General features: G+C 40.6%; 7 protein-coding genes across 14 annotated transcripts in view; 4 read left to right on the top strand and 3 right to left on the bottom strand.

Annotated features, from left to right (window-relative positions):
* igf1ra (insulin-like growth factor 1a receptor) overlaps nucleotides 1-6,898 on the bottom strand; it is a 97,237-nt gene extending 90,339 nt beyond the window's left edge. The window contains exon 1 of the mRNA XM_031564413.2: nucleotides 5,756-6,898. Within this exon, the coding sequence (XP_031420273.1) occupies nucleotides 5,756-5,849 (94 nt within the window). The 5' untranslated portion in view covers nucleotides 5,850-6,898. The remainder of the gene's footprint in view (nucleotides 1-5,755) is intronic.
* An 8,721-nt stretch (nucleotides 6,899-15,619) lies between these two features.
* Nucleotides 15,620-19,220, top strand: fam169b (family with sequence similarity 169 member B). Of its 4 annotated transcripts, none has more exons than XM_031564412.2 (9): nucleotides 15,620-15,766; nucleotides 16,571-16,695; nucleotides 16,800-16,899; nucleotides 17,027-17,112; nucleotides 17,232-17,406; nucleotides 17,758-17,940; nucleotides 18,278-18,406; nucleotides 18,616-18,728; nucleotides 18,911-19,220. In XM_031564412.2, the coding sequence occupies exons 2-9, from the start codon at nucleotides 16,636-16,638 to the stop codon at nucleotides 19,052-19,054; spliced, it is 990 nt and encodes a 329-aa protein (XP_031420272.1). In that variant the 5' UTR covers nucleotides 15,620-15,766; nucleotides 16,571-16,635; the 3' UTR covers nucleotides 19,055-19,220. The 4 variants fall into 4 exon arrangements, with proteins under 4 accessions (XP_031420272.1, XP_031420271.1, XP_012687832.1 ...); XM_031564411.2 differs by lacking the exon at nucleotides 15,620-15,766 and adding an exon at nucleotides 15,793-16,011 and having other exon boundaries at nucleotides 17,277-17,406; XM_012832378.3 differs by lacking the exon at nucleotides 15,620-15,766 and adding an exon at nucleotides 15,794-16,011.
* A 2,540-nt stretch (nucleotides 19,221-21,760) lies between these two features.
* On the top strand, nucleotides 21,761-25,196 carry arpin (actin related protein 2/3 complex inhibitor). Its single transcript, XM_012832381.3, has 6 exons — nucleotides 21,761-21,934; nucleotides 22,099-22,174; nucleotides 22,401-22,533; nucleotides 23,118-23,324; nucleotides 24,117-24,280; nucleotides 24,500-25,196. The coding sequence occupies exons 1-6, from the start codon at nucleotides 21,843-21,845 to the stop codon at nucleotides 24,506-24,508; spliced, it is 681 nt and encodes a 226-aa protein (XP_012687835.2). The 5' UTR covers nucleotides 21,761-21,842; the 3' UTR covers nucleotides 24,509-25,196.
* Nucleotides 25,197-25,304: 108 nt separating this feature from the next.
* anpepa (alanyl (membrane) aminopeptidase a) lies at nucleotides 25,305-34,885 on the bottom strand. Its single transcript, XM_031564408.2, has 20 exons — nucleotides 34,233-34,885; nucleotides 33,543-33,685; nucleotides 33,270-33,418; nucleotides 32,577-32,697; nucleotides 32,207-32,361; nucleotides 31,924-32,037; nucleotides 31,455-31,598; nucleotides 31,112-31,177; nucleotides 30,939-31,004; nucleotides 30,560-30,702; nucleotides 30,221-30,306; nucleotides 29,980-30,107; nucleotides 29,416-29,471; nucleotides 29,061-29,208; nucleotides 28,782-28,870; nucleotides 28,588-28,695; nucleotides 28,035-28,202; nucleotides 27,810-27,950; nucleotides 27,413-27,494; nucleotides 25,305-27,081 (listed from the first exon to the last, which is right to left on the bottom strand). Exons 1-20 carry the CDS (start codon nucleotides 34,826-34,828, stop codon nucleotides 26,923-26,925), a joined length of 2,862 nt encoding a protein of 953 aa, XP_031420268.1. The 5' UTR covers nucleotides 34,829-34,885; the 3' UTR covers nucleotides 25,305-26,922.
* A 1,299-nt stretch (nucleotides 34,886-36,184) lies between these two features.
* On the bottom strand, nucleotides 36,185-44,524 carry si:dkey-12e7.1 (uncharacterized protein LOC557553 homolog). 3 transcript variants are annotated; one of them, XM_042707498.1, is made up of 2 exons: nucleotides 44,448-44,524; nucleotides 36,185-38,177 (listed from the first exon to the last, which is right to left on the bottom strand). In XM_042707498.1, exon 2 carries the CDS (start codon nucleotides 38,097-38,099, stop codon nucleotides 36,975-36,977), a length of 1,125 nt encoding a protein of 374 aa, XP_042563432.1. In that variant the 5' UTR covers nucleotides 38,100-38,177; nucleotides 44,448-44,524; the 3' UTR covers nucleotides 36,185-36,974. The 3 variants fall into 3 exon arrangements, with proteins under 3 accessions (XP_042563432.1, XP_031420269.1, XP_012687878.1); XM_031564409.1 differs by lacking the exon at nucleotides 44,448-44,524 and adding an exon at nucleotides 38,837-39,020; XM_012832424.3 differs by lacking the exon at nucleotides 44,448-44,524 and adding an exon at nucleotides 38,458-39,018.
* Nucleotides 44,514-52,658, top strand: kmt5b (lysine methyltransferase 5B). 2 transcript variants are annotated; one of them, XM_031564407.2, is made up of 10 exons: nucleotides 44,514-44,737; nucleotides 46,089-46,302; nucleotides 46,556-46,706; nucleotides 47,037-47,205; nucleotides 47,330-47,439; nucleotides 48,148-48,314; nucleotides 48,653-48,672; nucleotides 49,042-49,178; nucleotides 49,332-49,531; nucleotides 49,747-52,658. In XM_031564407.2, exons 2-10 carry the CDS (start codon nucleotides 46,158-46,160, stop codon nucleotides 51,303-51,305), a joined length of 2,658 nt encoding a protein of 885 aa, XP_031420267.1. In that variant the 5' UTR covers nucleotides 44,514-44,737; nucleotides 46,089-46,157; the 3' UTR covers nucleotides 51,306-52,658. The 2 variants fall into 2 exon arrangements, with proteins under 2 accessions (XP_031420267.1, XP_031420265.1); XM_031564405.2 differs by having other exon boundaries at nucleotides 44,514-44,893; nucleotides 45,976-46,302.
* A 1,050-nt stretch (nucleotides 52,659-53,708) lies between these two features.
* Nucleotides 53,709-68,895, top strand: chka (choline kinase alpha). Of its 2 annotated transcripts, XM_012832417.3 has the most exons (12): nucleotides 53,709-54,195; nucleotides 54,666-54,774; nucleotides 56,836-56,889; nucleotides 60,543-60,656; nucleotides 61,372-61,505; nucleotides 62,758-62,862; nucleotides 63,229-63,287; nucleotides 63,409-63,496; nucleotides 65,036-65,144; nucleotides 65,244-65,350; nucleotides 66,198-66,279; nucleotides 66,697-68,895. In XM_012832417.3, exons 1-12 carry the CDS (start codon nucleotides 53,960-53,962, stop codon nucleotides 66,754-66,756), a joined length of 1,257 nt encoding a protein of 418 aa, XP_012687871.1. In that variant the 5' UTR covers nucleotides 53,709-53,959; the 3' UTR covers nucleotides 66,757-68,895. The 2 variants fall into 2 exon arrangements, with proteins under 2 accessions (XP_012687871.1, XP_031420264.1); XM_031564404.2 differs by lacking the exon at nucleotides 56,836-56,889.
* The last annotated feature ends 614 nt before the right edge of the window (nucleotides 68,896-69,509 follow it).

Below are 69,509 nucleotides of genomic sequence, written 5' to 3'. Positions count from 1 at the left end.
GTCTTGTTTGCTGTATACTTGGAAGCGATGGCATGGAAAGTTTACTGTGGTGAACATGAAAGAAGGTTTAATTACATTTTATTAGCCTGACCAGATTATTAAAATGAATTGGGTAAAAAAGGAGCATGAGAGACTAAAGAGCAGGACCATTCATTCAGCTGGCTGACTTTTTACCCTGTGCCTTTGCACTTTAGGACTTCAAATATAGATGTTTAAACATAGTTTCATTTATCCATCAATTTCAATTCATTTCCAAATCAACTTAACGCAACACATTTCTGACAGCCAAGCCAAGGACGTGAGAGTACTATTTGTGTCATGTTTCATATTACTGCCTTTTATTCAATAATATCACATTAGATTACATTATGGCTCATGACCTTAGATCAAATGCATCCAAATGCATTATCCGTAGTAACCTCGTTGACAACAGCCAAACTGCACAGCCTCATTTCAAATGAAAGACCTTCCTCCTTGTCATTCTATAAAGTACTCTCCAGATCTCTCAAGCTCTTCTCAACTGAGATTTCCTCGACTCCTAAATGAAACTGTGAAAATGAAAGCTGTGATCTATATAGTCTGACATTACCAGGCTGGGGGAGATAACCACAATGGCATGCTAGGCAACATAATAGTAAATAATGTGACCTTTTGTTCAAATGTATATATAAAGTTGTACTCTGGGGTCTTTCCATCTGTGACAACTGGTGCCTTGATTTTACAGTCAGAGCACCCATCAACGCACGCCTCCCTGTAATGCATTCAGCTTATTGCAAATATTTATTTTACTTCCTATTTCACTAGGTTGGAATGCACCACATATGGATATGGCAGTTGAGCCATCATTTGGTTGTACATTTGAGAGCTGTTCCTCAGTAAGTACTTAAAGTGTGTTTATTTGTTTACAAAGCATTCTAAACAGCGGAATATTTTACTGTGAAAGAGCTGTAGGGGCAATGAGGTCTGTGTCGTATTTTCAGGTCAAATGCTCTGCTCTTCTTTGGATGATGAATAATAAGGTTCAATGGCATTAGTGGAAAATTCTACAAGTTCTAAATTGGAAGCTTTGGAGATTTTGCCAGGTCTGGTTTCAGCAACAAATCCCTTCTTCCCTTTTATTCAGGAGATCCTTTTTTCTCTATGAGATGATGGCAAGCCTGGCCTCTACCCCCACCCATTTGCTCATTGTGTCTGGGGGTCCGGTATCGGTGGGGGGCTGAGGAAAGGTCACCGCATCACTGCCACTGGGCAGGGGACGTATGCCTGGTCACACTAGTCAATGGTTTTCAATCGAGTCCCTCTCCTTTTTGCATACAAATACATGGCTCTGCTTGGTCCGTTTTGCCGTGAGGATCACGTCAGCACCACAGTCTACCCCCTCTGACAGTCCACACAAAAACATTGCGCGCAGACAACCATCACATCAATGGCCTCAACAGGCAACACAGTCTCATTCAGAATCGATGAACTCAATGCTTAAGCAGAGAGGGACAGAAGAACAACTCCCTATTCCACCTCAGTGCCTGACAGAAAACCCCAGGAACAACATCTTTAAACAGACATCCGTAGAACGGTAGAAGGAAAACAGCCAGTGTTGTTATTTATTCTCACAGATGCAAATATTATTCTTAGAAGTAGTAGTGTCAGTAGTAGTAGTAGTAGTAGTATTATTATTATTATTATTATTATTATTAATAATAATAATAACAACAACAACAACAACATCCTCAGACATATGGTAAGACAATGGGAGAATCAACAATCTCAAGAAACTCCATATAGGGAAAATATCCAAAACAATAACTCAGGCAGTCTTAATGGGATTATCAGGTAATGTTCCAAATGTGTTCATGTTTGGAAAAAAGGAAATGCAATAAGAACAAAGTGGCCCATTCATGTCTTAAGGGCGTGATTCAGGGTCGGAGTGACAGGTTTAGTCATTAAACATCCTTCCTGCACTTAGGTTACAAGTTCACAACATGACTATGCAAGTTCTGTCCCTACTAAGTCATCGCTTTAGCTACGCAGGCTAGAGAACCAAGATGTCCTCAATCTCTCCAACGTAGTGTTAACTCAAACCAGCACCTCACAGACTCAGTTGAACGCATGCTGACATCGGAAATAGTTTTGATCGCATATGACACCTGATGTATACACTTGACACACTCCTTACAGCTAATGTCTTATGGCTCTTTGTTTTCATCAAAATCTATAAGCTGTTGACTACATCGCCCATCCTATTCATTGGCCTATAGGAACAGTGAGTGTCTGTGTAAGTGATATTTTACTTTATTCTAAAAATTTATTTTTCTCAGGTCAGTAACGTTAACTGAACAGAAACGCCTCGTCTATGGATAAAAAAACGATTGCTGCTTAAAAAAAATCTTAAAACTTCCCTCCTCACAATTTCAAACTTTTCACTCTATTTAACAGCCTACAACTCTACAAATCTAGCCGCCATCCGATTTTTGATTTCTCAAAACCCTTTAAGTCAGTCGGTTAACGCCACACTCTAATTAAGAAACAATTTAGAAGTGTGTGATTTGTACGCACGGCACGCAGCCAGGCAGACTGCCACTCATCTCCGCCGGACACCTCACTGGGTTCGGCTACTAAAGGCTATTGAACATGGCAAACTGTGGCTTGACTGCTTTTACACCGTTGTAGAATGTCGCTCGTTCAGACAACGGCATAGGTCATGCGTAAGCAGTTACAGAATCTTTGCCTCCGAGAGTAAAATGGCCACATGGTTAAATGAGCGTAGCCTCCCACTACGTAAAGAACAATCCTCTCCAGACCTCGTCGCCACCAAAATGCTCTGGGCTTTCACGCCACTCTTCATCTTCGCAGATTATATTTTCAATGAATGGGCTTCATGGCTTCTTAAGTATGAGAGGTGGGCTGATTATAAGCAATTATTAAATAAGCAATTAAAACAGCCTACATAACTGATAAGCATAACCTATAGGCTACAATAATTCTGATGAAAAAGCGCAATCTAGTTACAGAATGCTCATTTCATGGAAGCTTATCTAGCAAAATTGCAGAAAGTGGCTTTGAATGAGGACCTGCAGCTTTCCATCAGCTTTAGGCTATTCAAAATGCACATTCTTTCGACTAACCAAAAGGATAGTTTATTAGTGGTGAATAGATGGCAGCCTCATTAACAAGATGTTTTCCTTGTGGATAGAACTAGGCTACCTAGCACTAGCGGAGCTTCGATGGATGCCAAGTCAGGCACTCGAGTTAGGAGTGTTAGCTAGTATGATCATTTTGAAAGATGTGTTCAACAAACCACAGTTTCTGGTGTAGGCTACTTAGGCCCTTCTCGAACACACTCATGGCAGCCTGCAGAGGGAGGAAGAACACTGCACTAATGTTCTCCATTCGCCAGGTTTTAGCCTTTCTTACAGCCAATGACCCTTTACAAAATAGGCCTATATCTCACAATTCTGCACAGGCAAAATGTTCTTTAAGTCGCTTTACACAACTTGCGCTATTATCAAAAGAGTGCACAGTGGTCAAAAAGTTTGAGGGAATGAAATGTTGAATTTAATGGGTTAATGTTGTCTTGTTCGAATGTGGAATTAAATAGAATGTTAACCTGTTTCTAAAAATCCATCAGTTAGTTGAATGTCTATACACATTAATACATTTTTAGAATTTGTCATTTTAATTTTAGTTTATTAATACAATGTATTTCTAATTAATATGTTGAAAATTAAATCTGTTTTGTGTCTTTATCTTTATCCTATCCACAGTTCAGTTGCTATTTGCTATTTTGCTGTACTTTTAATGAATGGATAAAATGGTGCCCAGTGGTGTTGTTTTATGAATTGCCCTGGATCTCAAAATAATTATTATTATTAGCCCCGAATCATTCTGATGGATTTTTTTGTGCTTTCTCAAAAAAGGGTCCCAAATCCATGTACGTCTGGTTTTGATACATCAAAGCGTTGCTGAGATATAACCTAGGGTAAGGGTTAGGGGTGAGATACCTAGGGTAAGGGTTAGGGGTGAGATATTACCTAGGGTTAGGGGGGAACGGTTTTGTAATTCAAAAAGCCAACAAATTACTTTTGTGAGGCTTGGTCAAAACATCATCTGTGCCTTATTTTGTGAAGAGTGGATAAAATGTGCAGCCTGTGAAAACGTTTGATTTTTTGTATCCAGTATGGCAGAAATTGATGTCCTGGGGTGCAATGAACTCAGCTTGAGCCAATGAATCCAATGGTACCCTATTTTATTAATATCGGACATACGGTTCAAAAGCTACGTGCATAAACAAACTTCCAAATTTGACCTACTGGTGGCGCTAGAACACTCAAGGCACTGACATCAAACTTGGTGAAAACAATCATGGGACCGTCTCCAATCAGTGTGCCAAAAATTTTTACTTTCTACCACACGGTTCTAGGGGCTGCCATAGACTCCAATTGCAGAAGAAGAAAGAAGATGAACTAGAGAGGCAAAATGTGATTGCGGCACAGCAGCAGTCAGCCAATGCATACCGCAACCTATGCAATTACATGGATAACACTTTGCTCTATGAAAGAATGGGTTGACCTTCCGAACACTTGTTGAATGAGCAATAAATAGTAGAAACAGTCATTTTAGATTATCGTTAACTAAACAGGACAGTTACGTTAACTTAACTAAACGGACAGATTAACAATTAAACTTTTTTGTTAGCTTCCATTCCCACAAAACACCATAACAGGAAAATAGTGATAAATAAATGTCTTTCAGCTGCAGCTGCAGACATGTGTATTTTCATAACTGACCTGTGCTGTAGTGAGTAAAAGACTGTATGCAAACATTTTTCCACAAGCACTGCAAGGAATCAGGATGGACATGTCAGAGTTGGAGTACTTTCTCAAAAGCACTGGGCACCAAAGAACGGGTGGAATGAAGAAAATAAGACTTAGAAAGAACAGTAAGAAGAACACTAAAGAAAACGTAGAAACACAATGGGGGCCTACGTAGCTTGACTGCTTGGCCCCCAATTAGGACAGCTGCAGTCTAGAAATAGCCTTCATCAGTGTACAAACACGTTTTCCTTGGTAGCCTATAGACTATAAGGAACAGAAAGTTGTGTGTGTAAAAAGAACACCCACTGTTATAGTGATTCTGGTCATTGCATCCATCGGCAGCAAAGGCAAGCTCCGCCCCTGCTTCACCTAGCCTATTTTCCACGACAGACGTAGCCTACACGTCATCCGTGGTGGAACAGCATCACAAGTCACTAACGTTAAGTGAGCTATGATCATGATATGGTGTGTAGAGAAATTCACATTTTTTTAATTAAATTGATCGGACACTGCTGCCTGAAACTGATAGCCTACACAACATGATGAAATTCCACCTGGAAATGTTAACTAGAGTAAAACCTAGACCAGGAGACAATTGTTTTGCCATTGTTTACTAGACCCATAGGCTAACTAACACATCAAGGCTAATTACGCTTAATGAATTAGATGCATTTAGTGTCCATTTTCCTGTTTATGATTTATGGAAGTTCACTGGTGATTATTTACAATTATCTCAAGATGTCTCAATCTGTCTCAAAGGTATCTATCTGTCAGTCTGTAAAGTGCGACTAGCCTATTTGCAATATCCACGTGCTTTGAAAACCGCTAGGTGTCTTTCATTACGTTACAATCATTTGGTTGACTTATACTGTGATGAGCTGAAGAACAATGACAGATACAAACACTTACAAGAAGCATATTACTGAGCGAACACATTGACTTACTTTCTCCACTGGAGGACCACATGCAGAGCGTAGAAACAGACAGTAGGAGACCCCAAAATAAGGTCACTTTATCCCGTTCTGTTCTAGATTTCATTCCTGTTGAAATTTTATCCTTACAAGTAATATTAAGAGTAATTTAAAGGGGGGTTGTCCCTTCAAATATGTAAAAACAGTATCACTTGTCCTCAGTCCACAAAAAAAGTAATAACCTCACAGTGTTCTTAGATCGTTCGAAGGCAGGCTATCTTGATGAAAAGGTTGCCCAAATTTCGCGTTCCCAAAAGGGAAACAGTAAGAATAAACGAGGTCTCTCACAAAAAGCAGTTATTTTTTTCTAAAATGAAATTTCACAAATCATCCAAAACATTTCGTTATTCTTGCCAACAAAACAACGATTTTTTCAAGGCCGTTAAAAAATTCAAGCCATGAAATCCACTTGAATGATAGTAATCCGCATCTTCAGCCTCCATGTCTTGAAAAAGCAGTACAGACACGAACACTAGCTGAACGGCCAACAGAATTTAAACTCATCCACTGAGACACCCGATAACAGGCTACAAGAGATGTGTTTCCCAATTCCGTGTATTCTAGAGAACAAGGCTACCGGGGCCTTTGAGGGGAAATTTTAAGGTCAGGTCCAGCCGATGGTGATGGCGAGGATATGAATGAAAACGCAGCCCCCGTTTCAATGCGCCTCTCCGACAGCAGGGCTCGATCCAAAATATCCGCCAGGACTAAAATGGTTTCACCAACTGCACCCCCTCGTTTATCCCTCCTCCCTCTTGCTGTCCGTCTTCACTTGCTCTCACGGTGGATGTGTTTTGCTGAGGGAATAGTCCTCTCCTGACGCGCAAAAGCAGAGGTGCTGTAAGCACCGGTACTTGAGATTATAAAAATCAGGAATTGATGATCTGAATATAGTAACTTCTTAATTGGTTAGATTTTCTTCGCTATGTCTCCGCAGTTCGAGCTGCCGTGCTCCGGTCAGCCAGCCTCCTATGTCGGTCTCTGCTGCGTGGAATCACCGCTGTAAACAAGACTCCGCTTCTCTCACACACAAACACACATAATGCTATGTGAGTAAGCGAGGAGGAAAAGACGGAGTGGATTATGGCTCTGCCATTTTAAGATGCTATTTATATTTCCCTTGCCATGCCTAAGGATCTTGGCAAAGGTTAGAGGCTTTTAGTACAACATATTTGGTTCAACTTACCTATTTTACACTCTCCAAATACACCATGGAACATAAATTGGATAAATACTGATAAGCCTACCTAAAGCCCTCTGATCACTTCTGCCTACGTTGTAACCAAGTGACCGATGCTGACCACTTCGGGCATGGCCTGAGATACTGAGATACGATGAAAGAGCACAGTGTATGGCTATGCACTTTGTAGAGAGTTGGCGAGTTCCCCTCCAGTGACAAAACAGGTATCGACAACATTGTGAAAATTGGTTGTAGGCATTAGACAACTCATGCCAGCTTTTCTTGGACCTCTTTTTTTACGCTTACCATACACCGTGCTCGAAAAACACAAATAAACATACAAACCTAACAAAAAAAGCGATTAGACAACTGAAAGACTACATTTCAGCTGCTAGGCGTTCTGTTTTTTTTTCTTTTTTTTTCATTAAACCTTTGAATAGGCTGTTCATTAAACTTTGTCTGCTTTTTGTAAGGCAGTTGTTAAACCCAGTCGTTGCCATAACTTATTTAAAGGAATTTGTAAGGGCAAACTGGCTCCTGACGTAGCCTACTGATAAACAACCGAATACTAGGTGCTCATAAGAGTTTGAAGCGCAACATTGTAGCACAGTTCAATGTAATTTAGTTTTTTTTCTGCGAAGAGATGCAGTCTCAAAATCCAAAGTATAGAGGCATTGGTTTCTGTATATGCAGAGGTGTGATCCGTGTGTCATTGTTCTGTGAGTTTTATGTTAGTGGATATTTTTATAAGAACAACTAGCCCAACTTCAGACTGTATGAGGCTGTGTGCCATTCTTTATACCTTTTGAAATCATAGGTCAAGCATCTCTTCTCAACAGATTTGTAGACTATTTTGCTGCATGCTGTTAAACCTGTTAGTAAAATTGTGAAAAGTGACCAACTCTATGTTCAGGTGACAGCAAAATACGTTAAATCTACCAATATATTTTCCCGATTATATGGATTTCTCTTAGGGCTGTATAATAGAATTTATGATTAATCAGACTTCTTTTTGTTAGTTTTGTTTTGTTTAATTTATATTAAGTAGCTTTTGATCTTATTTTCGTAAGTAGATTTTGACAAAGCGTCATGTCAGGTGCCTCAGCCGTTTAGGCTACCTCTAGTAACCGCAGTGAAATCTCGCCCAGTTCCACGTTTTAGGTGTGCGCATACTTTGCCAATGACACACACATTACCAGAGAGAAAACAAAGACCCGATATGGAGTTTCATTCAAATGCTCGGAGCCGGATGTATCGTATCATTCATTCATCTTGAGAGCCTATGATGCACATGGCACAAGAATGGGTGCCAGTCCGCTATAAACAAAGCTATTATTTATGGCTTTCACTGTAGGCCCATTCATAATCTTAATAATGAATCCAAAACGAGCTGGGTATGAAGCGTGCACCACACCATACCATTTTGCACTCTATATATTGCTTTTTGTCGTTTTTTAATTGGTTCAACATCCGTGGCAAATATTTGACAGATGGCGTTACCCTTTTTATAAATGAAGACTAATATTAATGCAGCTGAAACCTGCACTGATTTCAAGCATGCCCGATTGAAATCAGTGTAACTTTAATTCTCTTGATATTCAGTCTGGTAGACCGGTAGACAGAAAAATAGAAAACCTGCAGAGCATAGACTTCTGAAATATACAAGGTAAAATTACAAGGTAATTTATCAAGAATTCTAATATTACCTCTGTATAGACCTGCCAAGTTTGCTACTAAATCAAGGGTACACAATTTCAGAAGGTCAATGTCAAAATTGTCACACAATTAGAATTGTGTGTAGAATTTGCATAGCATTGCAGGGGAAGAAACTCAAGGTTGTAGGTTTGATCTGGGAAGGGAGTCTGAGTGTCTTACCTCAGAAAATGTAGGAATCTTTCAGTGCATTTCCTGAAATTCTACACAATATACTATGACTGTTTAGTACTTTCTTGAACACAGTAAAAGGTGAGAAATCATCAGTACAATCACAACATTTTAACCTTTAAATAATTAAATGAATAATATAACTGCCGCTGATACAACCAAGCATATTACTTAGCTTTGATACATTTTGTGTCATGGCCATCTGATGCCTGTATGGACAACCACTATGTCATACACCATATTGTGGCTCTATAAGATAACATTATAGCTCACAGTTGAAATGTTTATCTGGTCACCTCTCTCTCTCCCTCTGATGCCTTGATGGACATAACATTGCAGCTCACTGTGCCAATTCTTTCCCTGCATGGCCTGGGCTTTCTCTATTTCTTTACCTGTATCTCTCTTATGTCTGAAAATGAATGGAACTCCTAATTTGCTATACTATTCTATGAGAATGAAGGGAACAACACTAGATAATAAGTTAACTCACCAAGCACGTGCTTACTGTTAAATGTTATTTGCTGATAGATGTACTAACTAACATATATTGCTGCTTACATTTACCAAGACATGCATTAATCCAGACTGCTGAATTAAGAGGAAATGTGGCAGGAGGTTCAATCAGTCAACAGAAAATAATGTATTGTAATGTTAACTACAGTAACCCTAGGCTGTAGCCACACAGGTGGGGAAGTGTAACTGGAGAAGACTGAGTAGCATACAAGCAATCCTGGAATACTTACTAAAACTATAATGCCAGGTATAAAACAGTCAATGTTACCCAAGTAAAAAGTAGCACAAAATCACCCTTCAGCACACTATACTAGGTACTAGTATATATATATATATTTGTGTTTGTTACAGTGCTAACGCCAACAAGACCATTACAATTCCTGGTTGGAATGCCAGGACAGCTGATTGTGTTTTCCATATCACTGAACAATTACAATTTTGTGTTTTGATACCGGTAGCGTCATGATCACAGAACGCATGGCACCTGCCACAGACTGCCTGGAATGTGCTAGTGAACTCTCTGCATCCGAAATGCACATTGGCCACCACACAGCATGTAAAGGAGGCGGAACAAAGCAAAGAAACACCAGTAGAAACTATATTTCGTATCCAGTGGGACATGAGGAGTTAACCCTTTTTAAAGCCGATGGAAATTATATATTGATTTGAACGCATATGCAATTAATATCCAAATAATGCTTGGGACAGTTTTAGGTAATCAGAAAACTGGTCCTGTCCCTACCATAAATTGCTTCAATGGCCAAACTACAACAGCACGTGAACGACCTGGAACAAGTGTGTTGTTGTCGCCCTCTGCTGTCTTGATTATAACATTGCTCAAACCCAACAGAAAAGTTAGTCAATGTATGGTATGGGAATTTTCACATCATTACACATTTCGTTACAATGAATTAACAACTAATTAGTACTTTAAATAAATTACTTATAAGTCTTATAATTGAGTGTTAGTTAATTTGAGTATATAATCTACCATTATTTACCGTTAGTCAACTGTTCTTTTGCACTCAAGTGTTTAACATTATTCTAATAACCACAAATATAAGTTACAAGTGATGTCTGGAGGGAACATTTCACAAACTTAACTCTAGTTATACCTCAGAGAGGGAAACATTTGATTCATCTAGGAATTATGTGGTTACACGGAAATGGAAAATTATATGTGCTATGAACTATGAAAACTCACCAAAACAATATTTGAGTTTGTTTTGATTTTATGAGAAACATATTGAGTATTGAATATTGCCAATAAAAGACTGCCCTTAACCGCTGCTCTGTACAGTGTAAGCATGTTGCAATGAGCATACAGCATGCAATTAAATATATAGAAGAATTTGTTATGGCCAACCCCTGTATGGTAAGATATGGATTATCCTTTGAAAAAATATGTGACATTTTTCAGTTATGCACAGGAAAAAATCCACACAGCCTGGGTAAAGGTAAGGGTAGGAATTGGCTACAAACCCAGGTTAGTGTAAGGGAAGGGGTTGGATATGAACCCAGGTTAGGGTAAGGGAAGGGGTTGGATATGAACCCAGGTTAGGGTAAGGGTAGGAATTGGCTACAAACCCTGGTTAGTGTAAGGCAGTGGTTCCCAAACTTTTTAAAGTCCCGTACCCCTTCAGACATTCAATCTCCAGCTACGTATTTTGATGCACAAAATGATGTTTCCGTCTTAAAGTTGCAATTCTGTTTCAAAGGGTACATTCCGCGAATTCCGTCCGTTTTCCATTATCGCGCGTACCCCCTGAACCACTTTGCGTACCCATGGGGGTGCGCGTACCCCAGTTTGGGAACCGAGGGTGTAAGGGAAGGGGTTGGATATGAACCCAGGTTAGGGTAAGGGAATGGGTTGGGGTGGGAGAGCCCCCAGGATTGTGAACTCGGATTAGGGTAAGGGAATAAAATGGGATATGAACCCTGGTCACCTTAGGCACCCAAACATCTTGCGACAACAGGCTTCTTCACGTTGTAATTCATGTTAATTCACATGTCCCCAAGTAGTCTGAATGCCTCAGCCATAACCATTGGCTTCCTTTTTAGCAACCTCATACAACTCCTTTTAAAGCTCTTTTGAGTGACCGTGATCAAAGACCAAAACCCAACATACACGTTGTGGTTGATTTAGCTACAAAGTCTCTAACGCCGATCTCCACTGGTCTTGTGTGTGCTTACAAACCTCATTCCATCGCTTGCATTACCAGTTCTGCATACTTTAGTTTCTTCCTTTCAAAGGCTTCTGCAATCGCATCTTCAAATGGAATCAATTAGCGACCTCTGGTTTCTTCAGAGCAGCAATTTACATTTTAAATAATACTCAGTTTTTTTTCCATGGCAGAAATAAGCAGTGTAGTTTTCATTCAGATTTGTCCTGAATATATCTATTTTTTGTCATGTATTCAAACATATACCCTGCATTACATAGCATTTATTTGACCACTATCACTAGTATATGAGTAAAACTATTTAACATCAATAATACAAAGCACATTCTTTCAGTCTGTTGTTTTAGAAAGAATTTAAAAATGTTATTGATATTGTCATAGCATTTCAAAAATGCATCAGAAAAATACACACCAGTGCACACAAAAGTTTTAACAAACCTCTCAATGTAGAATATTCATGACCATTCAAGATTTCTGATCTGGTAATTTGTCATGAGGTAGGTCAAAGTTTTGCCTAAGATGTTAATCTAATCCTATTGGAAGGTCATGTAATCAGATTGGATTGGAGGCACCTACTGAAAATCATTAAGAAACTGGGCTATACACTGGCCCCAAGTGTCTTTATTGCACAAATATAACCAAATAAGACGCATGTTTAATAATTTACTTTAATTTATTAGTTAATGTAATTTAATTATGTTTCATCAATTTAAGTGCTCTATTATCTGTCACGCCCTGGCTTTGCCGTGCCGTTCGGGGTTACGCCTCTTCCTCCCACTGCCTATTGACACTAGGCTCTGGGGTTCTATTTGTTTATGCCTCCTGTTCTCCGTTCAACCTGTAGGAGGAGCTGAGTTACAGGCTGTTGCTAATGAGGGGCGGGGCTCCAGGTGATGGCCATCACTATATAGCCGGTGTCTCGGAACCTCAGAGGGGGGACTCTTTCCTGCTCTGGCCTGACGCTGGAAGGCTGGCTGCAGCATTCCCATTGCCTTACTTTATGCACTACACATAGTCTACATTACTGACCCGCATGACACTTTGTTTTACCGTTCCTCTCACTTACTGACTTGTGTACATATTTTGTAAACAAATGTAATAATTGTTAAAACGTTACCCGACGGTGTCTTGTCTTCCCTATGTCATGGCTACTCCGAGCTAGGTAGTCGTGACATATCTAATATCTAATATCTAGTAAATGCATATCACACTGTGATATGTAATACACCAGTGTTAAGGGTGTTGTGGGGGTGATTCAGGGAAAGGGGCTGATGTTAATGAAGAAAGGAAGTTATATAGTTTCTCGCATGTGAATCTCACAGGTGTCCAGCTATGGAAACTTTGCCATCACAAGGACCTTCAGCAATTCAACAGCTGACTGTAAACCGATACCTCAGAGGGATAAACCCCAAGCATTTTTTTTATATATATATTCTTTTTATTGAAAAGTATAGATTTCAGACAGTTATTTATCCACATATACATGAGGTTTTTTTTCTTTTTACATAGAAGAAACCCCCACCCTGACTGGACATAGAGAAATCACCATAACAGAAAACAACCACATGGACAATTTAGGTGTCTTTGATACACCTGTTTAGAGTTAAAACACAAATAAATAGACAGACTTTCTATGAGAAACTGCATGACTTAAGAGCTCAAACATGTCACACCCGGCAAATCACTATAACCAAGCTAAGTGGGCTGAACAGTATAGTGTGGACCCAAGCCTAGGGACCACGTAGACTTCTGGAATTAATCACTCAGTGTGTTGGGGAGTCCCTGAAGACCACTAAAGTATGACAATATAGGTCCCCAGACTGCCTGGAATTTGTCAGAGCCTCTAATTGCAAATGTAATCTTCTCCAAATGTAAAAATAACATTACATCTTTCAGCCATTGCGCTGCACTGGGTGGGATGTCTGATTTCCAATGGAGTAAGATCTGCCTTCGTGCCAGCAAAGATACAAATGCTATGATGTTGAGCTGATCTTTGGTCATGCTTGTTTCCTCATTTGGTACACCAAATATAGCAATCAACACACAAGGTGGTACAGTTGTTCCAAGAATTTCAGACAACACATCAAAAATAATAGACCAGTATCCTGCTAGCTTTTGACATGACCACAGCATTACACCCCGAGCATTACAAACACAAACCAAACTGTTCAAGCAGGTCTTTCCCGCAATACAGAAATGTGAGAAATGTCCCAGTGGGAAGTCTGTGGGGTGTTTTTGGGTGCCACTGGAATGAATGATACAGGGTTAAAATGAAACACAGGCTATTCTTCACTGCACAGGCAGGAGCTCTGCGCTATCAGGTATGAGACAGGTTTAAACAGGGGGGTGTGATGTATTCATAACAGGCACAGGGTGAGTTAGCTAGATGCATTTAATAAATGACTAGGTCGTATTACCATTTTAATAGCTTTGAAAAACCTTAACATTGAATGGATGGCAGAAGACACTAAAGCCAGTTTCTTTGGGTTGGGTTTGTGCATGACCATACTAGACTGGGACCGCTGTGAGATTTTGGTTTGTAACCAGATCAAATGCAACTCCACATCTTTATTGTGTTATTGTGAAATTTTTCCCACAAGTGGAGGTTCAGCTGACTCACGGGGTCTTTACATGCAGGGTTGTATGAGGATCTGGTATGCTTTTAAACACAGCCAGATACGGTGAACAATCGTCCATGAATTTCAAAAGGGCCACCAAACACATGAAAATGTCTTCGTCTATTTCCATGACATGACGACCCTGCAACTGTATTAAAGCTACAAAGTACTACACTGGATAGAGCTGCATATTCATTTTGCTAAAAGATTTTCTTGCCATATTTGCCTTAGGATGTATAATGTATGTCATGAACTGAAAAGAAAACAGTTCTCTGTCTCATGAACATAATGGTTCTGTCGTGGGGTTTTAATCCTTCAAACTGAATCTGCCTCAACCAATAACTCCACAATTTCTGTGGCAGTTTTGACAACTTTTCTTTTAACTATTGTTAATATGCCCTGACCAAAATCAATTGACCTATTACACATTATCTATTCTGAAATTGTTTTTTTTTTAAAAATTCACTACCATACAAAACTAGTTAGATTAAAAATAATTTTCTCTGACCTGTTTAAGGACACAAATATGCCATTTACAATGTTATTGGTAATTACATGTAAAAACTGAGAATAAATATATTGTATAACACAATGAATTCACTTCAGATGGTTATGTATTTCCGTCTTCACAGTTATTATTGTGACTATAACATTAATACCGACATAGTGCTTTCGGAAACATATTTGTGGCACAATATTAATAAAAGGGACACAAAAGACAATCACTGGGGACATGAACATAGAAGTAAAGAATAGAGACTTCCTTTCCCTTTCTTCCCCCATCTTTAGTGTGCAGTGGTGGTACGCTGTGTACTGAAGCTCCCTGGACTACCACTAGACTAGAGCATAATAGAAAACAACATATAGAACAGTTCTATGTTACCACAGATTCACACATTTAAAGCAGCAGTGCCCAGGAATTGACCAAATTTTGAGGTATGTTTCATAGGCAACTAGTTTTATCACCATCTTCAAATTTATATTGATGTTATGTGATGTGAATAATGTAGTGCTTACTCCAAGGTCTACTGTACTGAGGCTTAAGTGTTGTTTCTCACTTGTAAGTCACTTTAGATAAATACATTAAAGAAAATAAATAAAATGTACCTCCCCACACACATGGTTTTGGTATTAAGATGATTTGTTGCAACTTCTGCCCCCACAGATGGGAATCACACACACACACACACACACACACACACACACATACATACACACACACACATACATACACACACACACAAACACAAACGTACACAACTACACGAATGGATGAAATCTTTCTACATAATAATTCTGTAGAGTGTACTGAAAAATAGTAAGACAGTATGCATGAAATGTACACATTGTATTATAAATGTGGTGAAAACTACTTCACATACAAACCACTTCTTTCATGAAAATATTTTGATAATTGTACGGGCACTGATGCAAAATACTAAACTTTAGTGAGTATGAGATTTTCAACCCATCTTTAATATGTTGCTACTGTCCCTAGATGTTGTTACAACTGTCCCCTAACACGGGGTCATGGAGACAGTTGCAACACTTTTTTAGTCTTGCTCAATCGCTCGGAGGCTATTTGAACAAGATCAACCAGTTTAAGGTATATTAGATTTACATCTGTTTACAACTCATTTAAACATTTCAATCTTTTATCGTTGGCTAAAGGCAAAAAGAGAGATTTCTCTTGTCGGAGCACGCGACAAATGGAGACAGTAGAGAGTTGGACCAACCGCCCATGTAGTTTTTGCGAGTTTTTACACTAGGTGGTACCCTTGCACAAACTAAAGTGTTTACAGCGTCTTGAGCGTTTGATAGACAAAATGGAATCCAAACAGAGTCAACCCGGTAAGAGGCTAACGAAATTCTAGTTGTAGCCGAAGTTAATATGACAGGTGTGGAACCGCTTGCGAATCAGAAATATTTCCGTAATAGCCTTGATTAGTCCAAACAATGTCATTGCCGATACTGTTTTATAAATTCGATGACTTGTACTGAACTGACAATAACAAGCGCGTCCACTACAAAAGTGTTTGCGTTGAAGTTACAGAATACAGCCTAGTCTGATGAGTCTATTCAAAGCCGATAAGAAGTGATTACATTGTACATCGGCCTATACACTGCACACTGTAGGTTAATATAGTTCATATCTATTTGCAGCATTAGTTCAAATGTCTCCTTTAATTAGGCTACTTGGCAGAAACCTTTAGTTGGCGCTTGTTTTCCGTAGCCTGTGCGTTGTGTTCTGTGAGCCAAGGGCTACTTACCCTGTATAGATAAAACCATTTTCGGGAGCTGAACTTTTTTTAATTTGTATTAATAGTGTTATCAACTATTTAAATGAGCCTACGTATTACCACACAACCTACCTTAACTGCTAACTCCTCAATATTAAATTGTTTTCTAGGCATCACATATCTTGTGGATTGTCCTGATGAAGATGTTGATCTGACGTTTAAGTCGGAGGAGAAAATGTCATATTTGGTCAATGATTCTATGAAGAAAACTTTCACACTACCACATGGAGGAAAGGTGATAGCTTATTGCCATTCGGTCATGAAAGTGCTTTTTCTCAAGGAAGTTTTTTTGTTTGTTGCATAAGGTGCCAGTATACGTGTCTGTTGTTCTTTTACTAGGTGGACGTGTGTCATGATAATATAGCCTGCCTGTCACTTTTCAGTGGTGATCTAAACCATTCAATCTTTGCCCTGCATTTGCCTGGAGATGAAACTCAAGGTTAACAAATATCTGGGGTGGTCTATGTATTTATTTATTTACTTACTGACTTACTTACTCCAGTAGTTACCATTGTTGTTATTGTTGCTTATGGCAGTGTGTGATTGAAAATGCCTTTGTCTTACAGTGGTTGCAGTATACTTGCACAGAGAGTGGTGGTCTGTGCAAGACATGATGAAGACATCATGCAAATCCAGATCTGGACTGGTAGTGGTAGGGCCAATAGATGTGCAACTAAGCTGCTTTCATTAACTGATGTTGAGGAAGAGGGTGTATTGTCAGTGATTTTAATTTGGTGCATTTAATTTGATGTCATCATTCTATTTCAATAGGTGAGTTCTATCATGGAGAGAGTCATTTTGTTTCTCATGAGTCAGATAATTTTTGGGATTCTGGAAAGAACTCTGGATGAAGAAATCCATTTTTCTCCTCATCCTTTGGAGGAATTCGGTAAAATCCTCTGGCAAGATGGAGAAGCTGTTGGATTTTACACCATAAAGAAGAAAGGTAATATGTCAGTTGTATCATCAGTTGTGAAAAAACCCCACTTATGTCTGTGTGCCGTACCCTTGCTTTTAAAAACAGAACCAAGACCACCTCTACTAAACGAACACCTCTGCCAAATAGGTAACTAACTGGGTCATACAGTCAATACAGAAGTTAACTCTGGGTCATAACTTCACATTTTCAAATAGGTTGCTCTTTACACCTCTTATGTTCTGGGTTTTGGTTAGCTGTGAAGCTAAATCATATAAGACTCATGATTATACTTCTTTACCCTTGTATACATTTATTTTTTACTGTTTTCATGTTCTATCCCATGTCATTTGTCCAATGGTCCATGCTGTCTTTGCAAAGGTACCCTGTGCAATAGATGTAACGGGCGAAGCTACCTGCTTCCGGTGCTGGACACTTTGTTTGTTCGGACACCCTGGAGAAGGAAGGGGCTTGCCCTGCGGATGCTGGATGATTTCTGTTCTTCATTCCCTCAAGAGGAAGCACTGGGCTTCAGCTATCCCATTTCTGACGGAATGTATGAAGGTAAGCCAGGTGAACAGTAACAGGTTGTTCTTCAAGCATGACAGGCCTACATCGTGTATAACGGGCATTATATATGTTTACACAAAAATGATGTGTGCTCAAACACTCTTTATACTAAGTTCACAATACAACATCTAATTGTTTTAAACATGGCTACAGGATGGATAATGTTAAAATGGAGATGAATCACATCTGTAGCAGGTCACTGAAAAGTGTAGTATCAAATGCTTTCAGAGGCTTTTAAGCTATTAGTCGTCTGAGCTCATTGTTTGGTTTACACGATGCCTTTACTCTGGGGATTGTAGTGAAATATTTTATTGTTTCCTTGTGCTGACAGTGTGTAGGAAGTTCCTGGAAATCCATCAGGAGGAAAGGGACCGCCTGTATGAAGTGGAGAGCCCTGGAGACTGGGGTCAAAGACGCAATGTGTGGCTGGGCCTCCAGCTCCGGCGGCTTCCAAAGCACAGTGAGACCCTCTTATTAACTTTCTCTGGTCACATAATATGAACGAAGGGGCGTCATTACTTCAATAGCTATCTGTGGTCTGCATTGTGGTTGAAAATGAAATTCAGCCTTGTTTGGAGGGGAAAGGAATGTATTTTACTGTCATTGTACCATGACTCAGAACACAAGAGGAGAATGACTGATTATATTGAGTTTGATATTCCGGAACAGGGCAGAGTCCACAAACAATCAACACTGACAAGGCTAATAAGGACAAACACAAAGAGGGTAAAGTTCCTCCTCTTTCAGCTGACAGAGCTGGCCCTGCCTTGAGTTCATGGAAAGTGAGTCAACCTTCTGTCACCCACAAACAGACGGTGTTTCATTTATGTGTATGAAACTGCAAAACATGCAGACTCATGAAAATGAATCTGTAATCTTAGCAGGTTGTCATGATTTATCCAGCATGTAACACACATTTCCCCATTTCCCCTCTGTCTCTGTCTCTAAACATCTACTGGTTCAGACCCCAGGGAGCCATTTTGAAATGGGTGGATTACCTACCAGTACCATAGCAACACCTGACAACACCCAAAGGAATTCTGGGACAAAGCGTGCAGCAGACCACACAGACGAGTGTGAGAACACTAAACAAAGAAGGACGCTTTAAATAAACCTCTGAAGTGCTGTGTGGTAGTTTGGAGAGTAAGGATAACGAGAAATCCCTCTCTGGCTCAGTCAGTTGAAAGTATCTTCAGAGACCCTGCATATACCTTCAAACTATTATCTCAGTATTAACTGTTCTGAGACAATGACATAAACAACGTGCATATGTGTGTTATGGTGTGTGTCTCTTTGTGTGTGTGTGTTTGTGTATGTTTGTGTTTATGTGTGTTTGTGTTTTGTGTGGACAGAAATGAAACTAAACCATGTCTGGAATGTTTGGGCATGTCTTTCACCAGTATGAAGAGTTCAGCCAGAGAGCATCTCTTCCACTTGATCCTGTCCATTTTTTATTTCTCTTTGTTTTTCAGGAAGTAAACCAAACTTAGAGAAATGTTAGACAATGTAGACAAATTATGGTCCATGTGGCACAAGCCTCATGTATTGAAATGGAGGCTCATCACAAGTGTTATCCTGGACGTCACTGATTTCATAAGTGCCACATAATTGTATTTGTTAATACATATGAGACCAAGGCTCATCACTAAACCATCAGTCAAATATGGTGATTCGTGTTATAAATATAGAATATATGAATATATTAAAGAAGAACAATGTCTGTGCATTTGGCCTAAGAAAAGCATGAGTGTAATAAAAGCATGAGCTGGTTTAGAATTTAGTCCCCACATTATTCTGAAAAAACTCAAGGCAAGGCAAGGCAAGTTTATTTATATAGCACATTTCATACACCGTGGTAATACAATGTGCTTCACATAAATACACAGTGGTAATACAATGTGCTTCACATAAATAAAAGCAAAAGGTCAGTACATGATCATAAAAACAGTAAATGAGAGGAAATAAAAGCATGAGAACATTAAGGCATAAAAACAGTAAAAGATGGGAAATAAAAGCATAAAAAAGAATAATAAAAATCATTAGTCTACTACAGTAAGCAATAATGCTTCAAGGAACTGTTCATAGCCAGTTAGCAGAAGGCATCTGAGAAAAGTTTGGTCTTTAGTCTACATTTAAAACTGGGAATAGTTGGAGCGTTTTTAATGTCTTCTGGAAGTTGGTTCCAGAGGTGAACCGTATAGTGGCTGAGTGCTGCTTTAGCCTGTTCAGTTCGGACAGTGGGTTTTACTAATAGATATTTCTGCTGTGATCTGAGAGATCTGAGTGGTACGTACTGCTGAAACGTGTCAGATAGATACTTTGGCCCTATCCCATTAAGTGACTTGAAAACAAGCAGCAGTGCTTTAAAGTCAATCCTGTAACTTACTGGGAGCCAGTGCAGGTATTGCAGTACAGGGGTTATGTGGTCAGTTCTTTTTGTTCTTGTAAGAACTCTGGCTGCTGCATTTTGTATCATTTGAAGCTGTTTAATGTTTTTTAGGAAGGCCTGTGAACAGCCCATTGCAGTAATCAACCCTACTGGAGATAAAGGCATGAATTCGTTTTTCCAAGTCATCTTTTGACATAAAACCCTTAAGTTTGGCAAATGTTTTTGAGATGGTAGAACGCAGATTGAGTAATTGCTTTCATGTGGCTGTTAAAATCACTGTCTATGAGGACACCAAGATTTCTGACAGTATCCTTTGCTTTAAGTCCTTTTTTGTTAAGAAGGGTGGCAATCCTACATCTCTCCTCCTTTTTACCAAAGATTATTACTTCAGTTTTGTCTTTGTTTAGCTGGAGAAAGTTCTGAGACATCCAGTGGTTAATTTGCTCAATACAATGACAAAGAGATTCAAGGGGACCATAGTCATTAGGTGTCAAAGCTAAGTAAATGTGGGTGTTGTCAGCATAGCTATGATAGGAGATCAAATTATTCTTTAAGATTTAAGAACATATAAAGGTTGAATAGAAGTGGACCCAAAATTAAGCCCTGGAGGACTCCACAGGTCAGGGACGTAGGTGTTGAGGTGCAGTTGCCAACTGCAACAAAAAAGCTCCTGTCTTGGAAGTATGATTTCAGCCACTTGATAACAACACTTGAGACGCCAACCCAGTGTTCTAGTCGGTTGTGTTGTGATCAACAGTGTCAAAGGCTGCACTAAGGTCCAGCAATACTAGGACTGATGCTTTAGCTGCATCTCTATATAGGCGTATGTCATTTATAACTTTAACAGGAGCTGTTTCAGTGCTGTGTTTAGCACGAAAACCTGACTGAAAGTCATTAAGGCAGTTATTCAGTGTCAAAAATTTGGTTATCTGATTAAAGACAATTTTTTCAATAATTGCCTACGAATGGTAAATTGGATATGGGCCAGTAGTTGTTTAATGTGGAGGCATCCTGGTTATTCTTTTTCAGTAGGGGTTTTACAACAGCTGTTTTCAGGGAATTAGGAAATGTGCCAGTCTGTAATGATGTATTTATGATTTCAAGCAGATTTGTCGTTATGAGGTGAATGACAGATTTAATGAAGGAAAAGGTTTAAGGTTTGAAAACTCTTCTTTCACTGTGGAACTACTTACGAGAAGAAACGAAATAATTCTACTGAGGTATCTAATGTTTTGGATTTATTTATTTCTGCAGTACCAACTCTGTGATCATATTGTGTTACAGAATGCGCATCAATGACTACGTTTATGTGCGGTTTTGTGCGTACTAAGTTTAATCGAGTGTCGCGCGGAATATAATATTTTTGAACCACGGTGTTTATGAAGTCAAAGGATGTAGGTGGAGTCAGAGGTACCGTCATAACCCTGGATGAATGGTATTTCCTTGGTGACGTAGAAAACCAGGAAGTAGCTGGAAAGTTTTGCTAGCTGCCTAAATAATCTAAACAATGAGTCGGATATATCACAACACAGCACTTGGAAACAAACCTGTGCACAATGAAAAAATTGGACATGTGTGGAATCCTTCCTCTTTTCAAAGGTAACAGTATAGTCGCGCGTATTTTTCTTTCCATTAGAGCACGAATTCCACTGACAGGATACTCACCAAGGCAAAAAATATTACGTGTGTCCAGTATTTTTTTTCTTGTTGATGTTTATCATTAATGGGCTACACTGACTGACTTCGCCTCCTCTTTGTGGTAGTGGTTCAGGTGTTATACTGGAGGGACAACTCATTGATGTATCACGCCACGTAATCACAGACGTACAAAGTAAAAAGGTAGCATACATTTTTTTCTTTGCATCATACAATTAATGTTATACAACTTTATCTGTCAAGAATAATAATTTAAATCTATAATGCCATATAATGCACCTAAATGTACTCCCGCCTCATATGTATCTACTTTTTGAATGCCTATTCAGTAAAAGTGTATTTTCAGTCCTCATTAATTGTTGCTATTCTACTATTACTGTTGGAAACATCTTCATGACTTCCTTTTCAGGAGCGGTTTAATGTTTTATACATCAAACCTAGTCGAATCCACAGAAGAAAGTTTGATGCAAAAGGAGATGAGATTGAGCCCAATTTCAGTGATACCAAGAAGGTGAACACAGGCTACCTCATGTCTTCTTACAGTGAGTTCACCTCACCCATGTCTTTCTGTAGCAGATGTCTTAAGGTAATTTTGATGAAATATTAACAAAACTTGGTTTACATTCATATGCTAGCACCAAATCATACTATGGGTCTCTTTGAGCTCCGCTGAACATCTATGGTGGTACACCAAGTAATTTCTTACTGTTTTGACAGCTGTGTTGTTTACATCCAACAAGTATGCAAACCAGAAGTTGTTCAGAAGCTCTAATGTCTTCATTTTATCGACAAAGCTTTCGACTGTAGGTCCTAACAATTAGGTAGCCAGGTAGTTAATTGCTACCCAAAGTCTTTCTGGGCAAATTGGCTGGAAATTAGTACAACGAACTCCAGTGAGTGCTCTAGTGAGCAAAACATTTACATGTGGTGAACCAACTTTCACTATACCACACTGAATGGGAAGATAAGATAAAATATAGATATAAGCTTCACAGGACACCTGTAATCAACTTCTTTAATCAAACTTGTAGACAAAGTAAACATATATTTCTAAAAGTAACACGATAACTAAAAGTCAGTCTTCCTGGGTGGTGTAAAGACAAGAGCGATTCTCTGTGACACACAGAGGTGGAAGCCAAAGGAGAAACTGACCGCCTGTCTGAGGAGCATCTGAGGGACATTGTCAACAAACCAGAGCTGATGAGAATCACTGAAAAACATTGTCCCAGTCTGGCCTATGCATTCTGGATACCCGAGGCAGAGGCTGAGAAAACTGAACTGGAGATGGGTCAGACGATCCGTCTGAAAACCAAAGGAGACGGTCCGTTTATCTGTGAGTGACGGTGGCATTGCTTTAAATCCTCTTCAACTCTGAAAGATTGAATAGGGTGTTGAGGAAGTAGACAGCAAGATCTCAGTGTACAAAAATGAGTGGGACTCAGTCACAATACCACTTCCACATTTGAGGTTAGTTGCAGGTTATATTTGGTTAGTGCACAACAGCATCACAGTGCTTGAGTGTGTGCGCTAAATAAGTTAAAATGTGATGCAAACTAGGAATGGATTCTGAGTCAAACGCCAATACTTGAAGACCAGAAAGAGACGAGGTCAAGGATTTTAAGTTTATCTCAGCGTGCAGCCTGCACGAGCCACCCTAAGCATAGGCTCAGGAAGTTATTAACTGGCAGTGGGAAAGGCATGGCATATATACCAGGCTGTGTGTAAAGTCAGCATGAAATAGTCAGATTAAATCAGTCAGTCGTGGTGTGACACATATGGATGACGTCTGCACATGTGGTTACATTGATGATGCCAGGAACTTTAATCTTAAACACAGAACGGACAGTGTGGGTGGTTTACTTATGGCTGCTCCCTTCCTGAGCATTTGTGGTATCACCCCGTGATAAAGGAGGATGACTCTGGGGTGATAAGCCAGCTGCAGTGCTTTACTTTGTAACAGGGGAAATGCATTTATGGCAGGAGGAAGTTTTCTTGGATACAAACAAGCACTTCAATTTCACAGATGATACAGCACAAACAGGAAAATCTGTGAACTGGAAAACAGCAGTAACTTGGTTCCATCCCTAGTCAATATGCTCTTCGGCTCTGTCTTTTCTTCCCCCAGTTTCTTTTGCCAAGATAGATGGCGGCACCGTCACCAAGTGCAATTTTGCTGGAGACGAGGAGGCTGGGGCCTCATGGACGGATAAAATCATGGCCAGCAAAGCAAGTGGAGAGGGTGCGGCGAAGCCCGAGGAACAGGGAGAGGGGGCGGACGACGAGGAGTGGGTACGAGGAATGCAGGGAGACGGCTGTTTTCCCTTGTTTACTTGAACTGCATGAGGAACACTTTCTTTTTTTGGGGGGGGGGGGGGGGGGGGGCTGGTTTATCACTTGCAGCTGTGTAACCTGTATGTATTTTTTTCTCTTGGACTGGACTTTAGCTCTTGCCTTGGAGTCATTCAAAGGACTGCATTGCATTCAAATATGTTTGTCTCTGTTTTACAGGAGGACTGAGAAGGACAAACATGCTGAGAAGTCACATGACAACAGCAAAAAGGAAATGGAGCTGAAATACTGAAGCGACATTGTTATGTTACCTGAAAACATTTTATGAGATAAAAGTATGCCAGTGTTTTGCTATTCATGCATTTTTTTCCAATTGCCTGTACGTTATCAGGAGCAAAATAATTTGAAACACAGTTAGCAAGTACAACTGTTAAAACAGCTCCTTGATAATGTACTATTCAGAAATTTAACAAATCAGGATTTACAGAAGTCCATGTATGCAGGGCACAGTAAGAATATAAATGTAGATACATATATGGTAGTACAGCAACTCTTTGGCCTCAAGCAAAAAACTGTTAACAGAAGACTGTGAAGTGCCAAGTGCTATCAGACTTGCTGATGTCCTTTTGAATACAAATCTTCTCATTCAGTGGCACCATCACAGTTTTTGAAGTATGCATAGCTTCTCAGTGGCACCATCACAGGTTTTGAAGTATGCATAGCTTCTCAGTGGCTTAGGGTGCAGACAATTTTTACAATATAGGATTATGATTATATGGTTAAACTGCTGTATGGTTTAACCACATTCATCCTATTATGCTTTGTAGTATAATCTTGGTTAAATATGTAGTTTTTATACAAATCTTGATAAACAATGATGTGATTTTGAAGGTAGATAAAACAGCATTGCACAATATTTTGTGTGTTGAATACTTTTTTGTGTTTTCCATGCAAATACAAATTTCATGCAAACAAATACAGAAAAATCACTTGAAACAGGAATAAAGATACATAAAAAGCACAGTAATATTGGTATGCATTACCATTTAATCGTGAATCGTAAGAATTCATACATTATGGTTGATATAGAGGGACAACAAAAAAAACATTGCACATTTAATCATTAATTATTATTTGTACTACTTTTAAAAAGTTGGGTTAAATCTGACAATAACCCTAACATTGCGGGTTCACCTCAAAAATACATTAATGGAAAAGTCCGTGTTTGCTGAGTCTGGTGAATTTGCATTGATAATATTGCATTTGATGCATTTTCCCTAATGGACATTTAGATGTGGAACATATTGAATAGGGTTGGGTCCAGATGTAGCGTAGTAGTTCTTGTTTTCTTCTCTCTATTATGAGAAATATTACAGAGAGGGTATGGAGGCAGTTCCATAACAGTGACTGACTGAGTGAATAATGGTCAAATTATAGTCTTTGATGAATGGGAGCTGGCCAGTTGGCAAGTCAACTCACGGCTGTCAACTCACAGTCACAAGCGTACACGCTGCTGGTAAATATGTCTGAATGCTGGGGACTGCTGATGGTGAGTGGAGAGAAGAACACTGACGGGTAAAATGAGAAACCAGGTCTGTGACATGAAGAACAATACTTTTTGGATGGTTTCACATTACAATTTCATCCAGAGTGAACAATTAGGTTCCTCAGACCAAAATAAATAAATTCGCCCTCACCACAGACGAATTGACAGTGTCGCCTTATGGCTTCAGTATTGACATATTTTGTTCTTTGCTGAAAGTCAAACAGTGTTTTAATTGTATGTGTTTAGTTCTCTGTCTAGAGAGTCTCGGTTGATTTTGTCTCTGTTGATTGTGATTTTGTATGTTAAGGCAATACAAATATTTCCCATCAGAGATCAATAAAGTACACTCTGTCCTAGCCTAGATCCTCTTTAATAGGCACTTGTTGCTTGTGCTTTTCAGATAGATATATCTACTCACACCAGGGGAACTCACTGGTTTTTTAAAACACTATCACTTCTTTATTTATACATTTTGAAAGAAATAGCATATGCAGTTGATTAAACATGTAAAAAAGTAAAAATAGCCAGGCAATGACAAAAAAATAGTACTCGCTTAGTTATTGCACTCTGTTTGAGTTCAGCAAGTGCTTTCTTTGGATGTAATTCCATTCAAAGCAGTCAAATACAAACTCAATGAATATATTAGGCTGATTTGATTACAAAAATACAAAATTAGTCACTCTCCCTCTCCATCTATCTGTCTTTCTATATATATTTCATTGTATGTGGTATTTGATAAAGCATATAGTGAAATGCACATATGACATATGGGGTATCTTGAAATATATCTTGGAGCAGCTCATTTTCATTGCAACAGGACTGGGAAAAATTGCAGAATATGTTTTTTAAATATATGGCTAATATATGGTTATATAGTTATCTGGGATTTTATATCTGGGAACATCTGCTATCATTAATCATGCTATTCTACAACTTTGTCAGCTGCGAAGGTCTCTTGGTTAAAATGATCATGAGTTTTCTAGGTATTAAAGGCAACCATCTACATTTGAAATACTGTTGCCTCATAACAGCTGCTTTGAATTTAATGTTTCTGTCTAGTCTATGTGTTTGGTCAAGCAGCCCTGTAAAATTTGGTTTAAGGTCTTTTCGATTCCCTTCGGAACCAGTCAAGAACTGTGGCCTTGTTTTCCTCCACCCATTTAATGTTGGCCTCTGTTCTCTCAATCGCTTGTTCCAAGGCTCTGGATGCTGAGTTTAGGGAGTCCTCAGTGTGGTCCCTCTGGAACTGTTTCAGCTACACACACATATACACACATGCACATACACACACACATGCACATACACACACACACACACACACACACACACACACACACACAAACACGTGTTACATTTGGCCCGATACGGAGTATCATTGTGGGTGAGCTAATGACCACCAGATGCAGGTTACATCTACCTCTCCCAATTTCCTCTCCCAAGACCCCAAACATTGCCAAGCTGTCCCACATGAAGTGAGTCACAAAGAAGAGGCATGTGTACACCGCACAAGAAAAATTAGCTGTTTTGTTGATCTGACTAAAAGTTACATCACCATTGAGGTGACTTGGCAGCCTTAGGAACCTCACCTGCTGAAGTTCATACTCTGTGGAGAATCTCTCAGTGATCCCATCAATTAGACTCCCAAGGAACATAATCTCCTCACCATATCTGCAGGGCGAGGAGGAAATTACTTTTACTCACGCTTCAGCGACAGACAAACATTTACAGCTATATATACATTGCCTAGCAACTGATATCAAATTAATCAGGAGCCAAGGAAGTGGTGACATTTTCTTTTCTAAAGTAACCTTTGTCCGACTGAACTCGTCTTTTACAACATTACAAGATTTATTACAGGTGAGGGGTTGGTATAAATGCTGCTGAGCTGTTTTAGACAAACAGCAACAGAGGTGTTATGACTTGTAACAGTCGCATTGTGTACTGACTGAGGGACGCATTATTTCACTGTGGAGGGACACTCACTCTACACTGAAATACTTCCACTGGGCCCGGACGAAATCCCAAGCCAAAGCTTGACCAGCCACATTGCTCGCAATGTAGTTGATGGTAGACACGGTGTCCATCCTTCTTATCTTAGTGTAATCAAGAGTATACTGGAGGTATCTGTTGGGTGAAATCACTGTTATTAGGTGTGGTACTGATAGCGATGCAGTAGGGAGAGAGGCATTTGGGAGCTACCACCCTCACCTGTTCAGAAGCCAGATATGGTTTGTACAAGAGAGGCCATATCTTAGCTTATCTCTCTCTGTTGCGATGGTGGAGTTCAGGTACTTCTCCCAGGCAAACTCCCATTCCTCCACTCCTCCAGCAGCAATGGCATGGCAATAAATACTGGACTTAAGGTTTGGGCGTATACTGTGATAACAAGAACAATGTTGCTATTCAGATCATTTATATGGGTTTATATATGAAAAATCAACAATCAGATAGCAAATGGAAATGGTTTGGACTCGTCATTTGTGTTTGCTTGTCGACAAGCATCCACTATTACAGCATATACTTTAAATGGGTTTCTATTGTACAGACAAAAAGAAACCTTGCATTGCAGTATGTTTTTGACAGCAGTAACATATTTAGTGGTCACTGAAATATTCTCCAAGTCATATTCAATTTCTAGAAAACTGCAGTTATCAAAATATGTTATCACAACTTAATATTTGCTCGTTCAAGTCTTTCTTGAGAGAGAATGAGAGAGAGAGAGAGAGAGAGAGAGAGAGAGAGAGAGAGAGAGAGAATGTACCTGTTCGTGCCGGTTTTTCTCCACTGTTCGAACTTCCATTTAGCCATGTCAATACAGTCTTTAAAGCCAACTTCACACGCCATTGAAACGGCTTCCAACTGGGCATACCTATGGAGACGAACCAGAACAAGTTGACTTGACTAGTCCAGCTGAATCCATAATGAGCAAAAACAACTTATTGTTGAGATACTTACTGTGCAGTGTGACTCTCTGGTTCTGTAGAATTCATTGTGTTATTCTCAAAGTGTTTATAAAGTGGTGTGATCTGTTTTTCCAGGTATGCCTGTAATTGGTATGTAAGAGAAACATTGGCATTTTTGTCAATGTATCACCATTTATTAATATTCCATGGCAAAAATGAGACTGACCCTGATTAACTGATTCTGTGATGATGAGGACCAAATCAGAGTAGGAGATCAGGGCTGTTCCAGAGTCAGGGACTATCTGGGGGTTTAACCACTGGCATGACTAACCTGCATTGGTCCATAGACCTCAGAGCGATCAAACATGAGGATGAAATATTCCATGTTTTTCAGAGCAGCCTCCCACGGAATGTACTGCGTTTCATTTCCGAGATACTTGGTTGTGTCCAGTGCTAGTGTCACATCCACATATTTGCCCCTACAGAACAGGCCACAACATCACATCATTATTTTGTTTGAAAATCACTTGTGTATCCTGAGAATGTCAGGATACCGGTGTAGCACAAAGATGAGTTAACTGATTTGTTCTCTGGTATTCAAAAGAAGGTTTCATCCAGCATTACACAGAAGAGGAATGAAGCAAACAAGTATGAGATACTGTAGGTATGAAAAAACAGGAAATCACCTTGCCAGATTAAATGCGTCATCAATAAGCTGTCCCCTGCTGATTGGTGGAATTGCCTGCAAATTGGAAAAACATGTGAGAGGAGATGAGAATAAACACTTAAGCTCATACAAAGTTCTCAGTAGTACCTGCTACTGCTATCATGCTAACATACTAGCAAAACTACATCTGTCATGTAATCTACACATCTGTGAATTCGATCACATGCTGCTGTCCCCTATCTGGGACACTGGGGCCCCCTGCCCCACAATGCAATGCAGTGTTCCAATAAAACCCCTGACTGTGAACATATTGTCCTGAAATGGCCTTCTCCCCTTAATGCTGTAACCCCCCCCCCCCTCAATATGCACCCGTCTTGAGTGAGTGTGTGTGTTTGTGTGGTGTGTGTGTGTGTTTGTTTGTTGGGGTGGAAGGGGCTCAAAGCGAAAACATGACTGGACATTACTCATGATAGTCATGCAAGACAGGGTAGAGCTCTGCGTAAGGTGGTGGTTGAAAGGGAATCCTGTGAAGGTATTCCCTTAACAATGCTCCCCAACAGATGATCAGATGAACACTATTTACATGGTGGTCAGTCTCCAGCTGCTTGATGAGTCTCTGCCAGTTCTCCAGGTTGTAGTTAACACGGTAATAACCAGTACAGTTATAGTTGACCAGGATCCACTCCTTGGATTTCATCTCCGTTTTTACCACTGAGACATAAATGGACATTCATGATCCACATGATCCACAACCTCCACGTCATCACCCAAACCCAAAACAGTTTTTACAGAAGATCATTTTTTTTAAACTGCGCTTCATTTACCCGGGCCTGCTGTTTTAAGTAGAAATCCTTTCAAAAGATTGGGGTTATCGCCTGCCATTGCACTTATGGGCACATGCCATATAACTCTGAAACACAAAGTCAAAGATTAACATTATGGGGTGAAAATAATCATATTATACAAATTAAGCCATTTAATAAAGACCAAGTTATGGTGGGATCTTTCTTTCTTTCTCTCTCTCGCTCTCTCTTTCTCTCTCTGTCTCTCTCTCTCTCTCTCTCTCTCTCTCTCTCCCTCTATCTCTCTCTCTCCCTCTCTCTCTCTCTCTCTCTCTCTCTCTCTGTCTCTCTCTGTGGGAAGGAAATTGGCTGAAGACTCACTCCTGGTTCCATGTTCCGTTCAGGAGAAACTGTTCCTGGGATATTTCTCCATTGGTGGTGTTTATCATGACAACGGGGTAACCCGCTTTCTTGGTCCAGCTGCTCATGAATTCCTTTATTCCGTTGGAGTCTTTATCAACCACCTTTAAAAGATACAGGCTTTAATAAAGTACTGAAGCATTAAAGCAAATTACTTGCAAAAAGTGCAACTAATACACGTTTTTGCAGAAATGCATATTTTGACTTTGATCCGTTATTATAATACAGTTAGATTATTCTACAACAAATATTGGAAACTTGGATTGGTACCATACCCTTACTATTTTGATCAGCTCCCATCACATACATAAGAATAAAAAGTACTAATATGTATTGTTACCTGCTGTAAGTGAGTCCACAGGTCATTTTGATCGGCATTCGTATATTGCAGAGCCTTAAGATACATCTAAAATGGGAAAAAAGCTTGCCTTTCACTGCAGTAATACAGTATGTACATAAAGGATAATGTAGCAGTACTCTATTAACCCAACAACACAACACAGCCTTACTTACCTTTATGCCATTTTTAAAATCTGTTTGGCCTATGTGCTGTGACAGCATTCTCAACACTGCAGCTCCCTGGGTGATGTATACAGGAAATGTTATGACATATACTACAGAAACTATATTGTAACTGTTTTCAGCTTTTTGAATAAAAAAAAATGTGTCCGGTTATTTATCTCACATTGTAGTAACACAACTATGACTTCTAAGCTGCGTTTTTTCTTCACTTCAAAAAGTCTATACAGTTCAAACACACATTCCCATGTAAAACAGGGTGAGACAGGAGAACGACTATTTTCACTTGTTTGACTTTCACTGGCACTTGGTGCTTGATGCTTGGTCAGATTCATACCTTGCTGTAAGTGATCGAGTCAAAGAGCTCATTGATCTCTGTAAGCGTTTGAATCTCCTCCTCACTGGAACTAAGAGGATGAGAAGAGGCCAGGGCATCCACCTGGAAAGCATTCTGGACCTCGTTGACCACAAATAGGTCTTCCTACATGAAAAATACAGGAACAGAAATCAAATACACTGAATAACTATAATTGCTCTGCAGACACTTTTTATCAACTGACCACTCCCGAAGCAGTAAAAGCTCAATGATAGGACATGTTTTTGACTAATCTGTGGATCCACCCCACGGATCAGTAGATAGGTTACTAGATAGGTGATTTTTATAGGAGATCAGCAGATCTAAATAGTCATCACAAGTTATAGTTGACTTTTTGACCACCACTGGCCCAGGTCCTTTCCAGTCAGTAACATGGGAGCAGTTAACAGTTAAGTAGTTGTAATTGCAATAAAAAATGTATGAGGTTTACTGTATCCCAGGTCGGCTCTGCATCTTTCACTCCTTGGTAAGACATGAATGTGGCGAATCCCTCATTCAACCACAGTTCATTCCACCATTTCATGGTAACCAGGTTCCCAAACCACTGTCAACACATTACATAATGTTGCATTGAAAATAGCCATAAGATATAATGCATACGAATTGCAATAGGGTTGCATATTGTATACAGACACAAGGCTTTGAACATAATATCATTATTTTTTTTTGTCTGACACATGAGTGTTATTAAGTTATACTGAAATATGTCATACCTGGTGGGCCAGCTCATGAGCTATCGCTGTAGCAATGTATTCTTTATTCATTGAGGAGGAAACTCCGTCCACAAACAGAAGAGCTGACTCACGGTAAGTTATCAGTCCCCAGTTTTCCATCGCACCTGCTGCATGGTCAGGCAGGGCAATCTGATCTGTAATCAATGGAGACAGAAGAGTGGGGGAAAAGTAATGAGTTTTAAATGCCAGTGCTTTGCATTCATTTTTACACTTTCATCTTCCTGAACTTTGCACTCTAATAATATATACAGTGAATTGGAAGACATGTTTATAAAGCTATGAAGTCATCACTGTGTCATGGCGTTCTCTATAGTATTTGCTTTATCTGTTCAGCTTGATGGACACTGACCTAGTTTGCCCACAGGATATGCAACCTCAAATTCCCTTTCATAGAATTCCAGGATGTTCTGTGTGATACTAAGAGCATAATCTGCATGGCCGGCATCAATGGCTTCAGGTCGAGCCCATACCTTAATCAAACAAACAAACAAGAACATCCCATTTGGAACATCCCCTGGGACACAGACACAGACAATGCTGCCAACTAGGGCAGGGCAATTAACAGACATTTTAACGATGTCATCATTTCAAACCTCTTACCAACCAAAATATATTATTAGAGTTAAATTGTCAGGTTGTGATTGTTTTTATGTCAAAATTTAAATCATGAAGAATAAAAATGTAATAGAAATCACCCCATTACAAGTTTCAAAATAAAGTATTAATGTCCTTCAAACAGATAAATATATTTGTCACACGGGTCAGACAGTTATTGTCTCAAAGTAATTTCTTAAAGTGGTTCTTTCAAACAGTAGAGGAGAATTTATCCTGGATTTATTGTCACCGAGGTAAATCTCTGAAATATTATTTTCAATATAATCGCCTAGACCCATTACCAATTCTTGTCAGCTGTAATGCATAAAAGAACAAATACTGACATGAGCTTTAATGGTGATTCAGTGATACATTCTGCTCTTTTAAGTTGTTTAGGTCACAAAAAATCAAATCCACAGATTTCAGGCATAGCAGAAAGATGATATACCTTAATGTCTCTTTCAAGTCCTGGTTTCAACTTAGGTTTGAAATCAGACACTGCAAAAGCCAAGAGGTATGTCGACATGTTCTTTGTCGGCTTAAATTCAGTCATGATCCACCTCTCTCCATCGATTACAATCCCAGTGCCACTAGAAGCTGGAGCATCATAGGCATTTATTTATTTATTGTCAGACACAAACATAATACACTAAATGCTTAGTTTACATTTTAAGGCAACCATGAGATAGAAATCAGTACCCTTATTTTGAAACATTTGTACCTTCTGGAGGCCAGTTGGCTAGTGCTTGAGTGCCTTCTCTGTGAATGAGGGTGAGTCGAAATACAGCCTTCATGTCAGGCTCATCAAAACAGGGAAACACTTTTCTGGCATCAGTGGCTTGCATCTGAGTCGCAGCAAGATATCTGTGCACAGAGCAGATTCAGCGGGTTTTGTTTCATTTGGTAGAAAGCTAAATATTTTACAAGTTCCCATAATAATCTTCCGCTCCACACACACACACTTAATGCAACTGCATTTTGAAATCTTGAAGTATTCCCAGGTATTCCCTCATGTAGTTGTGTGAGTGAATTTTACTCCTAGTCTGGATGGTCTGGTACATCTCACTTGCTACAGTGAAAGGCAGTTCATGTTTGAAAGGAGTTATGGTAGACACATAAACAATGAGGAGGAAAACAAATATTTGATCAAAATAATAACTAAACCAGCAATTTTGTGATATTTTTCATTTAAATACATTTAAGACTTGATACCACTGGCTGTAGTGGTGCTTTCTCAAGCAATAAGGGGGTTATTATCAGAAGATGGCACACCGTTTAGCTTTTTATGTTCATGGTATGAAAACCAAAATTCATTAATAACACAACATTTCAGATGACATAAACACATTGGTCTTCAGTGTTTTAACAGACACACAACATACCCATAGTTAGTCCATGTTGTCATCCTTACCTAGTTTCATTGTCTTTTTCCACCTCATATTGACTTGTATAGAAGCCAGCCAAATCATTGAGCAACTTTCCTTCAAATTCGGTAAAGAGGCTGTAGGTTCCATTTGGTTCCAAAGATTTGCCATCATCCAGCTGTACTTCTAAGAAATTGGTCTCATTGACAGTGCTATAATTGAAGTTTAGTTTGACTTTCAGAATGGCACTTTTATCCAGACGCATTAGCACTGGGTTTTTGACGTCCAAGTCCTTGCTGTGAAGGAAAATGCTTCCGGCCTTTTTCAAACACAGAAATGTCACTGTAGAGTTCCCGGTAAAAACGAAAGTTTGATTGGTCTCATTGGTGACCTCCGTATAAAGGTGAGGCCTCAGGAAGATGGTGTAGCTCTCGGGGACCAGGTTTCTAGGCAGCCTCAGGTCTGGCGGAGGTCCTGTTGGAATCGGCGTCGTCGGTAGCGTTGTGGGTGGCCGTGTAGGTTCATTTTCTGCAATCTGTATTTGATAAATGATGGCCATGGTGATAATACCACCGACAGCGGACATGGTCATGACCACCGTGCCCACGGCCAGGGCCTTGGATATGCAAAATTCTTTAGCCATGTTAGATCTGGACGAAGCACCTTCCAGACTGACACAGCTCCCTATGAAGATATAACAACTCCCTATGAAGATATAACAACACCTTTAATAGACCTTGTACCTCTGCCCCCCCCCAGCCCCCATAAAACGAATGCTCATTTACGGAAAGGATAGACACCAAGTGCTTCCATGGATTAAGCATTAACCAAGGTAAGGCAACCAGCGAGTGAGGCAGAAGGAGGTGGATGGGCATTCATGTGAACTCAGTTTTCATTACTCTCACACCCCACATCTGGAATTGGTTACCATTCCCTTCTAGTGGCGGGTTGGGTGAAATTCAGTGAGGAAAGTCCTCTTCTGTGTTCGTAATGACGTCCCATGAAGTTGTGCAGGTAGTAAATCCAGTTAACAGACACAGAAAGCCCCAAACACAAATCCACATTTTGATCCTCTTTGTCCGTCTTCAATACATGTTTGCCGACCTGGTTAATGAAAGATCCAGCTGTCCGGAACCACTGAAGTATCTGCTGCAAGCCCAGCCGAGCTCCCTGTAAATATTTTCAACGTTCCCAGACCATTTTCTGGGAGTACTTCACAGATCTGTACTCCAACAACACAGGGCCCACGATGTTTTGAGGGAAAATTGGGAGCATGTGTTTCACTGAGGAGGCTGGGGGTTATAGCCAGGGAGGAGATTTAGCTCATAATTATTTAGCGTGGTCAAACTCAGCCCAACCCATGCCACTGATGCCCCTAACCCAAAATAAAGTGTGGCACTGGCAAACACCTTTGTGTCTTAAGTGTAAGAGAACACTTTTTTTATAACTCATAATTTAAAGGCTACAGAGCTGTGAATGAAAAAACAGTTCTGGACCAATGCAAGGCCATACATGTTTTTGTTCATGTGAAGCATTCTTTCTCAGAACTGATCCTTAACCTAATCAATAACTCTTGTGAAGACATTAAGCATAATTTCCCATGATAACTACTGTTTCCTATCACACATGTAACATTCATGAGGAGATGTACTTTAATTTTAGCTCCAACAAAATACTTTCCTGAGATACATTTCCTTGAAAGATTGCATTGGTCTTTGTGAGCACAGGCTCCTGTAACCCAGGAGCAACAACAAAATAGGACGTGACAGAGGTATGTGATATAAAACACAAGGGTGCTGTGTCAAATTGTAAATGGAAATATTTCACTGCAAGGTGATTTGTCAGCCATGCTCTTCAGTCTCTGTAGGAAACAAGTCAATAATATTCATGAGATGAGTACAGATATGGTTGTTCACACTTACTCTGATTTAGATCATACATAATTCATATAATCTTCCATTCTTGAGGTTCAGATAATACATACTACAAATGAAGACGATTTTTGTTTGATACTGCCAGACAACCTGAAGACATATTGAGACATTAAGTCACAAAACAGGCCAGACAAAGTTGAATGACATCAGTTTATTGTGGCTGTCATTATAATCTTCAGTAAATCAAGCTTAATTTTTCTGAGAAATCAGTCAAATATCCATTAAAGGAGTTGTTATTGGTGAAAAGTCAGCACAAGGAGAAATTACAGGCATGGTGTTTTGGTCCTCGAAACCATCTAAGGAAACCTCTAATGGTTAAGGAAGGTACCACAATGATCTGATTATATTAATGTAGGAATAAGCGCTCAAATACATCTAATTACAGATTACCCATAAAAATGACCACATATCCAAACATCATTTTTCGTGGAATTATCAGATAAAATGAAAAACAGCGCCACTGCCTGGACCTTGACCAAAAATACATTTGTTCCATTGTTTCCCAATTTCTGATTCAGTTACGACAATTTGAGGTAAATAGCAGGCTAAATTCCAAAACACAGAATAAAAACTTCTGTGACAGAATTATATACATCAATTCCTACATCTCTCATTATGGCATTTCCCTCTATTCTTGATCTTATCAGCAGTAATGATATGGAATGAACTTTGCCACAGCAATATTGTAATGGTGGAATTCTGCAAGTACCCTAAATGGGCAGGGGTTGGTCAATCCTACTATTTAAAAATGACAGGAATATAAATGCAATTAGAGTTCCTCTTGATCAACATAACCACAATCCTTCACAGCATACCATAAAGACAATCTGCCAGCTGTTGACAGACACAGCATCTTCACCACAGCCAGCTATCCAGGTGTTGAAGGCAATAGCAGGACTGCTGCAGGATGGAGGTGAGCTCCCTGTAGGTCTGCTCTTTCCAATTTGGAAGAAGTCTTTCGTTATTAAGAGCTTGCAACTTCGGTGTCCCCTCCCGCAGGACATGGTAAAGGCAAGGCCACCGGCTCTGTATCCTTAACCTGGTCCTGCGGTCTAGAGTGATGCCACGCACAATCTTCTTGGCTCGCAGCTCTCGAAGCGCTGGGAGGTTGAGGCAAGAGAAAACCAGGCCTCGGCTGGGAGAGACGTCCAAGAACTCCAGCGACAGAGACTCCAGCGTGTAGGAGATGCCCAAGTTCCTGAGGGGCACCAGCACGTGGAGGGTCAAGGACTTCAGGTTGGGCAGCGATTTGGTCAAAGTCTGCAAGGTGCTCGGGCTGACACCTTTGAAGACCCAAAAGTACTTAAGCTCCAGGACACGGAGGTGCTGGAACTGATTGATGAGTGAGACAGACGTCTCCGACCAGTCAAAGTGGAGGCGCATCTTGGTGATCCTGGGACAGCTCTGGGTAAATTTAGCAAGCAGGATCTGAAAGTTACTAACCTGGTCCATCTTGGTGATGCTGTCCTGGTGGGAACTGGAGCTGGAGTTCACCCGCAAATCCAAAGGCTCCAACAGTGTGAATGTCCAGTTCAGGTCTAAATGGCAGAGGTCCCTACAGTGAACATTCTCCAGCAGGTGAGAGAGGAGCTCCCCCCACTTATTGCACTGGTCCCCAAGATCAAAGCTGGCTTTGAGGGTGAGAAGACTGGCCCCGCGTGACATAAGGTGATGGGTGTAATGGTGGACCCATGCTTTCCAGCGCTCAAACTCTCGGTTGGACACAAGCAACCCTTCTTGGCCCATGTGGAAAACCCCACGTCGTGAGAAGTCTGCCACTCTCCAAAGCTTCCCTGATCGTACCAGGCAACTCCAGCTGGAACAAACAAGGGCTGAGTTGCACTTGTCCACCTCGCTGAGGAAGGAGAGAACATGGAGCTGGCATTCCACCGGTAGAAGATTGAAGGGAAAGAAATCGTCATCAGTCTTCGGTCTTCTCCTCCCACTGATGGGAGTAAGGAGTCGCTTCCTTGGAGGCATGTTGTTTCACCTGAAGTGGGCCTGATGACTTTCCATGTCATGATCTTACCAGGACATATTCCCTTCGTCTGGTTACACCTAACAACAAAAATTGAAGTCATGACAAACGTAATTGAAGTGTTATGCTGCTGATCACAGTAACAACAAAATACGTTTGATCTACCTCTCTGCTTTTCCAGGAGTACAACATAATATCAGTAGGACAGGTTGGCATTTGAATGTAACATTTCTTTCGGTTGTTCTAGGACGTACAGCACAACACTGAAACAAAAGAGGCATCGAGAAAGCCGACAAAGCTGAAAGCAAAATTGTTAGCCGGCCGGCTTTTACCCTTTGACAGTTACCGATAGCAACTTACCTCTTGCATTTTCCATTTCTTAACAGTGAGCTTGGATATACAAAGTCAAAAGCAACTACCGTACAGCACCGTAGAGAAATGGCTAACGGTATTTCTGGTACCCCGGTAGCTTTTACAGCTAACGTTAGCTCGCTAGCTACCTGTATACCCTGCTAGCAACCTAGCGTATTATGTTAGCCAACTAGGATATGGTGCTAGCAGTCATAAAACTGAATCAAAACAGAGGTTGCAACATGCATTTTATAGAGTAAATAGACAATGCCCCTCTTGTGACCATTACTTTAACACTTCATCAAAGTGCGTAGTGTCTTTTTCACTATGCCAAGAGCAAATCGATTGTAGTAAACTTAGAAATTTGATATGTTAGCAAGTTGCCTACGTTCTCTGCTTAGTTAGGAGGATTTGTTGTTCTTCCTTCATGACATCATCAAGATGCGTTCACGCAAATTCCTTTCCTCTTTCATTTTGGTTCTACTGCCATCTACTGTATGCCTACCTAGCACATCATGAACACCGCCAATACGTATAGCCAGAGATGTTGTGGCTTAGCAGGTCTCCTTAACTTTGATGTACATAACTTGCAAGTCACTTTGGATAAACGCCTCTGCCGAATGAGTGAATGTAAAAAAGAGGAAAATGTAACTCTAAGCTGGACAGAATCTATTTAGATCTATAAAATATTTGACCTCTCGGCAGACAGATTGATAGCCTATCCACTCAGGATAGAATGCAATATCTGTGTGTAGGCTTTTGAAAGGGGAGAGAAACCAGTTTCAGCTGCATTATGTCCAGAGGTGTAAAAAGTACTGAAATGTTGTACTCAAGTAAAAGTACAATTACTTTGATGAAATTTTACTTAAGTACAAGTAAAATTACCCATCTAAAAATCTACTCAAGTAAAAGTAAAAAGTAGTTCATTTAAAATGTACTTTAAGTAAAAGTTACTTAGTTACTTTCAACAACTTGATGGGGGCCGCTCCTATATAGTGCAAAAAAGGACAAGGGGTCATAAATCCAATACAAAAACTAGTTATTTTTTATTAAAGGAGAATCTTTAGAAATATAAGTGCAATGACATTAAACATGTCAAACATTAAACATGTCAACACAACATTTAAGAACTTTTGGGAGGACATGTCAAGACATGAACCACATGACAGCTAAAATAAAAAGTTAAAATACCGCTGCCCCACTGTAAACTTTGGTTACTTTACTTGAGTCCACCTTTAGAGCATTAGTCTACAAACTTCTTGTTGAGTTTGAGCAGCAACTGATTTTCAAGGTGAGTAGAGTTCATCCGGGCTCGCTTTGAATTGAACAGCAATCCAGCACAGCTGAAGAGTCGCTCGCAGGCAGCCGAGGCAGGTAGGCCAGTATTGAGTTTCAGGGACAGTTTTTTGATATTCTGAAAGGCGTTCAGCAGATCCATATTGACTGAGACACAGGCTATGTACCCTTCTAACTCCCCTGTACCTTCTGACCTTCTGGACTTCATTGAGGAAAATACATCATCTTCATCTGATGAATGTTGTCCAACTTGCTTCAGCCTCCAACATCCGGTCAAGGTGTTGTCTGACATAGACTAGACCTGTAGAATGACAAACAACATTTCTGACAATTAAGTATTGAGCTGCCGTCAAGAGTGCATCATAACACAGAAATAGCTATACATAGACAGACCTACAGTATACAGAATTATAGCATTATTTTCTATTTCTACATGCATCACAATTCATAATCCTCAATTCTTGCTAACCGAGACCCCTGAGCATGAACATGAAAGACGTGCACGTTGCAAAGCCACCACTTATCGTTATCAATATCTGACTAAACATCGTGATAAATTGCAGATAACGACATACACATTGACTTGTCCAACTGTCTGAAAACGATGGTGTGCGCATTCACATTGTTCTGTTTCAAGGCATGGGAGGCAGCCAAATGATTAGCCTAATATCAGTTTATGTGGTGTATTTCATTGCTGATGACTGATCTGCCGTTTTTAACACAATATGAGAGACTGAACATAATAATGCTATGACCTGAAACGAATGGAAGACAGGAATGGAATTATTATTAGTCTATTGGATGACCGCTGTCGACGTTAGCATACTCAGGGCGGTTGCAAGTGCTAGCCAAAATTAGGCTACTACCTACTAGTGCCATGAAACGCATATTTTGCTTAATGGAGCAAAGCTAACTAAACGACAAAAACGCTGTCAGAACTACTAATGGAAAGGGACAAATACTGTACTTACCAACACATGCTTGCGCAGATTTGAAGATGAATTTCTATAAGCAGAAAGTTCTGACTGGCGGATTAGGCACAGTTTACACAGCATATAGCTGTTGCCTCTTTTACATTGGAAGGCAAACTACTTGCTGAGATGTGGCCACAGGTTTTCTTCATCTTCTTTAATTTCAACTGGCGGAACGTTCGGTGCTTCAGCTGGTCCGCAGGTGGTCCGCAGCTTGTTGGTAGTCCGCACTATCATCTTCCTCCATATCTATCTCTCGTGACTCGGCACCGTACCGGCGCCTTGCATGACTCCATCATCTACTCTATGCAGCATCCACCACTGCACTGAGAATTGTGGTGCGCAATTCCCGCCTTGAACTATGTTTTTTTTTTAACTCAGTAACGGATGTAATTTTCAATGTAGCGAAGTACAATACTTCAGTCAAAATCTACTTAAGTAAAAGTAAAATTACCGATTTCAAAAACTACTTAAAAATTACAAAGTACACAAAAAAACTACTCAATTACAGTAACGTGAGTAAAAGTAATTTGTTACTTTACACCTCTGATTATGTCTTTAGTCTTACTTACTGGTTTATGATGGGGCGACAGTGGTACAGGAGGTAGAGAAGTTGTTTAGTAATCAGAAGGTTGCTAGTTCGATTCCCTGTCGAATGTCCTTGAGCAAGACACTGAACCCCTAATTGCTCCTGATGTGCAGTGTGCCATCAGTGTAAATGTAAAATGTGTATACATTGTAAGTCGCACATATAGTCGCTAAATGACTAAATGTAAAATGTAAATGATACTGAAACAATACTGAGCAAAGTAGAAAACCTGCCCTCTCCTAAACTCAGTAGGTTTGCACTCTCAGGGTCATAGTGAGGAGCTTAACCCCAGGTCCCTGAGCTTGGAGATCAGTCTAAGGGGAACTACAGCATTGAACGCTAAATTGTAGTCAGTGAATAGCAGGCGCGCATAATTCCTCTTTCTGATGTCCAGGTGGGAGAGGCTAGGGTGGAGGACGTGGGAGATGGCATCATCAGTACTCCTGTTGGGGCGATAGGCGAACTGAAAGGGGTCTAAAAATGCAGAGATGAGCAGATTAAGTCTTTAATAAGTGTCTCAAAGCACCTCATTGCCACAGAGGTCAGTGCGACAGGGCAGTTAACGTTAACAGCTGACCAGTGATATGTGCTATGCAATTTCTACTTTTTGTTTTGTCACTTTAAATATAGGCCCTATTCATTTACACCTGCTTCATTTTTGATATTGTCTAAATCCTGTACAAATACTCCCATTAAAAATGCATCCTTTGCTGTTTACACTGCCACATACCGGCTTTGTGTAAAAAAAATTCAATCATCTATATATTATCTGTATTTTGCTTGCATACCGTCTATACAATCTGTATATTTTTCTTTCTTGAGTGCCACAAATGACTGGAGCAAAATTCCTATATGTCGACACAGTAGGTCAAAAAAGCTGATTCTGATTCTAAAGTTGTTGAGTCTCTGACAAGAAACATCAGGGCAGCCCTGGATATGAGGTTTAATTTTGATAGTCAAGCTGGTGAGAAAACATATGGTGATATTATCCTGGTAGGAACTGGAGTTCACTCACAGATCAGAAGGCTGCAGCAGTGTGAATGTCCAGTCCATCTAAATGGTAAAAGTGTGTGCAACATTTTTCTTTTTTCCATAATGTGCTCTAACTAACACAAAGAGTGGTGGACTGCATAACACTGGAAGACTTTTTGAGATAAGCAGGTAGGAAAATGTATGAAATAGGCTAAGTCACTTCTTTACCAATGAACCAATTACAGAACCAATTACAGAACACATATCCTAAAATGTAATTTGTAATGTCTAATATTTAGGATTACATCAGCATTGTCTTACATTTCATTAGCTAACAAAAATAGGAACAGTTGTCTGACGTTGAGGTTGTAAGGCCCACCAACAACAACAACCCACAAACCCCCTTTTCAGTAAGGATTGATAGATAGATAGTTATTAATTTGTTGTTATTATTATTATTATTATCATTATAATTATAAGCCCATTACAGCAGGCCTATGTGCCCATGAAACATTACTAACATAGTTTGTGTCAAATAACCTAAAACAGCAATGTTTTGCCTGCATATGAATTAGTACCAAAACTAACAATGCCCAATTAATTTATAAACTGTGAGTGTTTTTTATTAACCAAAACCTATCAGGAAGGGGAGTTACATGCCTAGCATACTGTGTCAAAAAACCTGGAGCCATGACTGGCTTAAAACGTACTGGCAACATGATAAACTGATTTTACATTCCCAACACAAACTTGAGAGGTTTTCACGCTATTTAGGCTATAATCTGAGGAAAAAAAATAAAGGATGCCCCTGAGAGGTGCACCTGAACTTGAACAGCTTTTGCGCAATGTAGGCTGACCTCTAACCTAACAAATCTGACTTCCTTTATAACAGTTTGTCTGGAAATAATGCAGTCAATACAAAAATGAATGATGTAATGTGTCTGCTTTCTAGGGGAAAATGATACATAAAAAGGATACACGAGGGAGACATTATGACATGAATTCTCAAAGCATGTTTTCTGAGACAAGCGTATTCCTGTATTCTGAAATGTGATCTGAAATAATATGACGTTTTTCAGTACTTTGGTTTTATTAGCCAATTCTCCTCTTTTCTTTTTACAGAATCATCGTGTTTTGCGTCATTTCAATGGTTTATTGCTTCGTTGCTCAGCATATTTTGTCAAATGACAAACACTGGCTTTGGAATGTTGCTGCCATTGGAAATACAATTAAATTGAATATAAATGGGGTCACTGGCTAATTACAAGTAAACGCAAATTATGTTATTTCCCTCTGGTTCTTCGTTTAAAATGGCATAGCTGCTAGCTGTTTCCTTAAAAAGGCACCCAGACTTGTTTGCTTTGAACACGCCATGAGTGAACAATAACTCGGGTAGCAGGAATGAAATGTTACGAAGCAAGATCATTCAGTTAAAGTTGCGGGGACCTGGCAAGTGACAGAATTCGAACATTGACTGTGGCAGTGACAGGGCTCTGCGGACCGACAGCTTCCCTGCAGTGGACCCGGCGTCGGTTTGAGAAATTGTAGCTTGTGGGAAACGCTGGTTTATAGGAATGTTTGACTTTGAGTGACGATTTAAAAAGTAAGCCCTTCGACTGATCCATGTAACTTCTGATTACAACCACTACAAATAGTACCTGTATCTGAAGACAGGTATTCATATTTAAAATACCTACCGCTGTTACGTGTATTATCTAACTCCCAAACACTACCAAGAGATAGCCTATAATAATGCATTAGCTGGGCTTTAAATTTGGCCTATGACGTCTAAATATGACATTTGTTGTTAATTAAGGGTTTTAGTACAAACAGGCCTACAGACTTTGCAAACTGTAGTGTTTACTGTTAGTGTTATTTGATGAAAACACAGTGATTTGAGTGTAAATTGGACAGAGCATGAAGGCTACAATCACAGTTTAGAATAGATCATAACACAATTTCGATTTCCACTTGACTCAAAGCTGCATGTTGTATCCTAGTTATATGTCCTCCCCTTAAAGTATAATATCAGTTCCAGCAACTTGAGCTTGCCAATGGTGTGTTGTGAAATGTATTAAATAATTGTTCTCTTCAAAACAGGCTTATTTAAAGAATATTCCAAACAAATAATAAAAAACTTTGAGCCAGGTGGGATTTTATCATAAACGTACAGATGTTTGAACGCGGTGGCTACCTCCATCGTGTCCCCCGTCGCTGGTTGGCTGCAAATTCTCCGTTCCTGCTAGCTAGCTAACAAACTAGCCTTTAAAGGCATTTAAACTGAGTCAGACGCGTTTCTTGTTTACATCCGATATATACATGATTGACTATTATTTCGTCGTATCTCCATGCATGTTTGGCGTTTATCTTAAAAAAAATACACTTCAATCCCTGGCAAGTGCTGCATTTCAAAACGCAGGCCGTATTCCATGCAAAAACATCGGGTCTGTTTCTCTCGGAGGTAGTCCCATCTTTCTTAGCCAGAGTTGGCAGCCATCTTGAATTTTAATGTTAATTTTCTGGACATTTTTGTTTACCATAGTATTTTTTATAAAGGATGCTTTGAGATCCAGTGGTATTTGGGACGTGTTGTTTATAGCACAGGATAAACAGTAAAGTGAGTATTAAATTTACAGATCAGTCTAATCGGCTTGATCATTCCTTTATTTGATTCTTTTTCCGGGTAACGTTAGCTAGCTGAAATTATTAGCAAACGGGGTGGCTAGCTTGCTCGCATAACTTGGGTCGAGTTAGCTAGCTAGGTAGCTTGGTTTCTATTTCCAGGCCCAGTGAAGTAGCCTATTATTGGAGCATTTGTCAGAAAAGTAATTGAGAATAATCAGAATATTAACCAGTAGCCATTAATACTAACAGCCCGGTTGATGCTGTAAGAAATTACTGATGTGGTCAAGCTACCGTTCACGTTGGTAGCAATCTAGTTCCATTGTCCTAAAGGGTAACTAGCCGGTTAGCTAGTTAGCCTAGTTTAATGCTAGCTGCCTTGGATATTTAACGTTATCATTTTTGAAAAACATAGCGAGTCAGTGTGCCAGCCGACACGCTACTAGTGATAGTTAAGCGGTTATTTCACGTTACAGCGTTTATCCTGCGTTAGCGAACGCTCTTAATTGGTGGCACCAGTCATTTGTATCAATTGTGTGAGTTTGTGTGTTGCACATCCATGATTGATTGATAAACAAAAGCTTGCCAAACTAAGCATCAAACTTGGCTAGCCAGCTAGTTTATCATTACCACTCTTGTCATTCAGCATCAAACTCCAGTCTATAGCCCTAGCCTTTGATGATCCACGCTTGACTCTGGGTTATGAGCAAAGTTATACTCGTGTAAAGTTAGGAATCTATTTTTGTACTGAATGTGTGTTTATGATTGCTAGTGATAAACTGGATATAGATCAATTTCATTGAGTTTTCTTGGCGACCAGCAGGTGGCAGACTAGGCATAAAGTCTCGAGTTGCCTAGTAAACGATTTTGTTGACAGTTCCTAAATGTTAATTGAAGTCAAGCGTTGTGTTATGTGAAAAACGTTTCTGATTTCAAGGAGTGTTTTCATAAAAATAACAGGAGTGAACTGATAAATTCAGAACCGTATTCTGTGCAGGATTGGTATCAATATTGACTTGCTAAAGCCTGTAAACTTTATCAGCACGTATAACGTTACATCTCTGTCTTTATTTCCAGTTACGAATAGTTGCAGAGCACAGCTGAGGAAGGCACTCTCAGTGACTACATCTGTTCAGTTCAGCAAGAAAAAGATCTGACATCTTCATTGCAACCCCCTTTTTTCGTATCAGACCACATGGTGGGCCAAGCACACGTAGGCTAAATGCACCTTCAGCAGGTGGCCAGCTGGAATGAAGTAGATGGGAGAATCCAAGAACATGGTGCTGAATGGCAGGAGACATGGCAGCAGGTTCTCCAGCCATCAGCCCTCCAACAAAACCAGGACACAGCAAGCCCACCTGCGTCAAGCGAAGGGAACCCCCAGCGGCAAAAGATCCAGTCGGCGTGAGTGCCCGGACCCATACCTGTGCTGCTTGACACACACCCGCTTGACACACATTGTAATTTAAAATAAATGGTTAAATACGTTCAAATAGAAACACTTCCATTATTACTTCTCTCTCATGTTGCCGCAGACTAACTTGTATTGGTTTTGGCCTCAGATTCTGCCTAGTGCTTTGGTGACACTATGTTTTAAACACATGCAGTTTATCAGAGTCTCAAAGATCTGGTCACAACATGTTGGTTTTTCTGATAGCAGGGTATGGAAATGCATCTATGGACGTTGAGCGTCGGCATGTCCCAGCCTCTGGAATGACAGCCAAGGAGCTGTGTGAATATGATGACGTGAGCACAAGCCTGATCCTGGACCCTTACCTGGGCTTTCAGACACACAAGATGAACACCAGGTCTGTGTGTCTGGCTCTCACAAGGGGTCACTAAAACAACTCACGGTGCACGATCCTCATCAGGTCTTGTAGTTGTGGGTCAAGTTGCTTTAGACAAGAAGTAGATTGAAGGATTTATCCTCAGTGTGACTTGGCAGTTGTTGGTATTGTTTTGTGAAGAAAGCACACACATCAGACATGTATGGTTCATGTTATAGTTCATAATACATTGTATTCTCAAATATGCTATACTTATAAATATACTATACTTATAAATATTGAGCACTGTGATTGAAATTGTTACTGAAGCACTGAATATACGTGTGCTACATTTGAATGGATGTCTTCCAGGTTTCGGCCCGTCAAGGCATCCAGACAAGCGGAACTGAAGGATATGATTGAGAGTTTCAAAAAGCATGATGACATTGAGAAAGCCTTCCAGGCATTTGCATCAGGAGATGGGACAAAACCCTACTTTCCGAACAAGAACAAGACCCAGGAAAAACTCTTCAAAGAACATGTAAAGCATTTGCCAAATATTTAATGTAATCGTTTGTTTTTTGTGTGTGTTTAGGGTTATGTTGTAAATATACCTTGAACAGTAAACTGAACAGTGAGAACTGCCCTTGTTGTTTTTGGAACAGGTACATGTTTATCTGCGCATGTTCGCCTCAGACAGCGGGTTTGAAATTTTGCCATGTAACCGGTACTCTTCAGAGCAAAATGGAGCCAAAATTGTAGCAACAAAGGAATGGTAATGCACCTAGAGATATTTTGTTGATTACCTCTCTAACAGTCACGCTCAAAACAGTGTCAAAGGGGAAGGAAAAATAAATACATTATCCATCCCAGTGGACAAATAAGAGCTTGTCTAGTTCCATTTCTGGGTTCGTACTAGGGCTGAACGATTTGGGAAAATAATCTAATTGCGATTCCCCCCCCCCCCCCCAATTTGCGATTGCGATTTAATATGCAATTTTTTATTAATTTTTTTTATCCTCTTTTTTCACATTTTAGTGTCAAATATTCTTTCCCACATTTTAAATTTGTATTTAACTGCTCATTACAGAAACAAGAACAACAATTCGGTGGCTTTGCCACTGCATTTAAGTATTTTAAACAAAGTCATTGTAAGTATAAACACAAGGCATGCACTTTTTAAACACTGTGCAAAAACATTTTTTAGACCACGTTGTAATCGTGCACGTTGCGGTTAGAAAATCGCGTTTTATATCACGATTTTATCGCAAATGCAATTCATCGTTCAGCCATAGTTCGTACTACACATACCAGTACATTATATGTGCAGTTGTATTGGGCCTACAGATGTAAGAGGTCATGGTCTTCTTATTTACAAGCCACAAATCTGTCAGATATAACATATAAAAAGCTGCTTACATTTCAAGGTGCTAATTGTGCTAGCAATTTGTTTAATGCAGACAAATTACTTTTCTCCATGCAGGAAGAGGAATGATAAGATCGAATACCTGGTGGGCTGCATCGCTGAGTTGACAGCAGCTGAGGAGAGGTTGCTGCTTCGGCATGGGGAAAATGACTTTAGCGTCATGTTCTCTACACGAAAGAACTGCGCACAGCTCTGGCTCGGACCTGCAGCGTTCATTAACCACGGTGTGTGTGTGTGTGTTTCCCAGAATATACCCACAACAACTCAACACATATATACATTGATTAACACATTAAATACCCGAATCAGATTCTGATTACCACAGTATCATTGTATTGGCATTGCCATAAACTTCAATATGTGGTCATACGTAATAGGACGTTCTATGTGCTGGTTTCCTTGTGAACCTAATGTAGGACTACAGTCCTTATCTATCTGCAAAACCTTCAATATAATATGTACTTTGACTATGATTGAAAAAACCTTTGGAGCAGAGTTTACATAGAGAATTGATGAATTTCTTATGTGGATGGTAATGATCCTTTCTTCAATTCCTTAACAGATTGTAGGCCAAACTGCAAGGTGAGTGTTGCTTGAATATTAAGGAATATGTAATGCCTTTTTATGTTCAGCTAACAAGTTCAGAAAATCCTATTTAGGATGTAACTAAGTTTGTAATGTCAGGTTAAACACAAATGCTGTTGCAAATGATTGTGAATTGAGGTCAGGAAAACAAATGAGACGGCAGTACCAAATGGACTGGGTTGATTGGATGACCAGGATGAACAGATGACCACTTAAAGAATTATATAATTAAAGTGACTTATAAACCAAGTGTTTTATTCATCTGTCATGTGTATATCATCCTAAGTCTTGTCAGTGTATTCAGACTATTGGGGGGGTGGACTTTGAAGGATATTCTCTTTACTCACTGGTGTGTTTCTGTGACAGTTTGTGTCAACGGGTCGTGCCACTGCCTGCGTTAAGGTTCTAAGGGATATCGAACCAGGGGAAGAGATCTCCTGTTACTACGGAGATGGATTCTTCGGGGAAAATAATGAATACTGTGAATGCTACACTTGTGAACGGTATCTTATCTTCTTTTTTGTCCTAGCACTCAAGTCAGTGATTTGTGTTCCTATGAAAAGGATCAAAAAACCTAACCCAACACAAGAACATTAATATATTTCTTAAACTACACATAACCTCCTGAGGGGTCAACCGCATGTTTTGCATAACAGGCGCAGCACAGGGGCATTCAAAACGAAACCTGGGCTGCCAGTGGAGGCTCCCGTTATCAACAGCAAGTATGGCCTGAGGGAAACGGACAAACGCCTCAACAGGCTGAAGAAGCTGGGGGAGGGTAACAGGAACTCGGACGGCCAATCAGCACACTCCAGTGTGGACACAGATTCTCAGGAAACGCCCAATTCACACCCATGTAAGAACTCGTCATGTGGTGTGTGTGTGTGTGTGTGTGTGTGTGTGTGTGTTTGCCCACATTTCTGTCTTGTCTGGTCTGCTGTTTTGGGGAAAAGAGTGTCTCACTGATGTGTTTAGAAAATATTTAGTAGAAATTCTTCTCTAGCCACTGTTAGAAGCAGCCTGGCCATGTTTGTCGACTTTTCTGACTTTGTTTGTCTTTCCCGTACCTAGCTTTAAGGAAGAGGACATCCCAGCCTAGTGTTAAAAAGTTAACAAGACAAACCTTGTTAAGCACTCCAACACCTACCTCATCCTCCAAACTACGTTCCCCAGACAGCTCCAGTTTACCAAAGAGACTAATATCAAAGCCCGCCAAGACGCCTTTGCTTAAATTAAGGAGACATTCTCGAGGGCCAGTGGCAAAGTCCGCTAGCCGAGCAGCTACCGTCAGCATGTGCCACAAGGACACCCCTAAAAGAGACACAACACGTCGGGGTTCAGCACAATCGCTGGCCATCAAAGGCAGCTCAGCACGGAAGGCGGCAAAAGAAAACAACAATCAGAGCTCGCCAAAAGGCACCAGAGCTCGCAAGGACCACTTGCCCTTGTCATACAGGACTCGAAGGTCAACCAGGACCTCCATCAGCTCTGAGGAAAATGCTGGCAGTGGCGGAGGCTTTTATGGACGTGGATCCTCTCCCAGCCTGGGCCCGCCCCTGGGCGATGTAGTTCCTAAAACTGAGGGGGCAGAGAGGGATCAGATGGGCATTCCTGGCCTCCAGCAGGTGAACGTGCCCAGTCTGGAGGCGCATTGTCCACGCAAGGGCACGTGCCCACGCCGCAGGAAAACCCCAAAGCTGGAGGAGAGTGGCGGGCCGTATGGCCAGGCCTTCCTCCAGGAAGATGTCCCGGACCTGCGGCACGCCGACGTCGCCGACTGCGGGAAGGTTTTGCTAGGTCTCCCAGGCCGGCACCAGAACCAGAGCTCAAACCAGCAGCAGCAGCAGCAGGAGCAGAACAGTTCGGACAGCAAAGCTGGGAAACTCCTGCGGCGCGGCAAGGGGAAGAAGAAGCGGCGCATCACACGATATGACGCTCAACTGATCCTGGAGAACAGCACGGGCATACCCAAACTGACGCTGCGCAGGAGGAGGGACAGCAGCAGTAGCAAGGCCGAGCCAGGGGAGGTGGAGACGCTTGGAGCCTGCAGCGGAGGAGGAGGAGGAGGAGGAGGAGGAGGAGGAGGAGGTGGAAGCTCCTCCTCCTCTAAAATCAGCATCAAATTCAGCCAGGACCATGAGAAGGAGCGTGGTGGTAGCGGAGGAGGAGGAGGAGGAGGAGGGTATGTCCCCTCGAAACTCAACAACGGCTACGGCCACGCTGGACACAACAGTGCCACCAAGCTGAAGATCCAGTTAAAGCGTGAGAAGGCTGGCAGGGGGCCGCTGCCACGAGCGTACTCCGATGATGTCACTTTCACAGGCATCGTCCAGCGGGAGGCGGGCGAGGTGCTGGAGCACCAGCCAGGCGGCCACAGCACAGCGGGCATCGAGGAAGACTCGCTGTCGTCGTCGGAAGAGGATGACGACGACGACGAGGAGGAGGAGGAGGAAGAGGAGGAAGAAGAAGAAGAAGAAGAAGAGGACTACTTTGACAACGAAGAGTTTGAGGATGACTTCATTCCTCTCCCACCAGCGAAACGCCTACGGCTCATCGTGGGCAAGGACTCAATAGACATTGACATTTCCTCCAGAAGGAGAGAGGATCAGTCTCTCAGACTCAATGCATAAGCTGATATGGGTTGTGTTTGCGGGTGAGGGCTGGAGTATTGTTCCAATCATGTATTTGTTTATTTGAATCATGTTATTGAAGTGGGCTTGTAAAAACAAACAAAAAACAGTGAAAATCGAAATTGTAATTGTAATTGACACAAATGAATCGTAGTGATGGCACTTCTCTATTGGTTCTGTACCATGAATTATAAATATTGTAGAAAGTGTACAGGTATGTATTCATGTCTGATAATGTGCAGATAATTTTGTTAGCGTTCATTAAGCTTTATCATGTGCAATTCTTATCAAATGCCCTGAGTTCTTTTCCATGGGGTTTAAAGACAAGGTTGAGGAATACTAATACACCAAGAAACTTTTTAATGGACACGTGCATGAATTTACCCAAAAACTAATAATTTAGTCAAGGGTTTTGTGGCTGTGTCTACATGTACATATATTAGTATATCATTGAAGTGGCAAAGGAAGCTATAGGGAAAATTACAACACATGCATATAGTGTATGGAACAACTTGGAGGAAACAGAAAGCCTTGTTTAACATGGCTTAGATGGTATCCTGCGATAGGCCAATATGCACGGCACAGAATTCTTAAACTGGTTGAGCCAAGCAGACCATAGTGTTAAAGGTGCTAATTTTCATGTAATTGTGTGGAGACGTCTGTGCTGTGTTAAACACAAGAAACTGTGTGGTCCCCAGCTCTGAAAAATATAGATTTGCAAGACCAACGGCCTTGACGACATGTTCAGTTTTCTTTCCTTTTCTTATTTCATTGTTCAGTGCATTGCATCAAATTTTGGCCTGACCTCACATATACATATGCAAGTCAATGTTTGCAACCAGCAGTCATCTTTGATTACCATGAAACGAAATTGAATCACATAAAAAAAAAGAATGATCCTTAGAAACTTGATTCATCCTGTTCAGGAGTCAACCACCAGTTTGTATCTGGATGCTATTGTCTTGACTAGTGTGCATGCTGTGCACTGCCAAAAAATTAAGGGATTACTAAATAAAACACACTTTTTTTCTTTTCTTTTTTTAATTTTCTTTTTTTATCACCAGCAGGAAACTGCAGCTTTTGCTCTCTTTACGTTCTCCCCTCTGGGGTGTGTTGGTTTTACACTGTATGCTGTCCGAAGTCTACTGTCTGTGCATTTAGTTGAGCAGTCAGCATTTTTGTTTTTAAAATCATGTCTTGTAAGTATTTGATTATTTTGTAGCACATCTTTGCAGGATTACGGGATCATGTATTCATACATTTGTGGGTATATTCTTCACTATGTACATCTTGAGAACTCTTTTTATTTAACTGTTTGAATACTTGAAGACATAAAAATTCATTTTTCAAGAATGTCAGTGAAGCAATTCTTTATGTTACTTTTTCCCATACTTTGCCAACACGCTTACTAGATGAGTGTGTTCAAAATGTGCTTATTTATCCAAGCATCTATCTTAAATGACATGAGGAGAGGACATGTCATGGGGAGACACTGAAAATCTATACTGTATTCCTGACCTCAGTGTTGTCAAATAGTTTTGGACCCAGTGACTTTCTTATCTCATCAAATTTGGACCAGTTTAAGATTACAAAGTCCAAAACCTACACAGATTGTCTGGTTAGGTGATGTAATTGTAGCAAAAAGCATGACGAGCAATTATTTGTTACTCTCCTGTTGAGAAAAGGGCAGGAACTCACTCAGCCAAGATATGGTACAGCTCCTGGAAAACTAATGCGGTTTCTGGCACCAATACATGGCTACTTAACCCTATTCAACCCTAACCCAAACAGTCAAATAATTCAGAAAATGCCATTGAGAAGTTGGCCAGTGGTCAGGCACTAGTGCACGGCACACCTGAAAGCATGCCAATGAATGCCTAGGCGGTCACATGTTGAATAGAGCCTGATTAATCACCTATTGGTAAAGATGCTGGTTGTAAAGCTATTTTTAGTTTTCTACACAGGAAATGGTGATGAAATCACGGATGATCATGCCTGTCATCATGATTCACCCTCATATGACCACTGGCAGCTGACCCTGATAAGACCTGATAGAGCTGTAGTGTCATCAGGTTGTGAGAGGAGCTTTAGACAACAAACGGCAATCTAGCCTCCTGATAAGCCAAGCGTTGTCCACACAATATCCTAAACTCAAAGCATAAGCACTTCACTAAGCGGACTTAAGTCGTGTCAATAGGGTTACACTACATAGAAAAGTTAAAAACACTACAAATACTCATTTGTAGTGATGTCACCTCTGATTTCAGTGGTCAAAAATCCACTCACAATTTAGGAGTATTGTGATTGGTTTGATTGCTGGGGGGGGCGTGCCTTAATCTTCCAATAAAGGAAGAGCACGGGCGTGGTCGTGTGACGTCGCAGTAAACACCTCCATTTCAACAATAATGTAAAAGCAAGAGCAACATATGCTGCAGTTACTTGATTCATTCAGTGTCGCTGTTTAACACTGACTGCGAGCTGTCCGCTTGATCATTGCTACGTTGTATCATTAGTTACATTATTCATAGTTTTGGTAGCTAACCAAGCTTTTCTTCCTGTAGTTTACATTTAAGCCTGCATTCAAATACTCAGTTTTCAGTCAGCCCAATTGTAACATTGCACTACTAGCAAAGCTTTACATTTTGTGAGGAAAAATGAAGACCAAGTTCATTAATGGGGTTTCGTCTTCTCCTTCGATGTCATTGGGCTTATTAGTCACTGAAAATTCACTCGAAGTCCAGCCAAATACAGAGAATGACTGCAAAGATATCATTCGTCCGGACGAGCCTGATCAGCAGACGAAGCATAAGGCGTATTTGTGGTGTAAAGAGTTTCTCCACGGAGCATGGAAATCTCTGACCGAAGATGAGTTTAAGATCACCATTATCAGGTAGGTTGATTATCAGTAGCTTTCAGTTTAAAATTGAATTCATAGTTCCGGGTATTAAAAAAAAAAAAAAAAAAAATCCTTTGTTATTCTGCTTCTGAATTTGACCAGTTTTTAACTTCTTCTGTTTCAACGGTTTTAAAAGGCTTTGTATATAAAACCATTAAAAAAATTAGACGGAGTCTATAACGCTCGAAAATATAAATTGATTTCTTGAAATTGCTGCCATCTTAAATAGGCGATGTATATTAATGGCCTCCAAACGCTTAAACTGACAGAAACCGTCTATGCGTGTTGTAATAATTTGTATCTGTTGTAATCAGCCTACTAGTTGCAATTCCATTCTATAGACAATTCGAAAAAATACCCCTCCTCTCTACCGGGAAATCTGTTGAGACATTGTATGTGCTTCTTCAGAGAACGTGGTCGCCTGCATCCCCATTGCACTAATGTAGTTCTATATCTATGCACAGGGGCGGCCTCAGCAACATGCTCTTCCTCTGCGCCTTGCCAGACCAGATTTCCAGCGACGGCGATGAACCAAGAAACGTTCTGCTGCGAATATATGGTGCCATTCTACAGGTTTGTTCTCCTGATGACCCCATCTATACATTTCCTTGTCAGTGCATTATGTAATGTCACGGAATCCTTGGAAAATAAAGTATGTGGTTTGAGTATTTGGGATTTAGAGCAAGGTGGGATAATATTTGAGGGAGGGCAGGGAGATGTCTTTCACCTCTAATATGTTCCCAGCTCCACTCGGGCAGACGGGCTTCGATAACCTTCTGATTTCATCATCAAATCCCAACGAGGTGTCAGCCTTGAATGCAAGACTCTTTGGAGGTTCACAAAGGGGTTCTGATTCATTAAACCTATGTTGGACCAGAGAGTCTTTCATAATAAAAAAGTAAATATATGTGTTCACTTTGGTGGGTATCAGGTAATACGCCATTGGATTCTATCAGTAAGATTGTCTTTGTTTCTCCATATTATGAGTAAAATTCTAAAACCCACAATTGTCCAATGAGAGTTAATCATTAGTCCATGACCTCAATCTTATTGGGCAATACTTCAAACTGTGTGGCACCTCAATCAGCTCAAACTATAGTCAAAAAGGTAAACTTCTCAAAACCACACAGTTTATCCACTTGGATGTTGAACGTATGTATGAATGTAACATATTCTTCATTGCCTTAATATGACTGTCTAGGTCTGTAATGTATATGTTTCCCAAGAGATACAAGTCAGCTTTGTGAAGAAGATATTGTTTGTCTAAATAGGCAAACACTGTGTTTTAGTAGGCGCCAGAGGCAGACTGCACAGGTGTGTGTGTATGTGTGTATGAGAGGGTGAGAGAGAGGGTGGCTGTGGCTTTGACGGAGCCACAGTCTTGTCGGGTGATGTTCCACCATGGCTGTACATGCGTGTGTTCTTTGCCGTAGGCTTACCGAAAGGAGCGTGCCTTGAGCACTCTTGTTTCCAGGTGATTCCACCATATCAAACACGGTACAGTATGAGATCCCTGAAAACTGCAGCAATGTGTTCACATTTCAGGAAACTGATACAAACTGAAAAAGGCTATAGTCATTGAGAGTTAGCATACTCTCAGTATGTGCACCAAGCTGTTTAACTTGAATTAACTGCAGAGTGGTTTCACTGCTGCATCCCTCAGTATGACTCAGCTGACAAATTGGCAACAATATTTGTGGTGAGCACTTATGAACCAGACCATATCTTTAGGTTGTTTAAAATGACCATCTCCAAAATGCATCATGCAACTATCCTATTGGCTGATTAAAGTAGGAACCAGTACATTTGTTGGCTTCATTTAAAGCGCTCATCATTTGTGGAGCCAGTAATGTGACATGATGAGCTGTAAGCCCAAAACCAGATACAAGTACTCTGACATCACCCGCTAGAAGCCATGGCAACCAAAAATTAGAAAGTTAGCAGAAACCTGGAGTCCAAATTCCACATGCACATTCTTCAGATTTTTTGACCATGAGTCTGTTTTTTTGTTTTTGTCATTGACAGACCAATGACTAACCATACGTGCCATGCAGGGCATATCATAGGAGCATTTAACAAGAGGCGTACGTGTCTGTTTCTTGTAGTGCTTTCCCCTATGTGAGAGCAGACAGGCACTAAGAGTTCTTTCCTCACCTTGGTTACCAAGCCTGACATTACTACTGCAAAAGTTTATTTATTATAAATTGGTAGCTAATGGATTGTAATGTACGGTGACCATGATTAAAAACAGTCTCCAAATATATCAAATGGAAAATGGGTTTCGTAATGGCCCTCATAAATTCTCCTCAATAAAAATCTGCACACCGACAGTGGAATTATAAACGGTTTATTTTATGTCTAATGGCATTTGATTTTTTTCTTTTCTTTTATCATTGGGATGATGTGTTGGTGTCATTAGACGAAGCCATTACGTGTAAAAAGGCAACAGAAGTAACTGTGACCTGTCCCCTGTTCAGGGACATCTATTTTGCTAAGACAACTTTACACATTGTCTGTATGGTATTTCAAAAGTAAGACTTCCTTTCCTTCCACAAACTGTGGAGATAGCTTGGATGACTATGAAACGAATCATCATGTACTCATGGTTAGTGTGTTTTTTTCTTTCGTTGCTAGATGTCCTGTAATAAAGGGGAGCCAAGCCAGTCAAACAAAGAAAATCACTTTCAAGTAAGTAACTAATAAAAAAAAAAAGGATTTGCATATCCTGTTTGCAAAGACATTGTTTTTTTTTTTTAACGCTCAGTTTAGTGAACCCAAAGTTTGTTAAACTCTGGGAAGACCAGCCCGACATTTGTCCTGAAACCATTCCGAATGGGACCGGAGTCATGTTTCCAACATCCCCATGCTTCTCATGGCATTGCTGTTACTAGGAGGCCCAGCCCTCATGAGGCAGCAGTGTTGTGTTTGGTAAACACTCACTCTGCAGTTTGTAGACCTGCGTATTAAAAATGCATGCTGGTGGCATGACGACGAGGGGTCATGTGAGGTTAAAAACATTCTGTGCCTCACATTTTCTCATCACTGCAATTAACTGTGCTGCACTATTTCCTGCCACTAAACTCCTATACATGAGATTGCCATTGTATTGTATCAGCATTGCAGTTTACACCCTTACAGTTCTCTGTACTGTTTGAAATACTAGAATGTGAAATTGATTGTTTGATGATTGTTCCACTTTGTATTAGTCTCACGTGAATAATGCACAATGTATGTTTTCAAATATTGTGTCCTATATCTTTTATGTACAGTATGACCATGGACAAATGAATACAATTTGAAACTTTGAAATTGTTCAGCTTTCTTTTATTTATATAAGTAAACAGTCATCAATTGTGAATGAAGAAGAATGACTATGCAAGAAATTGCTGGTTGTAGTAGTAGGGAAGTTATAAATGTTTTAAGTGAGTGTGTGCCAATCTCAAGCAGCCTGGGCTCCTTCCCAATACGACCCTCAATCATTTTTCACACATGTGTCCATCATGATGTTCACTTCATGTAGAAGCTGCTTAAGTCTTCATTCTACTGGAAATCTGTACTGTGTATAGTGAAGGACTAGTATTTTAGTGACAGTATTTTATTTTTGGTATACTGATAGGGAGTGGGAGGAAGAGCAATATAGGTATTATAATACCAGGGAAATAATGAATTCTCTGCATACATACTGTCATGTCACTACAGATGTAACCATTTGCACATTTGTCCTCTTAGCAGCTACCATTAGCTCCAATTGACTTCCATGCGTGAGCAATACTCCTAATCGGGTCTGTAGCCACGGATCCGATTAAGAGCTTATCTTAGCCTCACCCTGATTGTTTGTAGTTGGGCATCACCTGGCTGGCTTGTCTATCTACTTGCCACAGCGACCCTATTTATCCATCACTCTCTCTCTCTCTCTCTCTCTCTCTCTCTCTCTCTCTCTCCTGTTGTAGCCCTGCACTCTACTCGGCTTCTCCACCACTCACTTACTCATACTCTTAGCTGGTTTCATGCCCTTGTTTCTTCTTGATCTCATACTCTTAGCTTGTTTCATGCGTCATGCCCTTGTTTTCTTGATCTGTCTGCAGTTGTAATAGGCTCATAGGTGGAAAACCCCAGCAGCTGCTTGGTACACTCAGCAAGGGGGAGGGGAGTGAGAGCCAGAGCAGGTGCTCTCAGTGGAGCCACAGTGCATAACTGTCTTTGCCCTTCATCTAGCATTGACCTGACTAGTAGATTTCATCTGCCATCTAATCTCTCCTCTCTGCTCTTTTTGTTGTTGTTTTACAGTTGATGTGTTTGTGCTTAAAGTCAGGAAAGATGTTCTCAGAGCTTAGGACTACAGTTGGTCATGTATTATCTAGTAAAACCCACACTCGTGTTTCTATTAAAAACGTGTGATTCAGTAAGTATGAGTGTCCCTGAGCAGGCTACCTTTCCTCCTCTTAAGCCGATTTGTTTTTGCGGAAGTGTAATTTCCTTCCATGCTTGTGAGGCTGGATTGCTGGCTGGCCCCTGTGAGAGGAGTCGTGGCGCGCTGCAGTAGTATCCTGCTGGATGTTGACAGGAAGTTGTGGTGTATCTATGCGCCACTCTGAGCCTCATTCACGATTGGCCAGAACGAACACCGGAGGCCCATATTTGCACTCATCACACATACCCAAATGAACGCAAGCGTATTGAAACAAAAGGAAGTGGCATGTGACCTACATTTGCTAGCGTGGTCACAGGAAGCTGTTTAAGGGGGCAGAGCCCGTTTGTACCACCTCAAAGTGAGTTTTGTCTCGTAAAAATGTGTCACTATTGCAAGTGCGAAAGATTGTAAGTGGAAATTATTTTCCTGAAATTGCAGCAATTCCCATAAAGATTTTACAGGCGAAACGTGTTGGAATTTTTACAACCTAGGGGTTAACGTGTTGGAATTCAGAGCCATGAACACAGATGCTGAAACAGCCTTTTCAACCTTTGCAGCCTCCTCCTCTCTCCTTGACTCACAATACATGTTCAAAATGTGTTTCAGGATAACTACACTGAGGGAGTTTACGAATTGAGGAGATTTATGCAAGGCGTCTATCAGCGCTAACTCAAAAGGCTGCTGCAGCCTTCACTGACTGAGGCAGCATGTGGTAGCACAGGGGTTAACAAAAACCACTGTGTTTATTTTTCTAGTTCTACATTAAAAAACAAATAGGTTGACAAATAGGACACTGTGGAATGCTATTTCAGAAAGCTGTTAATGAAGGTTTTCAGTTTTTCTGGGTTAGGAGGCAAATAGGAGTCACAGGAGGCACAAGAATGAGTATGTTGGTTATGCCTTCAGTGTCTTAACATTGCACACTGACCACATAGATGCCGTTGACCTGTGTATACCAAAAGCACACACAGTGCATTTGTCCGTCTCATTCTCAGTTTAGCTTAGACATCGAAAATGATTCCAGGACTTCACATTTCAGTCCAGTTGTCCTATTTGTATCACACCATTTAAAAACCCAGGGGTGCTGAGGTCATCTTCTATTCTGCTGCTATTTTCACCACCCGTAGCAAAGCGCTGATGTCTTTCTCGCTTAGGCTGCTTCAATTCATGAGTTGAGTTGTTGGCAGACAGTACAATCGCCTCCCTTGTTCCTTGTGTGTCTCTCTTCTTTCAGAGAGAGTCCTGTCACAGCAGCTCTGCCACATAGTATATCAATGACGTGACCCATGGCGATGAATGAAGCAATCTTCCATTGCACCGAGACGACAGCGTTTAGAAATTGTTCAGGATGGCACCTCTCTTTTTATTTTTTATATTCTTTTTTTATATATTTTTTTTTAATTTTCTTGGCTCAATGGCCAATTCGGTTTTCATTACAGTAGAAAATGTATGCAGGGGCCTTTTTTTTTAATCACAAGTTCCTCTACGCTGGCTTCCCACAAGTGACCATGCATGTCTGTGGTCTTTGTTAACCAGAGGAGCTGGTTGAGTTTGTTCCCATGTGGAGGCCTTTCTGTCCCAGTGACCTCCAGCAGGGAATGAGGAGGGCAGATTACCACCACTAACAATCGACCTCAGTTTGGCTGCAGCCATCCTGAGCAATGTGAATGCATCCCCAATTTCCCTTCTTTCCCTCCCTCCTAAGCCTCCTCTCCACCACGCTCCCATACAAAACATTCACTATTCTAACCAGGCTACGCTGGGAGGGGGGTGGACAGGGGGTGATGGTAGAACGAACTTCACTGAAGTGTGTCTACGGGGGGGGGGGGGGGGGGGGGGAGTGGGGAAGAGGCAGCCCTGGATCCTCACAGAACCTCGGGGGAATTCATATGTGTGTTGACTGACTCCTTCTGCTCTTTTCCTTTACTAGGGTGCCGAGGCCATGGTCCTGGAGAGCGTGATGTTTGCCATTTTGGCCGAGCGCGAGCTGGGGCCCAAGCTCTACGGCATCTTCCCCCAGGGGAGACTGGAGCAGTTTGTCCCTGTAAGTTCACTCTGGTGTGTGGTGTGAAAACCATTGATTAGATAGCACTCTGAAAGCATGTTGGTGTGTGTGTTTGTGTGTGTGTGACGGAGAGAGAGAAAGATATATGTCTGTCTGCACATGTGCCTGCACTTGTGCTACATATTCACTGACGTTGGTATTAATTAAATAATGATTCCATCAGCAAGTTAGTGTTTTTTTTATTTAAATAACACAGACAGAAATAGTTACGAACAAAACGTTACATAATACATGCAGCATGATTTAGTGTGTATCATGCATGCCCACTGAACAGCAAATGGAGGACAGTGTTCTGCCCTGTCACTGTGTAGCTCAGCTACTTTTAATGCCAACTCATGCTGCAGCCTACTTTGAGCTCAAATTTAGAAGTACATTTCCACTCTGTGCTTTCAGCACACAGTACATTCAATATTAATGGAAATCATTTGTAAAACTGAACAGAAGCATTTCTTAGATTAGACTCATTAAATGAATACGTTTAGAATAGGATGTGGTAAAGATAATGGTGGAATATTAAAATGGCTTTAAATATTGCTGGCTTGAGTAATTGAGATGATCTATGTAGATGTGAAGCGGGCCAGGCCTCTTTAGCCCGTTTGACATGCCATTTCACAGGAGCATTTGTGCGGTTGCCAGTTGGAGTGGTTTCTCAACAAACATCACCCTCACATTTTGGCATGGCTGTTATTTACAGAGCAGAAAGCTGGACACAGAAGAGCTGAGTATCCCCAGTGTATCTGCTGAGATCGCTGAAAAGGTTGCCAAGTTCCACGGCATGAGAATGCCATTCAACAAGGAGCCCAAGTGGTTGTTCGGCACTATGGACAAGTGAGTCTTCTCCCTTAACAATACACCACCTGTGTTAAGGCACAAGTTGCCATTATTGTCTGGAAAGTCCCATATTTTCTCTGGGTAACTAAGGTAAAGATAAATATGGGTCACGAGCAGATTGTGGGCAGCCAGACGCATGATGTCACTGTATAAATGGTCTCCTCTTTCACATGGATGTTTGTCTGAAAACATAAACTGCACCGATGAAATGTGAGAGTCAATAATGGTGTGCAGTGTGCAAACATCTAGCTACTGCTTTGGGCACCTGCACTCAACTTTAGTGGGATGTGCACATCTTCATTACATTGTATTTCTTGTGGTCAGTCTGTCATACCTGTCAAGCCATCACGTTTTATCTGTGGGACTGACAGATTTCTCATATGATTTCTCATATATAATGTACGTGACACTAAATCTCACGGATCTCACAAAAAACAGTTAACTGAATTTCACATTAAATAGCATAGATAATAATGAGAACTCCAGTAGAATAACTACTGCACACTGTAAGAAAAAGACTGCTGTGTTCGCACTGTGCGGATCACTACGTCTGCGTAGCAGTTACAAGTCAACAATGTTTCAGTGGGTAAGCACCTTCATCACTGAACAACTTCGAACAACCCCGTTAATGACATGCTGTGCAAATGTTACAATATTGCACGTGCAGTCTTTTTGTGTGTGTGGGGGTGGCTCATGGGTTTCAATCACTGACCTCGCGGAGTTCAGTCATGTGAATTTAACAGTTATGCATTTTCTAATTTCATAGAACACTTTTATCTGCAACGTTCAGATGTGTGTCTTCATAGCAACCCTCTTCTGTAACCTCTGTTCAACCTCCCTCTTATTAAAAGCAAATGTCACAGCAGTTTATTAAATTCTCACCACAGCTGTCCCAGCTTCAAAGAGCCCGCTTGCTAGTATGTGGTTCAGTAGAGTGTTGTCCTTTGCCCACATTAGCCAAAATATACACTATGCGGCAGGAGATACCAGCTTATCTCCACAGTAACAGGAATCTTTATGATAGCGTGTTTTCCACGGTGGCTTAAACTCTGATCTCAAACAGGCCATGGTGTTTGTAGGTCATTTATGTAATACAGCCGATGTCGCCTGCTTACAGTCCGGAAGCGATCGTGGTATACAGAAGAACGGACTGGCCTAAAGTGACCTCTTATTTGTATTTCCATCAAGAATGGCAAATAAAGCCTCAAAGCTATAGCTCTCTAAAACCGTTCAATCTCCCTGTCTACAGGTACATGAACCAGGTGCTGAGCCTGACCTTCACCAGAGAGTCCCACATCCGCATGTTCACCAAACTGATGAGCTGCAACCTTCCTCAGGAGATAGAGGGCTTAAAGTGAGCTCACATTCATCACGTCAATTTATTACACAGTTTACAATTGTGTTTTCTGAGTGTCTTTATTGTCATGCTCTTATTGAGTGTGTTATGTCATTTGATGTAATGATTTAATGTAATGTGTGATGTACATGTTACATGTAATGCATGAAAAACCAAAGGAATCATTGAAGCAATAATCCAGTGCGTTCAATTGCCCTTTAACTAAGATATTGCAAATGTGTTTGTTGAATAATGCACTGAAAATCTGTGTACAATAATGTTTGTCTCCAAAATGTTCCTTTAAGAATATTGATATAGTGTAATTGCTGTGTATTCATGTTCATTCTTTAGGCTGCTGCATGACTTTTCCTTCTTGATTCACAGGAACCTGCTAGAGGCAACTCACTCGCCCGTTGTCTTTTGTCACAACGACTGCCAAGGAGGTAGGAGTTCTGCAAAATACGTTTTGTCTTGTCTAGGGATTTTCAGGAATTCCTTCAAGGACTGTGGTTCAGAATGTAACACACCATGGTTAAGTGTCCTAACTGAATGCTTTTCCCTCAGGAAACATTTTGCTCCTGAATGGCCGTGAGGACTCAGACAGGCAGAAGCTCATGCTGATTGACTTTGAGTACAGCAGTTACAACTACAGGTTTGTTGTTCACACTGGACACAGCTGAGCAACTCTACTCTCACTCTCTCACAATAAGTAATTTTGCCATAGACACTCAGAAAGACCCAAATCATTTAGTCTTTAGAAGTGTACGGCTTCTGTTCAGGAAGATAGCTGAACCTCCTTGTTCATTTAAACCAGTGGTCTACCATCTGAATTCAAAGCTGCCAGTTTCTTCTGTTTCCCCCAAAGACAGGCCCCTTTCCCTGTAGCTTCTTATTAGGATGATATCCAAGCTTCCTTTAGTCTGCCGTCAGGTTTTTCCCCCCCTTTTACAGTGTTGTGGATTTAAGCCAGGCATTCAGTTCAATCCAATACAATCCACTCCCTTGCCTCAGACACAGGGCTTGCCAGACATGCTGCTCCCAATTTTCTAGCAGAGGTTTTTGGACGTTAGTCAGCTCTTTGATTGATCACTGCTGCAGCCATTTTTTTATTTGAAGTTAAGCACCCTTATGTAACCCAACACACAGAGGCAGACATTTTGTGTATTGGTTCACATAAAAAGTTTCCCCGTCACTTTTACTTCTCTGCCATTCTGTGGTTAAAGATTCTTTGCCTCACAGATGTCAGGCAGAGTGTTCCAGTCTTTTTGATCATCCACAGCTGCCAGAATCTTATAGTCCCAGCTTACTCTTACCCAAGCCAGTTTTTCTCCTCATCTTCCCCCAAAGCCTGAAATACTTTTGTGTCTAGTTGCTTAGATTAGAAGAGACCTTCAGCGGCCTGGCAGTCAGCCAATGTGGGCTAAGTCAAAACACTGGCAAGGCATTCAGGTTCAGATTCTCACACGTGCTTGCTAAAGACTGATCGGATTTCTCAGAGGTTTACTCACTAGACGTCCATGGCCATCCCCAAGACTTACACTTGTGTTGCCTCAGTTGGGTATTTTAGTTTTCTTTTTTTTGTCCACTCCAAGTCCTGCCAACTGGGCTCATTTGAGGTGATGGAGATCTAAATGGAGCCCAAGCCATGACATACGTTTTGTTTGCTTTCCCATCCTCCTGTCCAAGCTGCTCTCCTCTGCAGCGATGCTCTTTGTCTAAGAGGGCACCTGGAAGCGTTTGTTCCTCTTGCTGTACCCCGGGCTCCAGAGCAAAGGCTGCGCTGCTGGGAATGACACTTGGCGTTCAGAAACACATCTTGTGTGTCTTTTGTCTTCTCTCCAAAGCAGCTGTGCCCCACATTTTTTTTAAAGTCAGCCCACCCCTCCCCCTCAACACACACACTCGCACACTCACACACATACACTCACACACACTCCAGCGCTGAGTGTTTGCCAGCTCATTACTGATTTATTTAGTCTTACTTTGCAAAGGCCAAATGTGCAGTTCAGAGAAGGCAAGATTCCTGTTTTAGCAGATTTTGCAATGGGTACTCTAAGGGAGGGGGGAGTTGGAGGAGTTCAAAGCTTCCATTTTCACAGATGTAAGTGTAATAGTAGAGGTAATACATTTGACTCCGACATTAATTCAGTATGGGAATACATATTCATTGGTTTTCTCCCTGATATATTAGGGGGTTTGACATCGGAAACCACTTCTGTGAGTGGATGTATGACTACAACCACGACAAGCATCCATTCTTCAAAGTCCACACAAAGAATTACCCTACCAAAGCTCAGCAGGTATGTAGGATTCAAACGCTTCTTCCTCTCACTGTCTTTTACCTCAGGCTTAATATGCAAAGCGTCAGACTGAACAGCTCTATTCAATGTTCTCCACAGCTGCACTTCTATGGACAGTACCTCTCAGAATTTGACAAGGGGTTTGATAACTTGAGCAGTGCGGACCAGCTGAAACTTAAGGAGAAGATGGTGGAGGAAGTCAACAGGTACTATGGGCTCCTGACACACACACACACACACACACACACACACACACACACAGAATTAGTTTTCTAGTCATATACACATACAAATATACACAGTTACTGTGAACATATGGCTCTTGTGCTGCCTTAGGGTAATTTATACCTGCCGTTCCTGTCCTTGTGCATGGCGGCGCTCGCCAGAAATGACACCACTGCGCAAATGCACTGGTCGCGCACCTTCCAATTTTGGTAACTTATCGCATGGCTGGTGCATATGCAAAAATGAACGAGCTGGAGATACCAGTCACATGTCCGTCTGTACAGGCATCTCTCTTTAATACTGGTGATACAGTTAACTGTCATATATATTCCACAGTGCTCTAATTTGGCACAATTTACTTTCCAGCGATGTAGATGGTATTTTTCTCATCTCATTATCATTTAGGTGATAATTTAGGTGCAGCCACTTAAAAGATTTTGCTGCATTGTTGACGTCACCGTTGGCATGTCCAATCCATCAAGCATACCAGATGCTAAGTTTAGGCACTGGGGGTAATGGGTTGGAAACTACCTGACAGATTAATTGCTCTTTGAGCTTTTGAGTTGGCCTTATTTCCTCATGGTTTTACTTAGTCAGTGATCAGTAATGACTCAAATATGTACTAAGCATGGTAGAAACTCATGGCGTAAAAGTCCCCCATATTGCTGAGCTTCGCGTACTCCAAATCTCCGAAAGGCCTCTGTTGGGAAGACAAAGGCTTGGCAGAAACCCAGGGTTAGCCTTTACTGAGTAGAGGGGGCTTTCTGTGTTCATGTAACTCTACATTCACTAAATTGTGTGTTCTTGTGTGTGTTTGTGTGTTTACAGGTTTGCTCTTGCATCTCACTTCTTCTGGGGCTTATGGGCCGTCATCCAAGCCAGAATATCCGCTATTGAGTTTGGCTACATGGTAAGACATGCCTGTCACATAATCTCCCACTCTGTGTGCTCAGTGCAGGAGTCTGGTATCTAAAGGCAATACAGTCCATAGCATATGGCAAACCAGACATGTTATAAGTCTATGGTACAATGATATCAAAAACAGGGAGACCACAAAAGCAGTGTTTTAAGTAACTGATCACTGCAGTGTTTGTGCTGTGACACAGCCATGCGGCCCCAACACAAATATTGGCCAGGTCAGAATATCATGCATGACAAGAGAGGCGGATGAGAGGGCTGTGCCATTGCGGTTTGGTTTAAACGCTTTTTTCCTCTGTGCCGTGACATTTGCCTTTATTTGCATACTTTTGCATCTGTCAATATTTCCTTTGCCTTATTTTACACGTAGATCTCAAGTCATTTATCTCTGCTTTTTGTCTTTTCCCAGGAATATGCTATGGCGAGGTTCGATGCGTTCTACGACCTGAAGAAGAAACTGGGGGTCTAAGGGTGGTTTAGATGAACTGTTTTTGGTAAAGGGGACCAGCTGAGTCTAGAAGTGGGGAGATGAGGGTACGGGTGATTAAGGCATCAATGTCTCTTTTCTCCCAATGAGAGATGCTCATCTCAGAACGTTGCTGCATGGACCACGATGACACCTCCAGGATGTTCAGCTTATACTGACTAACGTTCCATGCCTTGCCTTGCAGTGTTTACAAGTTATATTCCCAAAAACTCCATGCACTTGCAAAGTCCTCAATACTCGTTGACGACTCAAGAAATATTTCCACCTATCTGTACATTTAGGTCGTGCTGAAAGCTATAAGGTTTTTGCATTTACTTACACAAAGACATGCAGTTGAAATGCCAACATTGGTGGAAAAATACCCAGAAGCACTTTCAGTGTATTTTATTGCAGACTCTAATCCTGCTAATTAATGTTATCTATACAACCGCAATGATAGCAAAGGCACTGTGTAGGACTAAGGTTGCAGTCAGTGAGCAGAATGGCCAAACACTATGGACACTATGGTCTAACCTCCATTTAATGTCTACAGTTCTTTTCTGTCGTCATCAACACATTTAATTTTACTGTGGTTTTTTGTTTGTTTACCTCTTTCCCAACTTGAATATAGGCTATGATGTAATTTATGAGATGAGTAGTTTTTTTCTGCAGTATTAGGTTGATTTGGTAACACCTTTAGTAACCTGTGAAAATGGTTGAGAAACTGTACCTGTCACTAGAGGTGTACCCTATGGGTAGACAAGAGAGGTGAGCAAAGATGGTAGATATCTCAAAAGTGATCCTGTATAAGTATGATTACAGAAGTAGAGCAGATATCCCATTTAACACCTGTACAAAACCGCATTACATCCCCAGCTTCCATGTCCTGGGCTACTGTAACAGTGTGGATATAGGCACTGTGATATGCACGTTTGTTTACACACAGATACACAATCTCACGCAGATTTCCAAGTGGGCAAGATGTAACAAACATCTTGCAACAAACATGATGTAACAGACATCTTGCCCCCACCAAACCCTCAGAATCAGAACATTTAAATGGGATGTCTGCTTCCTGCTGGAATCCCAGGGAATCCATAGTTGCACAACAAAGAATCTGGTCACCTTACAATTTAACCTACCGGTGTGTGGGGACTTGAGGATTGAGTTCAAACAATGACTGTTTTCTACAGTCATTGAGTTAAACACAGTCTGATCTGAAAAGATAAAATGTACAATCTTCCAGCTTCCCAGTGCGATATTGGAAAAGCTAATGGAGGTTGTTAGTACCAGTGAAATCCTAATTAGGAACTGTGGGAGACTGAATGTTAATGTTTCTTCTTTGAAATCTTTTGCATACTTTTGAGTGACAGAACTGTCTCTCCTTGATGCCTTGTCTTGGTTATGCCATTGAAATAATTTTATCTTCAAAAGAATAACTGTGATAAATCTTTAACTCTCTTTTACTTTACAAGTCACTATACTGTGTTTTACCATTGTGTTTTTATATGTGCGTGCATTTATTCAATCATCGTATGATATTTTTGAGGCAACCTGAGCCTTTTGCTAACTATGTCAGTGGCACTTTCCGGACCAGTTATATGTACATGTGTTTTTTTCCTGCAATGGAAGATGTATTTTTCTTAATAAGAAAGTTGTCTCTTTTCTTGTTGAAATGAGTTTTCTTTTTTCCTCATGTGAACGTTTCTGTTGGTGGTCATTTCTTAATTTTTGTTTTTTAATCACAGCCATGAAAAACATAAAATTCGAAATGTGATAATTTTTATGTTGATCAATTACTGTATTTCTGTGAGACGATTAACATTTAAGATACTGTAAAATTACAGAGCTGCTTCTTGTTGATGACGGTGAATGTAATGATAACCTTTTTCTGAAAGGTTGCAATGTACCCACTTTTTGAAAATGTGATTTAAATTGACCCCAACATCTATCTCTTTTTTTCTCTTGGCCACTATGTAATCCTTGCTTCTATGCCAATATTACTGACTCTAGCCTTAGCTTTCTCTCTATTGTAGCTTTTATAACAGAGAGTGTTAAAGAGGGATTGCCAGGGTAATCCATATACTGTCCCAATTCTTGCTTTGCACATATATGATCAATAAAGAAATGTAATCAACACAATACGTGTGTGTTGTTTCATACCATACTTAAGAGTTGCAGTCATTCCATAAAATGAAAAATGTCCCATCACAAACTAAAGGCCCATCTGATCTCATACTAAACATAGCTAAATATATGAGGTTGTTCTTACCACTACAGTGCTTTTACATCTCTGACCTCCTCCGTGGCACAGCCCACAATGAATCAAGATGCAAATCGAGAGTATGATTAGCAGAAGGCACTGTGTAATTGAACTGTTTCCAAATGTGAAACGGTGGGTACAGGGTACAATGAATATAATTAATTAGACCGAAACAGAGTATTAAGAGGTTAAATTAATAATAACTGGCTGCCATTCTCTTTGGAAGTATCTTGAATATAATTGATCACAGAGCAGACATTCAAAGCATCTATTTTTATGTTAACTATTAGGAGCTAACAACAGGACCGCTCAAGTTCATATAACATTGATGTTTTGCACATTCAGCAAAAGTTTGTGTCGTGTAGAGACATGGATACCACTGCATATGCATGTGGCAGATACCCTGTTACAGATCAATAAACTGTTAGCCAAGTCCAAAGCACATGAACAGTGTATCAAAATAAAGCAGCGTTACATCACATGGACTAGCTAA

Source organism: Clupea harengus, chromosome 3 (assembly GCF_900700415.2).
Source record: "Clupea harengus chromosome 3, Ch_v2.0.2, whole genome shotgun sequence".
Taxonomy (NCBI): Eukaryota; Metazoa; Chordata; class Actinopteri; order Clupeiformes; family Clupeidae; genus Clupea; species Clupea harengus.
This window is presented reverse-complemented; position numbering and strand designations above follow the sequence as displayed.

What these genes read in the sequence shown, in the direction of transcription:
- arpin (XM_012832381.3), top strand. Translation starts at nt 21,843, where the DNA reads ATGAGTCGGATATATCACAACACAGCACTTGGAAACAAACCTGTGCAC. An exon ending in AATCCTTCCTCTTTTCAAAG is followed by an intron (nt 21,935 to 22,098) that starts GTAACAGTATAG and finishes TCTTTGTGGTAG; the next exon opens with TGGTTCAGGTGTTATACTGG. An exon ending in AGGAGACGGTCCGTTTATCT is followed by an intron (nt 23,325 to 24,116) that starts GTGAGTGACGGT and finishes TTCTTCCCCCAG; the next exon opens with TTTCTTTTGCCAAGATAGAT.
- chka (XM_012832417.3), top strand. Translation starts at nt 53,960, where the DNA reads ATGAAGACCAAGTTCATTAATGGGGTTTCGTCTTCTCCTTCGATGTCA. An exon ending in TTTAAGATCACCATTATCAG is followed by an intron (nt 54,196 to 54,665) that starts GTAGGTTGATTA and finishes ATCTATGCACAG; the next exon opens with GGGCGGCCTCAGCAACATGC. An exon ending in ACAAAGAAAATCACTTTCAA is followed by an intron (nt 56,890 to 60,542) that starts GTAAGTAACTAA and finishes TTCCTTTACTAG; the next exon opens with GGTGCCGAGGCCATGGTCCT.
- anpepa (XM_031564408.2), bottom strand. Translation starts at nt 34,828, where the DNA reads ATGGCTAAAGAATTTTGCATATCCAAGGCCCTGGCCGTGGGCACGGTG. An exon ending in AGCCAACTGGCCTCCAGAAG is followed by an intron (nt 33,419 to 33,542) that starts GTACAAATGTTT and finishes ATGATGCTCCAG; the next exon opens with CTTCTAGTGGCACTGGGATT. An exon ending in AACGGAACATGGAACCAGGA is followed by an intron (nt 30,307 to 30,559) that starts GTGAGTCTTCAG and finishes TTTGTGTTTCAG; the next exon opens with AGTTATATGGCATGTGCCCA.
- fam169b (XM_012832378.3), top strand. Translation starts at nt 15,987, where the DNA reads ATGGAATCCAAACAGAGTCAACCCG. An exon ending in GCCTGGAGATGAAACTCAAG is followed by an intron (nt 16,900 to 17,026) that starts GTTAACAAATAT and finishes TTTGTCTTACAG; the next exon opens with TGGTTGCAGTATACTTGCAC. An exon ending in CTGCCTTGAGTTCATGGAAA is followed by an intron (nt 18,729 to 18,910) that starts GTGAGTCAACCT and finishes CTACTGGTTCAG; the next exon opens with ACCCCAGGGAGCCATTTTGA.
- si:dkey-12e7.1 (XM_042707498.1), bottom strand. Translation starts at nt 38,099, where the DNA reads ATGCCTCCAAGGAAGCGACTCCTTACTCCCATCAGTGGGAGGAGAAGA.
- kmt5b (XM_031564407.2), top strand. Translation starts at nt 46,158, where the DNA reads ATGGGAGAATCCAAGAACATGGTGCTGAATGGCAGGAGACATGGCAGC. An exon ending in AAAAACTCTTCAAAGAACAT is followed by an intron (nt 47,206 to 47,329) that starts GTAAAGCATTTG and finishes TTTTTGGAACAG; the next exon opens with GTACATGTTTATCTGCGCAT. An exon ending in AACGCCCAATTCACACCCAT is followed by an intron (nt 49,532 to 49,746) that starts GTAAGAACTCGT and finishes TCCCGTACCTAG; the next exon opens with CTTTAAGGAAGAGGACATCC.